The sequence below is a fragment of the Macrobrachium nipponense genome, chromosome 1, assembly GCF_015104395.2.
Source record: "Macrobrachium nipponense isolate FS-2020 chromosome 1, ASM1510439v2, whole genome shotgun sequence".
In the NCBI taxonomy this organism is placed as follows: domain Eukaryota; kingdom Metazoa; phylum Arthropoda; class Malacostraca; order Decapoda; family Palaemonidae; genus Macrobrachium; species Macrobrachium nipponense.
Genome location: NC_087200.1, coordinates 14,830,032 through 14,902,120, shown reverse-complemented (window position 1 = coordinate 14,902,120; position 72,089 = coordinate 14,830,032). Strand labels below are relative to the sequence as shown.

General features: G+C 37.1%; 2 protein-coding genes and 1 long non-coding RNA gene across 3 annotated transcripts in view; all 3 read right to left on the bottom strand.

Moving 5' to 3' along the window:
- Window positions 1–28,306: 28,306 nt before the first annotated feature.
- On the bottom strand, window positions 28,307–34,404 carry LOC135219149 (uncharacterized). Its single transcript, XM_064255662.1, has 4 exons — window positions 34,290–34,404; window positions 33,015–33,193; window positions 31,356–32,503; window positions 28,307–31,025 (listed from the first exon to the last, which is right to left on the bottom strand). The coding sequence occupies exons 2-4, from the start codon at window positions 33,188–33,190 to the stop codon at window positions 30,244–30,246; spliced, it is 2,106 nt and encodes a 701-aa protein (XP_064111732.1). The 5' UTR covers window positions 33,191–33,193; window positions 34,290–34,404; the 3' UTR covers window positions 28,307–30,243.
- Window positions 34,405–37,587: 3,183 nt separating this feature from the next.
- Window positions 37,588–53,083, bottom strand: LOC135219148 (uncharacterized). Its single transcript, XM_064255661.1, has 5 exons — window positions 52,938–53,083; window positions 51,269–51,376; window positions 40,481–40,659; window positions 38,795–39,942; window positions 37,588–38,376 (listed from the first exon to the last, which is right to left on the bottom strand). The coding sequence occupies exons 2-5, from the start codon at window positions 51,332–51,334 to the stop codon at window positions 37,595–37,597; spliced, it is 2,175 nt and encodes a 724-aa protein (XP_064111731.1). The 5' UTR covers window positions 51,335–51,376; window positions 52,938–53,083; the 3' UTR covers window positions 37,588–37,594.
- Window positions 53,084–69,036: 15,953 nt separating this feature from the next.
- The window catches only part of LOC135219147 (uncharacterized), a 15,550-nt gene continuing 12,497 nt past the window's right edge, over window positions 69,037–72,089 (bottom strand). Inside the window, exon 3 of the long non-coding RNA XR_010315382.1 lies at window positions 69,037–69,110. This is a non-coding gene — a long non-coding RNA (uncharacterized LOC135219147). The remainder of the gene's footprint in view (window positions 69,111–72,089) is intronic.

The following is a 72,089-nucleotide window of genomic DNA, read 5'->3' as shown; positions in this document are numbered from 1 at the left end:
TAGTTCAATACTCTTTTTGTCTTGGCCAATTAATCTTACTTTCCGAAAAAATTCTGTGGGAACGTTCTGGAGGGGATTTTTCGTCAGTTTTTCGTAAGTATTTGTGTCGCTAAGGAGCTGGTTGATTTTGTCGAGGTAGAAGTTAGTGCCCAGCATCAAATTTAAAGTAGAATGGGAAACAGACAACAAAATTCCTTTTCTTGATGTTTTAATAATCAGAGACACGACAGAATACAAATTTACCATATACAGAAAACCAACGTTCTCACTTTCATATATTCACTACTTTAGCTATCATGACAATACTATCAAGATAAGTCTAGCTAGCAACCTATTCTTAAGAGCCTTACGAATTTGTTCCCCAGATATCCTGGAAAAAGAATTTGAACTAATTCGCAAGCAACTCTCATCTTTAAAGTATCCTGACCATATAATTGAGAAAGCAATTCAAAAAGCAAACGTAATTTTCTACCGACCCCCTAAAGACAAGACCAGAGACACACCCAACAATAAAATAAAAATTCCCCACCTGGAGACGATTAAGAGAGTAACCTCACACCCTTGGGAAATCCAACCGTTTGCATTTACCTACCCAAATACCTTAGCCAAATCCCTGATTAACGTCCAACAAAAGACATCGCCCAAAGACTCGGGGGTATATGAGATCCCATGCCAGGACTGTGACCAATCTTACATCGGATTTACAGGTAAATCACTTCCCCAGAGATTAATACAACACAAACGGTCAGTTAGGTATGGACAACAGAACTTGGCTATTTTCAATCATATAAATGAACATAACCATAGAATAAACTGGAATATGTCACGTGTAATTTATAGCAGCAACTGCCGGTACAAGAGTCAAATGATGGAATCGGCCTTAATAAAAGAGAAGCAGGTATGAACATCTCAAAAGGGAATTGGACATCAGACATCGTCGACGCAGTGTTCATTCAACCAACGCTTAAGAAGATTAAAGGAAGATTATCAGCGGGGGTGACCTAAATTGGCTTACTTGTGGACGAATCTCTTGGTATAAATACCACCTTTTCTGTAAACTTTTCTCATTCAATATAGAAAGAGAGACAGCCAGTCTCTGAAATATAGTACTTTTCTCTCTACATTTTTGGTGTTTTTATGGGCTCCTTTTTATTAGATATATATATATATATATATATATATATATACTATATATATATATATATATATATATATATATAATATATATAGCTACCGCCAAACTGCAGATTTTTTCTCAGATATTATCACAAACAAAGAAACGATTATTTTGCCATAAAACAATACCAAAATTATTATAGTGAAAGATTAAACAATCAACACGGTACTATATGATTTAGATCTTTCTTGTGCCTTTGATTAATCTTAGAAAGACAGACTATTTAACTACAAATAAAGTCAAGTCATCTTTTGTCCTTTCTAGAATATATATCGGTAACAGAAGAAACAAACACCTGATGATTTTTTGATAGGGAACAGTGAATAGCTATATGATTTGGCAAGACCCTGCTGTCGATCTTGTCACATTGTTACTCTTCTACAACTCTACGATATTGGAGGCAGAAAACTAAACCTCCTCACGGCAGGAGACGAAGACGAAACAAAGATGCTTATATTTGTAACAGCCTTTATAGTTACTGGATATCATTTTCAGAGCACCTTTCAGAGCACCTTTAGTTACTGGATATTCTTTTCAGAGCACATTTTCTATTCTCAACTTCATATTACCTCAGTACCGGTTATATGGTCAAGTATATCATTTTCTTATACATATTCAGTGCAGGAACTAACTCCTGGAATGTGGAAAGACTGAAATAACTTGGCTTTAATAAGCACAATGACCTAGCAACAGCTGTGATAATTATAGCAAATCTATCATGAAACTGAACAATGATGAAATCCAAAATTGGCAAAAAAAAGGCTCTTATAATAATCCTCTCTCTCTCTTTAACACACACACACACATATATAATACACACACAACACACACACACACACACACACACACACACACACATATATATATATTATATATATAATATATATATGTATATATATATATATAGATATATATATATATATATATATATATATATATACACGCGTGTTTAATGGTTTCATAAAATCAGTATCATTAAAAATGGTCCTACGGAATTATCGCCTGTGTGATCGTATACCCTAATGGTTTGTTTAAACGTCTTCAAGAAATGCGATTGCAAAACTTCATATTTTGCGAATTCCCGTCACGTACTATTTGAATAACATCAAATCCACCCACGTACCCGCATGTAGATTAAAGCATACCTTATATGCGCCATTTGTAGCTAAAAAGAGAAATCACAGTGTGATGGTGAGAAAGAAACAAATAAACAAATTAAAATAGAACCTTATTTATCATTCTATTCACGGTAAATTGTGCGTTCATTCGGCGTATATATCGATTTGCATCACAAACATTATACGAATGAGTCTCTAACCACTAGAAATTTTCTTTATAGTCTACCTTATATCTCGTTTTCTATGATAGTGATTTATTTTATACATCGAATTATTGTGGACATTTTGTTATTGTCATTAGTATATACTTGTTCACTGGTGCAGATTTATCAAGATGAATGGCATAAGTGGAAATAGAGTTTAAAAAGTGTTTCTCTCCTTAAAGTTTGAGAGGGGGAAGTTTTAAAAAGATCCTACCTTCGCAAAATATAAACCATTTTTGTTTATATGCATAGTACCTTTCATTTTATATAGAACGGGACTGTATTAAATATTTTCTTCTTATAACAACAGCTTGGTTTTATTTTTCAGATTTCACGCCAAAAATAATTATTTTAGCATAAAAATTCGAACCTTGTATAAATTACACAGTTCATGAAAATAGAATCGAAATATCATTTCCGTTTTTTAGAGAATAATAATAACAATAATAATAATACGTTTCAATTGCAAATTCTTCACTAGTAACGAGTTATATACATCGCCTGCATGGTCTGTCCCTTTTAATGGTGTCTTTCAATGTAATAATTAATTTTGTTCTTTTTCAGTGCTCATTTAATTAATAAATGATCTCGTATCCATACCAGGAATCCTTACGCATTATAGGAAGTTTTTCCAACTTTGCGTTCCTCTGGACGATTGGTGGAGATGACCTTGGCTAAAAATCAATAAGCAAGGGCTAGGGGTCACTGGCCTTATACAGGCAACTATATAAGGACTGCGTGATGAAAGAAAGGAACCCTCTTTGGTGCATTAACACAACGAATCATCCAAGGATTCAGCTACATTCATGGATGAGCACATTTTAACTAGTGTCCAGTCTCGGGCACATGCATACTACCTATGCTATAGGAAGTTGAATTCAGAATCCCCAGATATTGAAAACAGGAAATTGTGACATAAGAATAGCGAATGAGTTTTGTAATAGTGCTTGATCTCGCTGATGATAATGATATAAAATTTTAACAGATATTGACCGGTGAAAATGGTAGCCTACTTATTTTTATAAGAATTATAGGCCTATACTAGCTTCTTCTTCTTGGTCTAGATTTGTTGAAATTTATTACCTAAATAAGAATAATGTCTGACTAGTTCAATTGTCTAAATTTTATGATCAGGAACCAAATTAAACTATTGTACATTACAGCTTAGTGTTTTATCTTAATATTGGCTGTGTTACCTAAGCGAATCTAAAATAACAACTAAATGGTAACGTATCGATATTTGGTATTAGTGTCCCCTAAAATTAGTTTCGTTTTCTGTTGTACGAATTTCCGTTTTTCTTTATACTAATTTTCCATAATTTTTATTTTATTTCATTACCATATAAAAATCTAATTAATATTCCTCTTTTAATGTGACTATGATATATGAAAGTGAATATGTTTTCTGCCTTTGCCAAAATGGAAAGTGTCAGTACGTTCGATTACAGTTTAATTGTGGTTTTTTAAAGAATTAATAATAAGAAAAGTTCGTTTAAATGGGGGAATTCCAAGGAATAAAGTTTTTTTTTTAATACATATGAATTCAATTTGGAAAGTCTTGTAGACCACGATTATTCTCGATATCGTTTCATTGTCATATCATGATTCGCAACTACATATTGAAACAAATTATGCTAGACTTACTACTTTCATATGCAATGTCAGTCTATTTGATTTCCAAATCTTAGTCAACATATACCCGTTCCTTTATTTACCTCGTTATATTTTAGCCCTGTACTGGGTATTGTTGTTCCTAACTGTTCGAAAGATTCACCGCTGTGCATATCTTCAACCCGTCCCCCCCCCCCACCCATTTTTTTTTTTTTAGTCTATCAAGTACCTGTCATACTCCAAATCTGGCCCCCAAAAAAGTTATAGGGACAGAGTACGCATAAAGGGATGAAATAACATTGGATGGAGGAAAGAGTAATGACGATAAATCTTAATCAATATAGAATATATGAGAAGGGCAAACAGCAAAGGTGATATATATGCATTACTTTGAAGCACGTATTTACTGCAAATTAATTGACAAGACTCCCATCAACATTAACTTTGTATCTGATTTGTTCATGAATAACAGTTATCTATAATTCTCAATGCAAAGCCTTCCATGTGTCGAAGATATGCCATCTAAATTCTCATATCAAGATGTATATGGACCCGTGAAATGGGAGTTTGAGAAATTAGTACCTCAATGAAAGATTGAGGTGTTAACGCCTCCAGCCGTGGTCGAGTGCCTTACCAAGAGATTGGATAGGGACAACAAAATCCTAAAGGAACAAGATGATACCCTCCAAAGTACCTTATTAGGAGTGGAGGCCTTTATATAATCACCCCTTGTCAGTGGACGCCCTTTCACAAGTGGGTTCTCGTTTTGCAGTACAGTAGGAGACATCATTTGCCTAAAGGCCTGTCCACACTAGGAAACATTGTTTGGCAACAAAGTTTGCAAACTGTTTGCAGACAGTTTCTTGGAAACTGCTTGGAAACTATTTGCAAGCAATGTTTCCTGTCCAGACCTAAGTTATCGTCAGGATACCTGTTGGTGCAGTAGCCTCTGTATTTGACTTGGCAGTGTTAACGCACTCGAGGAGGGATAAGAGAAAGAAAAAGAGATGGGTGAGGAAGTTTTTCGAAAGAGGAGTGTCACACACATACTACACATATGTACGCATGTATATAGGTACATGTGTACATAAATATACACATATGCATATCTACATGTCACTATGTACACGTAGTACATATGTAATTATGAATACAGACATAAATGCACACACTAGTGGATATATATATATATATATATATATATATATATATATATATATTATATATATCATATATATATATATATATATATATATATTATATATATAGCACGTATGTAGTAAATATATTTAAATATATGTATATGTGTGTATATATATATATATATATATATATATATATATATTTGATATATGATATATATATATATATATCTATATATATATATATATATATATATAGACAGGTACAAATGTTCTGCAACAACAGAATTCCATCTAATAAAAGGAGCCCATAAAAACACCAAAATATAGAGAGAAAAGTACTATATTTCTGAGACTGCTGTCTCTCTCTTCAGGTATATGAATGAGAAAAGTTTACAGAAAAGGTGGTATTTATACCAAGAGATCCGTCCACAAGTAAGCCAATTTAAGTCACCCCCGCTGATAATCTTCCTTTAATCTTCTTAAGCGTTGGTTGAATGAAAACTTCGTCGATCACATCTGAAATCCACGCTCCTTTTGAGATGTTCATTACCTGCTTCTCTTTTATTAAGGCCGATTCCATCATTTGACTCTTGTACCGGCAGTTGCTGCTATAAATTACACGTGACAAATTCCAGTTTATTCTATGGTTATGTTCATTTATATGGTTGAAAATAGCCAAGTTCTGTTGTCCATACCTAACTGACCATTTGTGTTGTATTAATCTTTAGGGAAATGATTTACCTGTAAATCCGATGTAAGATTGGTCACAGTCCTGGCATGGGATCTCATAGACCCCAGTGTCCTTGGGAGATGTCTTTTGTTGGACGTTAATCAGGGATTTGGCTAAGGTGCTTGGGTAGGTAAATGCAAAAGGGTTAGATTTTCCAAGGGTGTAGGTTACTCTCTTAATCGTGTCCAGGTGAGGAATTTTTATTTTATTGTTGGGTGTGTCTCTGGTTTTGTCTTTAGGGGGTCGGTAGAAAATTACGTTTGCTTTGTGAATTGCTTTCAAAATTATATGGTCAGGATACTTTAAAGACGAAAGTTGCTTGCGAATTAGTTCAAATTCTTTTTCCAGGAATTCTGGGGAACAAATTCGTAAGGCTCTTAAGAATAGGTTGCTAGCTACACCTATCTTGATAGTAATGTCATGATAGCTAAAGTAGTGAATAATCAGAGACACGACAGAATACAAATTTACCATATACAGAAAACCAACGTTCTCACTTTCATACATTCACTACTTTAGCTATCACGACATTACTATCAAGATAGGTGTAGCTAGCAACCTATTCTTAAGAGCCTTACGAATTTGTTCCCCAGAATTCCTGGAAAAAGAATTTGAACTAATTCGCAAGCAACTTTTGCCTTTAAAGTATCCTGACCATATAATTGAGAAAGCAATTCACAAAGCAAACATAATTTTCTACCGAGCCCCTAAAGACAAGACCAGAGACACTCCCAACAATAAAATAAAAATTCCTCACCTGGACACTATTAAGAGAGTAACCCACACCCTTGGAAAATCTAACCCTTTTGCATTTACCTACCCAAACACCTTAGCCAAATCCCTGATTAACGTCCAATAAAAGACATCTCCCAAGGACACTGGGGTCTATGAGATCCCATCCCAGGACTGTGACCAATCTTACATCATTTTACAGGAAAGTCACTTCCCCAGAGATTAATACAACACAAACGGTCAGTTAGGTATGGACAACAGAACTCGGCTATTTTCAACCATATAAATGAACATAACCATAGAATAAACTGGAATTTGTCACGTGTAATTTATAGCAGCAACTGCCGGTACAAGAGTCAAATGATGGAATCGACCTTCAAAAAAGAGAAGCAGGTAATGAACATCTCAAAAGGAGCGTGGATTTCAGATGTGATCGACGAGGTTTTCATTCAACCAACGCTTAAGAAGATTAAAGGAAGATTATCAGCGGGGGTGACCTAAATTGGCTTACTTGTGGACGGATCTCTTGGTATAAATACCACCTTTTCTGCAAACTTTTCTCATTCATATACCTGAAGAGAGAGACAGCAGTCTCTGAAATATAGTACTTTTCTCTCTATATTTTGGTGTTTTTATGGGCTCCTTTTATTATATATATATATATATATATATATATATATATATATATATATATATATATATATATATATATATATATACTACAAACATGGGCATCTTGGCCTATGGTGTAATTAATTTGAACTGCTTATGACGTAGCACTTTACCTCACTCAGTTTTGAGAAGGGGAATTGTTGGTGGAGCAGAGAATGGGTAAAACCATATATATGGGTACTACATTACGCCCACAGTGATTCCAAAGTATGTTCAACAGAATATCGACAATTCAAACCCCCAAATAGGAGGTTTGTATTTCATCATAAATATTTTTGCTGTTGTTATCACTTAATCACAACCACGGACCTAAAATACTCTAAGACCTCCCTCCATTTTTCATCTCCTTTCCCTTTATATCCGTCTATAGCTACATATTAGAAATATTGTACTGGGTTACAAATTAGCAATATGCTATGCAGATGTTTTGAACGCTGCAATCAAGGAGGAAATTCTTGTCTGTTCTCTGCTAACGGACATCGCCAAATAAATAGTATAAGTTATCAATAAAAGCTTCAATTGACCTTAGGTACTATATTTCGTTCCATTATCTGAAATTAACTTCTATTAACAAAAAAGAATTTTAACGTGGAAAGGATTTGTGGTACTGAACAGCTCCGGTGAATATGGGAAAATTTTCCCGTGAGTCTAATTAATAGGAGTTTAGAATAATTACAAAATATCCTTGGAATTGTAAGATTCTCTTGCATTTAGGCTGTAGCCTTTTGTTTTCCCTGACCCTTGTAACCATCTATTCTTTAGCCGTGAGGACTGCGCTCTTTCAAGCCTGGGCAAGGTAAAAAGACGGCATTAGAAGTGATTAATTAGTACTAAACATTGAAGTTTATAATAAGATTGCCTCACTCTCCACTCCTCCGTGTAACAATAGCCTATACATATTCCACCTCGCAGAAATACTGATGTTGATCGCCTCACAAGCCAGAGAGAGAGAGAGAGAGAGAGAGAGAGAGAGAGAGAGAGAGAGAGAGAGAGAGAGAGAGAATCACATGAACGAAGCATAACGAAAAAATAAAAACCTTTTGCCTCTCGTTTCGAAACGATCTCGATCTCCGAATTCTTTCGTCGTGGGGTCCCCAGGCGTCGTCGTAAAGGAACCACCCCAAAAGAAATAGGTCAGGTAGTGTTATCCATGGGTTGGCGTCTGGGGCGACTCTCTGTCCTGCTCATTGCTTGCTTGGGTGCTTGGAAGGAAGGTAAGTCTAGAGTCCGTTGCTCTTATAGCTATACATAGGGACGAATTTACGTGTAGATTTATCTTATTTGTTATTTTTTTGTTGTTCTCTTGTTATAATTTAGTCACCATGTTTGCTTTGAGATATTGCAACGTGGATTTTAGTTGTTTATGATAACTTTTAGATACGAGGAGTTCTATTCGTTTTTAAGGGAATATATTCAATAATTCTTGTCTAGAGGCGGCGAAATTGACCGAGAACTCGAACGGAAAATGGAGATATCAACCTGGATCAAGATATTTGCTAGAAACATTACTAAAAAAAAGTACCATATCAAAATTGTTAAACATTTGTCACCACTAGATGTAGGATAACTGTCAAAAATTTAATTTGACAAATGTTGCAAATAAAGATTCATCTGCTTCTAGTCACCTATACATATATTCAATCTTAAATCGAATTCTTTATCCATTATCAATTCCCAGCCGTCTTAGTGATTATATATAGGTAACGGTTATTAAAAATTTTGTCGTTGACGTCAATCAGAAAACCTGGTAGAATCTGGTGTTACATCGATGAACAGAATTCCAATTTTGATATTCCATTTATGTTTAGCTTTCATAACTATTTACTGAAGAGCAGCTAGGATTGTTTAGAGGTGGTTTGGTCGTATAGAGAGAGAGTGGGTGGCGGGCGAATCGGTGTAGAATTCGGGAGTTAGGACGAAAGAGCAGATGTATGAAATGGCTGGTGCTGTGGAGGTTTCCAGTAGAGAGGACTCATTCGCTTTTTGAATCAGCATTTAGAGGGGGAATTATAAAACCGAATGTTGTCTTGAATTCTTTGGAGCCCACCACTGTCGGGAACCTGATTATTGGTTTGTTAGTGATGATATATATATATATATATATTAATATCTATATATATATTATATATATATATAATATAATATATATATAAGTGTGTGTGTGTGTGTTTTGCATTGTATTATATCACTTTAAACACTGCAATGATATAATACTTTTCAATTATAAACAGGCAAAAAGTGCGCCAAAGTTTCTTCGGCACAATCGAGTTTTCTGTACATTGTACGTATGATCAAGCCCACCGAAAATAGACCTATCTTTCGGTGGTCTCGGTATAAAGCTGCAAAAGTCGCGGTCCATGAAACTTTAACCACGCCCCGTTGGTGGTCTGTCCTATAACGTTGCTAGAAGCACGATTATGGCTAACTTTAATATTGCATAAAATAAAAACTATTGGGTCTAGAGGGCTGCAATTTAGTATGTCTGATGATTGTAGGGGGCAGGATCAACATACCAATTTGCAGCCCTCTAGCCATACTAGTCTTTAAGATCTGCAGGCGGACAGTCAAAGTTGCACAATATTTTCCTTTTGAGAAAACTAAGAAAAAAAAAGTTCACAATATAAGATTCCAATTACAAAAATAATTTTTATTCTCCTTAAAACAAAACTGCCCATGTATTGAATAGGGGAATGAAAATGATTTTTCATTAGAAATTTATATTATGACCTTTTTATAATTAAAATATATTGTGTTATTGCAGCCTTGAAAATCTTTGATCTCTCTCTCTCTCTCTCTCTCTCTCTCAGGTAGATTACGTCAGGTAATCTATCTGCGAAAGCATTTTTTTTTATCATAGAGTCAATTTAATAATTTCCAAGAGAAAAAAGCCGTACATATATCTTTAACCTACAAAGATTATTAAGATAATGATCGAATAGGGAAGAACTAGGCCTAACAGAGACAATCTTTCATTGCAGCCAGCCAGCATCATGAAGACGATCTTCTCGCTGGTGTCAGTGATCGTCCTCTTGACTTCGGAGGTCAGGGGCGCCAGGGTCACAGACGACGATCTGCTCGATGTCCTGGCTGTCGACGAAGACGCCACCAATAAACAAAACAACAGGCAAAATGTCTTGAGCAACAGCAACAACGGCTTTAGAAACAGCAGCAGCATCGACAAGAACGGCAACTTCCTGAGCGGCGCCGGGGATGGCGGCGTCGCTCTCTTCGACGGCAACGGATTTGAGGACGCTGAAAACCAATCTATGTCTGACTCTGACTCTTCTTCTTCTACCGGTCTATTCTCGGACCTCGGGACCACAATCGCCACCGTGACAGCTGTGTCAATCCTGGCCACCCTTCTCCTGCTTTTCCTCACGGATTACGACTTCGGGTCGATCCTCGGGCGCCTGGACGCCACTTTCGGAGGTTCGAACTTCGCCGCTCCGAATTACCCCTACGACGAAGGGCTGGAGAACTACCCACCCCCCGTGATCCTCGCTAGGAGGTGAGAGTTTATAATAATAATAATAATAATAATAATAATAATAATAATAATAATAATAATAATAATAATAATAATAATGTATCTCTTGTATCTACACCCTAACTAGACACAACTCCATGTCTCACCCTCCGCCTTAAGAGTTCAGAATCCTGTATCTTTTATTCTAAAACGAAATCTATCGTCTTCGCAACGATTTGGTTTATCTTTCTCTGTGCTAAATTCTATGACCTTTTGTTTTTTATCTTTATATTTATCATCTTTATAGGCATTTCATAATTTGCCTAAATTAATGAGTAAATAATTCGCTTCGGTTGCTTCACACAGTCATTCAAACTTCATCATGAACTTTCCGTTTCACCCAATTGTGTCACTCACTTTTCTAAGCCTGTCATCTTCCATCATATCAACTTCTGCATAACTATAGAAATAAATTCTTTTCGTTCTTCCACAGTCCAATTTCATTTATTGGGCTAATCTCCTATTTCTCTTTGAATTTATCCATAGAAAACATTAAACAGCTATGGCGACCTAACATCCTTGTCTGAGCTTTCACCCCAAACCAGTCACTTTCACGCCTACACACTGATCACTTTCATCCCACACACTGATCACTTTCAGTCAGAACGTATAGATACAACAATGTGATGTCATACAATTTTTAGGGTTGCCAGCTAAATCGCACTGTCCCTATAGAAATAAAAGTAGCTATACCTATCACCCATTCTTTCTTTACCTTTCCTTTATCTAGATTTACTTTACACAAACTAGGCAACAGCCTCTCGATGAGACTATCACGACTATATCTTGTGTTCACCTGGTTTCTTTCTACTCTTTAGCTTTTCAACAGCCCACCTTAAATCTTCAACAATTACGACCAAAAGATGTCTCAAATTTGTATCAACACCTAACACTCCTGCCTCATTCAAATCTGCCTCGTGTCTATTCATTGTAATGAATAACTTTTGTAAAAATTCAGTTTTCCACATTTACAAATTTCAAGCTGTAAGAGCCATTATAGAATTCTTACTCGATCTAAACAAGAGGAACAATTTATAGTACATTATCATGAAAATCAATTAACCAAGAGTTACCTAAAGTAAGATCTTGGTGACGTTTCATGATTATAATACTTTTCATTAATAACTATTTTATTTCTTTCCAGATCCTACGCTGCTCTCACTCCTGTGATTGATGCAATCACCTCGGCCTACAAGAAATATCAAGGAGAATATTAGGCCTGTGTTCAGTGGTTTGGAGGACTTATTATTACTATTCTCATTATTATTATTACACTATTTATTACTAAGAGTAATTAGCATCTAAGTATCATTGATATGATGCCTCTGTGGGAAATAATCCTCTAGGAAGACTTGTTCTAACCTTAACATAAAAGTACTATATATATATATATATATATATATATATATATATATAAAGTTTTTTTTATTTTACCGTGTAAGATAACTTAAGCCATTCTTTTCATGAAGTAAAAGGAGTTGCGTGACCAAAATTTGTAGGTAAATATATGTTTTGTTTAAAATCTCCATGTTTCAATTTCCTTATCCTTCAATAAATAACTACAGATATCTCTTGAAAAGGCAGAAAGTGACGAGAAGGTAATTTCGTCGCTAGGTGGTACTAATACATAAAAAAAAAGTTAGCCTACAGTAAATTCCTCTCTTATCTAATTGCTGCAGGAAGTTTAGTGGTATGCTATGCCCACGATTTCTAAAACGAGAGAGAGAGAGAGAGAGAGAGAGAGAGAGAGAGAGAGAGAGAGAGCCAGTTAGAACTTCGAACTTCGTCTTAGTTGTGCAAGATTTTTAGACTTCACATTACCCATTTTTGACAAAATGGGGCTGTCCCATTCTTTATATCTCTCCCTAATATGCTTTCACCCCACTCATTCCCCCTTCCGAACTTTACCTTTCTTCTGGGGGGCGGGGCGGGACCCCGCAGCGGTTTAAATCGGTTGTAACCGAACCCTCACTCTATCCTATCCACCCACACCCACGTTACGTTAATGAATACCTTTACCCTGTCACTTTTCAGCGAGAATATCCGCAGACATTATGACCGCATTGTTTGTACTACACATCCACAATTACCGAATAAGAGCGTATACGAACATTCGAAATCTTAATACTACATACCTTAAGAAACTAGGTCTAGCGACTGCATTTTTTTTTTTCACAAACTTGAATCCACACCTGAAAACATCATTCAATATCTTAATTGAAATGTTTATCACTATAGCCATGGTATTTGCTATCATTGTCTTCGTAATTACTGTGATAGTCATATTATCTTTAGTATTTCGCGATTATTGTTATACGATGTAGCATCCAAGGTCTATAGTTATAAGTTTAATCTATAGACCTTGGTTGGTAGTATCGTAGTCTTTGTTCGTACGCAGTCACAGACCACAGTCCTTATATCAAAGCATTTCCTACGTGTCATGGTATTCACTGTCATGACCAAAGTTGTATTACCATTGTTATACCACTTAGTGTCACAGTCCTGCCATTTACCGTCATAGCAACGCAATTGTCTACCATATAATATTTACTGCCATGATAATACTAGTATTAACGGTCATGCTCATGGTACTATATTCCAGTCATGGGTAAGGAAAGAAGATACTAATGTGTTCTTATCAGTTATACGGGAAACTTTTTAGATATTTGAACCACAGAACTATGGTTGGTGAGAACACCATAACTCGGGTAATACGATTTAATTTCTAAATAAAATGTACACATGCCGCTTTCTCTGTAAGCTTGCTTGCGCAAATGTTTCCAATCCTATAACGGGCTATACTACACAGTTTAAATATGGCCATTCCAAGAATTATGCGTAGCTAGACTCAGTCAAAACAAAAGTACATCGTGAAAGTGTTTCACTGACATGGAAAGTCAGGCAGTAAATATATCAACAATTGGTTTCTCGACCACAGAAAGTAACAGTTCGCCTATAGTGCTGTGCGACCACGGATAAAATTCTGGTCAACAGTCGAGAGAAAGTGAGGAGGGCGTGGAGTAACGATTGATGTAAAATATAATTGTAGTAAAATAGTTAAAAGCCCTCTTTAAAGCAAACAGAAAATATTAACTATTATAGAGGTCTAAGGCACAATGACGTCATCGACCTCATTCAATAGAACAACTATAGTGCACGGAAAGTAACTTGTTAACAAAAGATACCAATAAAGTTACCTATTAAAGGATGGTATCGCTGCAGTAACTCGAACAAAAAGATGCAGTTACAGTAACTATGTAAAATAAATGCCTCTTAATAACTCGCATACAGAAAGGAAGCCAAGAATGAAATCGGCTATTTAGGCTTCATCTCACTAACCGCTGCATGGTAGCTTAAGCTTCATTAGCTTAACTTAACCTTGAATGACGTTTTACCAGACTCGTATGTCACTCCCTAATCCTAAATGGTTTATTTTGAGTTAATCTGAAGACTAAAGTACGGTATTGTCCTCTCAACAAAGTAGTCACCTGGATTATATCAGGTTATATCATTCGTCTATGGGTCTAATCATTCTGCGAAATGACCGTAATTTACCAACAACGCTATGAACTAAATACACAGAAGGGGGAATTTTTTTTCGGGCTCCAAAGGGACTTCATTAAGCAGGTATACGACCACACGTTCTGACAATTTTCACTGATTTTTCGGGCAATTGTAACAAAGCAAGACGTGTGGAAAAGAAGGAACATCGCCATGATCATGGTACTATACAGTACATTCCAAACTGTCACAATCTCCTCCACGAGCTTTCTCCGATAGAGGGTACCTAATTGGCATGTCTCCCTCATTCCTTCCCCTTCCATCCCAATTCATTAATGACGAAAAGAAACGTAACTGATATACCTATATGAGAAAGAATCCAGAAGATAGAGAGTTTCTCACTACCCCTACAAACTATTCCATTGTGTTTCGTATTTTCACTTCCATGTGAGACTAGTCTTAGTTTCTGAAAGTGGATTCCAACAGCGTTCATACCCAGGATTCATACCCATCCAAGGACACTCGTTAACGGGACTCTCTCTCTCTCTCCCTGGTGTGCTTTGAGGCGAGGATCTGGTTCCTTCTGAGGTTGAAGGAAGCAGGTGGATCCTACCAGTAGTAAGCTTTAGAAGACCTTACGATGTTATTTGTTTTTATTTATTTACAGAATAACAGCCAATACCAAATTGAACAAGGTTTATCTCTTATGCCACGACTGAAAAGTTGGAAATAAACATACACTAAGGAAGAGAGTTTTGTTTTAATTGTAAAGAATCGTAGAGAAAACTCGTCAATAGAGTTTTATTAATGAAATAATAACAAAGAGTATTGCCAGTGAGGCTTGATTTGTCGCAATCATAATGAGGGTTACGGATAGTTTACTAAAAATATATAATTTTGTACCCAGTTTCTTTCGAGAGGGAGCGACTACGAACTTTGATATTTTTATGCCAGTTAATCAATTCATCAGCCATAAATCTCTCTCGAGCGACACGAAGACTCATCAATATCTCGCGGACTTGTTGTTAGTTACCCATCATATGTCAGAAAGAAAATGACATTACTATTTTTTTTTTTATATAGTTCTAAACTGAGCAGCGAAAGTAGCGGGAAAACTGATTAAAGCTTATTTTCAACTTATCGCTAGGAACAGTTTACTATCTTTACTAAGAAGAAGATCTAAGCCAAAAGTTCTAGATCGAATTTATTCTTATAAGGAGTAACACAATATCACAGAAAATTACAAGTAGGCCTATAATTGGCAAATATCTTCTTCATTCATAAGGCCTATACATAAATGCGTCTGTACGTTTGGCCATACATTTTACAAACAAAAACAACAGAGAGAGAGAGAGAGAGAGAGAGAGAGAGAGAGAGAGAGAGAGAGAGAGAGACCTCAAGCAAAAGCAGTAAAAGAAAGTCGCCGGCAAAATGGTGCGATAGGCCTATGACCATTATGTAAGTGGGACAGGACTACCTGGGAACAATACAATTGGGTCAAGGGTAACCGCTCTCCAGGATGAGGTATGTTGATAGGTTTCTTCTTTAACGCACAAGAGAGAGAGAGAGAGAGAGAGAGAGAGAGAGAGAGAGAGAGAGAGAGAGAGAGAGAGAGAGAGAGAGAGAGAGAGAGAGAGAGAGTTTAGATATAGTCCTTATTTATATAAGTGTGTATATAATATATACAGGATGGGCCAAAAGTAGCCTCACAGTTACTTCATGAACTGTTTCTTATTCAAAGTACTCTTCAATAGAAAATTAATACTGTGCCATTAATACATGCTACTTATTTTTATCCTTTTCATGTCACTCATTCTTAAATATGCCACTTATTCATGTCTGAAAAATTTTATGCGTTTAATAAAAATAAATGTACTGCGTATTACCTGTTTTAACTGTGAGGCTACTTTTGGCCCACCCTATATATATATATCAAATCATGAAGCCTATTCACTTAAGACTTGCACTTTTTTGAACTGCCAAACGTTTTGATATATCAAATACACACACACACACACACACACACACACCACACACACACACATATATATATATATATAGAATATCTATATATATATATATATATATGTGTGTGTGTGTGTGTGTGTGTGTGTGGTGTGCGTGTGTGTGTGTGTGTATTTGATATATCAAAACGTTTGGCAGTTAAAAAAAATTGCAAGTCTTAAGTGAATAGGCTGCATAACTTGATAATCTCAGATGAGTGATTCATCATGTGTATACTGTTTACATGTCTCTGTACGTATGCAATAATGTTTGATGTTTCACAAATATATTTAGTCAAAACACCTTTTGTAAACTGAAATTATTCTGAATTTTAAATAAATTTAGAAATTGTATATATATATATATATATATATATATATATATATATATAGCTTAAAAAATCACAGTAGATGCACGTGACTTCATAAATAAGCGAATGCCACGGGAAAATGATAGTCAGAAATCCAAGCGCTTTCGTCTTTACTCAGACATCGTCAAGGAGCTCCTTGGACGATGTCTGAGTAAAGACGAAAGCGCTTGGATTTCTGACTATCATTTTCCGTGGTATTCGCTTATATATATATATATATATATATATATATATATATATATATATATATAATGTGTGTGTGTGTGTGTGTGTGTGTGTATTCATTCAGATCAAATCACTAGACCATTAAATTGACGAGTAAAAATCCCCAAAATATAAAGATAAATCACGGAAAAGGTAAGAAGCACAGTAAGATTAAGGCAGAGTAATGGTAATGTAATTAGCAAATGCACGTCTTAATGTACAAGTAACAACGAAACTAAGCTATAAATAGTTAGTCTGGTGACAAATCGATGGTATAAGTCTAATGAGAAATCTGGGGCACAAGTTTAACGAAAAAAATTATCGTTATGTCTAAAGAAAAATCTATGGTATAGGTCTAAAGAAAAATATGCATCTCTGATGAAAATTCTATGGTATAAGTCTAATTAAAAATCTACATTTCCAATGAAAATTGTATGTTATGTCTAATGAAAAATCTATATTTCTAATGAAAAGTCTATGGTATATGTAAGTCTAGTGAAAAATCTATGGTATAAGTCTAAAGGTAAATCTGCATTTCTAATGAAAAATCTATGGTATAAGTCTAATGAAAATTCTATGGTATAAGTCTAATGAAAAATCTACATTTCTAATGAAAATTCTATGGTATAAGTCTAATGAAAACTATGGTATAAATCAATGAAAAATCTATATTTCTAATGAAAATTCTATGGTATAAGTCTAATGAAAAATCTACAGTAACTAGCCTCCAGTTGACGAGTGAATCATTTCTCTTGAGATCATCATTACTAAAGGTATACTGTCAAAACTGAGAGTAAAGGTAATGAAAAAGAGATAGTTGAAACGGCAAGTCAGATAAATGTAAGATAAGCTATATTTGTAGTCATAAACATTAAACATTTGTTACTTAAACATTTGTCACTTCAGTTTTTTTAATACCTATAGAATTCATCTTTGGTACCACTGACCACTTCGACCAAAAATAGGCCTAAGAGACCACCGGTAAAACCAAGCCCTTGGGGTTAAACCGTTGTTACTGGGTTAGTTCTACGGATCTCAACGTAATCTTTTAGAACTGTAAAGGTTTTCAATACCAAAACTTTTATTTGCTAAAGGGAGAGACATTTACCGTAAATGCATCAAGTATAGTATATATTAAACTTTGAAGGGGTTACGAGCCTAACCACGAGAGAGAGAGAGAGAGAGAGAGAGAGAGAGAGAGAGAGAGAGAGAGAGAGAGAGAGAGAGAGAGGGAAGACGTGGTATTATTCCCGATATTATCATTTCCTTAAAATAAAACAAGGGTACAGCCGAGCTTTCGGGAATACATTGCTTTCCCCATCATCAGGGCCACTTATCTATAAAATGATATAAAAAAAGAGAAACAGTAAGAACTATACTGATTGACTATATCTAAAAACATTACAATACTTTAAAATACATAACACAAAGTAAAAAGGAACATAAAATACTCAACACTAAGTAAATAAGGAACATAAAATCTAGGTTAACTGCAAATCATAAGAGAGCAATAACAAGTTAAGAGATTACGTAGAACGCAGAAATATACTGAGAGCAAAAAATAAAAACATGAATATTCAGAGTAAATAAAAGATAATGATACTGTAGTACAAAATATTGGAGAACCTATGGTTCATGTCGTAGTTAAATGACAACTGGGCGAGTTAGAAAACTGCGAATGAAATAGGCAAAAGTGGTGTGGATAAAAGAGAGAGAGAGAGAGAGAGAGAGAGAGAGAGAGAGAGAGAGAGAGAGAGAGAGAGAGAAGGAGGAAGGAAAAACAAACAAGCAAATTATGCGATGAACAAAGGAACAGAGGGGGTTTGATTATTGAGTGTTGGAGATTGTTGTTTAATATGGAGGGACTCTAAAAAGGGAAGTGAATGGCTGTTTTTTGTTTGTTCGAGTATTTCAAAATCGCTGTACTGTATGTGATGATGACAGGATATGGCATGAAGTCTAATTGCACTATTTTCTTTCTTGCTTAAAGGTAAGCCTGTACGATGGCTAACACCCCTATGAGAGTCGATGATACTGAATCGCAATGATTGCATTGAAAAACCTGAGTAATGTTTTGTCCGACTCCAGTAAATTCGTTGAAGTAGGTCTTCCTGAATTTAGTACCATTTTCAAAATTAAAGATAAAATAAACCGTACTCTGAAACAGCTTAAAGATGACGCTGCTATTTGTGAAAGGACCTATAATTCTCTTTACAGTTCAGGAGCTTCTTTTACTACTTTGTATGGACTCCCTAAACTTCACAAGAATGACTTTCCCCTTCGGCCAATACTTGCTGCTTATAACTCACCTAATTTCGAAATAGCCAAGTACCTTGTTCCCCTCCTCAGCCATATCACGAGTAATCGTTTCACACTGCAAAATTCTTCTTCTTTTGTCCCTGACATTCTTGAGCAAAATTCACATACATTTATGGTTAGTTTCTATGTCCAGTCCCTATTTACCAATGTCCCCGTTTTCGAAACCATTGATATTATCCTCGGAAAGTTATTCCCTACCCCGGATACGGTCTACCACGGTTTTACCAGAAATAGTTTTAAAAAACTCTTGGAACTCTCAGCCACTGACACTCACTTTATTTTTAAGGGGAAAGTTTATAAGCAAATAGATGGCATGCCCATGGGCTCCCCTTTAGGACCTTCTTTCGCTAATATTTTTATGTGTCATTTAGAGGAACAGTTCTTTAATTAGTGCCCAGATAATTTTAAACCCATATCTTATAGACGATATGTAGATGATACGTTTTTACTTTTCACCGAGGAACGTCATGCCCAGTTGTTTTTAGATTTTGTAAACTCTTTTCATTCCAATATTACTTTTACTATGGAAAAAGAATGCAGTGGCCGCATTTCCTTCTTAGATATTTTGGTCTCTCGCTCTGAAGGATATTTTATGACTGGCATTTTCAGGAAGAAAACTTTTACCGGCCTTGGGTTAAACTATTTTAGTCACTGTCCCCTTTTGCTCTCAAGGTTAATTCATGTAAAACTCTCATTCATCGAGCCTTTTCCCTTTGCTCCAACTGGAGTTAGGTTTTTAGAAACTTATTTTAAGAACAATTGCTATCCCCTGAACATGTTCAATAAAATCCTTAAAGAATTTTTAGACAATATTTTTAAGCCAAAAACTGTAGTCTGCACCGTTCCCAAAAAGATAGTGTATGTTTCACTACCATTCACTAATACTTCTGGCCCACTCAAACGTAAATTATTGTCATTCTTGAGCCATCTATACCCTTATGTTGAGTTCCGATTATTTTTAATAACCCGCAAACAATTGGAAGACTGTTTCACTTTAAAGACACCCTCCCGGAGTTGATGCGTACCTGCACTGTTTATAAGTTTAATTGTCCAAAATGTAATTTTGGGACTTATGTGGGATGTTCTAAACGCCTACTTAAGGTGCTCATCGACTCTCACAGGGGTGTTAGCCATCGTACAGGCTTACCTTTAAGCAAAAAAGAAAATAGTGCAATTAGACTTCATGCCACATCCTGTCACCATCACATACAGTACAACGATTTTGAAATACTCGGACAAACAAAAAACACCCATTCATTTTCCTTTATAGAGTCCCTCCATATTAAACAACAATCTCCAACACTCAATAACCAAACCACCTCTGTTCCAATGTCCATCGCATAATTTGCTTGCTTGTTTGTTTTTTTTTTTCCTTCCTCCTTCTCTCTCTCTTTTACCCAGACCACTTCTTTCTATTTCATTCGGTTTTCTAACTCGCCCAGTTGTCATTTAACTTCGACATGAACCGTAGGTTCTCCAATATTTTGTACTACAGTATCATTATCTTTTATTTACTCTGAATATTCATGTTTTTATTTTTTGCTCTCAGTATATTTCTGCGTTCTACGTAATCTCTTTTAACTTGTCATTGCTCTCTTATGATTTGCAGTTAACCTAGTTTTTATGTTCCTTATTTACTTTGTGTTGTGTATTTTATGTTCCCTTTTTACTTTGTGTTATGTATTTTAAAGTATTGTAATGTTTTTAGATATAGTCAATCAGTATAGTTCTTATTGTTTCTCTTTTTTTATATCATTTTATAGATAAGTGACTCTGATGATGGGAAAAGCAATGTATTCCCGAAAGCTCGGCTGTGCCCTTGTTTTATTTTAAGGAATTAATAATGTCGGGAATAATACCACGTCTTCTGGCTATCCTGTTCCTCCTTAAATTGAAGTTTTCTAGAAACGACAACACAGTTTTATTATATATATCCCCCATATATATATATATATATATATATCTATATATATATATATATACAGTGATCCCCTGTATTCGCGGGGGATATGTACCAGACGCCTCGCAAATAGTTAGAATCTGCGAATAGTTGGAGCTCCTATAAAAACGCTGAAAACAGCCTATTTTATTAGTTAAAACTCAAGAAAAACCCACTAAAAATTTTTTAAACTGGGTTTTTTTAATAGTTTTATCACAAAAAGTGCATTTTATTATGAAATTGATAAAAAAAAACAGGACTTCTTGGATATTTTTCATAGAAATATACAGCGAATAGGCATATTTGCCACGAATAGTGGGGGAAATGTTTCCGGGAGAAATCCGCGAATGCGTGAGTCCATGAATCCGGAGAACGGGTGTCCACTTTATATATATATATTAAAGTGTTTATGTGCTATTTCTCGTTAATTTGACTTCTACATTCCTTTTATAGTCCTACCTTTATGAGTCTGAGCAATAAGGACATACCTAATACATCTCCTTTCTATGGGTTTTATTGTCTTAATAAGTAGCCACAGCAGTAACAGTGTCTCACCAGCACCGTCGGAGTTTTGTTTACATTCTGGTATGCTGCTGCCAGACGGTACCTAAATTTAAAACAAAACAAATTATAATCATAAAAGACAAAATTGAGAATCATATTGTTTAGAATAATATTCTAACACCCCTCCTTGAAGAACAGTTTTGTTTTGACTTGAGTAAAGAAAAAGTTATTTAATGAACTGTATAAAATATTTTGCTTTGACATTGCAAACAAAATAGTCCAATCGAGTACATACGAACATTTAAGTGTATCAGATGATCTTGGTTACATCAGCCAAATTTTTTTTGATGGAATGTACTTGATGTTCATTTTTCTCAAATTGATTTGATCTAGTACAAAGAGTTTCTGTTTGTTTGTATGGTGCTTTTACGTTGCATGGAACCAGTGGTTTACGTGACTTCCGAACCACGTCGAGAGTGAACTTCTATCACCAGAAATACACATCTCTTACTCCTCAATGGAATGGCCGAAAATCAAACCCGCGACCACCAAGATGGGACGCTAATACCATACCAACCACGCCACTGAGGCGCTACAAAGAGTTTCTGGGTGTCAATGCACTTTGATCTCAGAGCAGTGAGTGGCATTTGCTAAGGCTATGGCACCCTGATTGTCAATATATATTTCTGTTAGTTTGTCGACAAAATTCTTCTTCTTCTTCTAATACATCAATCGTGACAAAATTCTTGAATCTCTGTTCCCAAAGCAGTTTTCTGGAATAAACAACTTCTCTTGTTCCTTGCTGAGAGTGCAGTTGTTCTCTGCTTCCTGCTTCTCCATGATATTGGTCCGCCTGCTAAAATGATTACAAATCCAGTGATGGATTATCTTCCATCATGATCATTTCCATTGTCTGCATCCACCCATGCTGTTAGGCGTCCTTGAGTTTTCTGACAACAAATGGGTAAATCTTGAGTCTCCTTGAGATATCATAACAGATGTTTTGCCTTCTTCAGATCTTGTTCTTGAGGTCCCTGATTTTTCTGGCACAGTGCTCCTCTGGCAAAAGCAACATCAGGCCTAGTGCAGTTTACTAGGGTACAGCAAGCTACCAACGATTCCTCCTTATTCTGTTGCACTACATTTTGTCATCTTCTGGGACTTCTTGTGTAAAATTCAAGGCTAAAGGAGTTGACAACCCTTTTGATTTAGCAAGATTTTGATTTATCAGCACTTCGTGAATGGAGTCTCTCTGATGGATCAGAATTGTTGATGGATCTTCTCTGATGTATTTAATGGAAAGAATAATATTTGAAGCCTCTCCTAGATCTTTTACGGGCATAATAATTCTTGAATTCTTTCTTGAAATAAGTAACATCTTATGAATTTCCAACAATGATATAATCATCTACATAAACTCCAACAATGGTTGCGTTTGCTTCATTGTAGTAGTAGACACATTGTTCAAATTCAGATCTAATCGATTTCCTTGAGTCCGCTGTTGAGGTAGGCTGAATCTACATCAAGCTGTTCAACAAACTATGCATTTTCAGCAGCTGAGGCCAATAGCGGTCTAATGCTTGGTTTTCTCACTACAAGGGCATTAGTCTCTGGATTAGTCATCCCCAACTGGGGTTCCGCAGAACCTTAAGGTTCTGTGAACGATCGCCTGGGGTTCCGTGAGAATTCAAGTTTTATTTAATTATTTCTTATTTATATGTTATTTTTGTCGTTATACAAGCCGTGAGAAATCGTTGGGCCATAATTTGTTTTATTACATCATATCGTGCGAGATTCTTTTTCCTCAGTTTTACTAAAGATAAATAAGTATTACAAATGCTTATATATATATATATATATATATATATATATATATATATATATATATATATATATATATTTATTTATATATATATATATGGGGTTCCTTGGGATAAGAAAAATTGTCTCAGGGGTTCCTCAAAGTGACAAAGGTTGGGAACCACTAATCTAGATGGTCCACGCCAGGTGTTAGGCAGAATTCTTTGGTCACTATAAGTCTTGCTTTGTGTATCATTACCTCACCAAGTTCGTTGTATTTTCTTCTGAATACCTGCAATCAATCACTTTATGTCCTGTTGGTCTTGGCACTACTTTCCAGGTGTCCATGCTTTCCGATCTTTCCATTTCTTGCAGCAGGGCAGCTTCCCACTTGTCCTTGTCAGGTCAAGTGAGTGCTTCTCCGACTGTCAATGAATCTTTTGGCAAATGCTTGAAATCTGTCTTGGCATTACAGCAATGGCACTTCTTTGGTTTCCTCGTCCTTTGAGACCTTCTCAAATTGGGTTCCTCATCATGGTTCTCTTGATTTTCTTGATTGTTTTCCTGGTTTCTATTGTTGGTCTCATCATCAGAGAAAAAGGTCCTCCCTCAGCCTAGCCCAAGCTTATTCACAGTCAAACACTTTGATCAATTTTAGGTCGTCACCTTCGAGGTTTCTCCTATTCCACAGCACAAATGGAAGCTCGTTTATGCCCGCTGACATTGTTCTGTTCTTGACGTAATTTGCACAAAGCATGGCTTAGGTCTAGGATTTTTGTGGTACCCCAGACTCCGTCATCATGCATCTTGGTATGGCCGGTAAACTCTGGTTTAGGCGTTCAGCTCCTTCAATATAGATGAGGAATGTGTGGCATTGTCAGCCGTCTCTCTATTCCCTTTTCTGTAAAGGCCCCCATACACTGAACGATTGTCTGAACAACTGTCTGTATCGTTCGCAAAAACACTGTGTATGGGCTTGTCTGAATGCAAAAGTGGGCGGAGCTTCGTGTCTGAACGATCTCAGTGGGAATCTGTCATGACCAGGTTGCTGGCTTGCGACTTAAGTCTGGCATACACAGATCGTTCAATGTATGTTTGTCTCTTCTAGAGTTGGTGCCATGTCTTCTTGAGACAAAATCAAGAATAGTGTGTGTGGGTCGATAATGACAATCATTCAGTGTATGGGGGCCTTAAGAAAAACTGATATACTGACTCTTGTGTTTTCTCTCTGCCCTGGCCATTTACTCCTTGAATTTCTCCATTGTTTCACTTCTCTTCTTCATAAGCAATTTCACTGCACTGTGACTGGCCGTCCAAAAAGGTGGTAACGTGGTGGCTCAGGAATCTGACAAATATTACTATGTACTATTTCTAGCGCTTTACTACTCCTTGAATCACTTGCAGGTCTTGGCTTCTTTTTGGACTTACCTTCCATGCATGTTGTGCAGTCTTCCAGTTTAAACCCTTTGCTTTACAAAACTTCATGTTAGGCTAATACATGTCCATATCCTCCGTGCCACAAATTTACTGATGCTCTGTTCCCTGTAATTTCTGTCTTCATTCTTGTGTTTCGTTTCCTTGTCAAATTTTCTTGGCTTTGCATTGATATATATCTTTGCTGCTTCATCCCAGTATCCTTTCAACAATACTTCTTTCACATCTTTCACTTGTTTAACCCCTTTGTAAGTAACTATAGTAGATTCACATCAAGCTTGCACCTGATATCTAGGCCAGTCCCTTACGACTCTCCTGATTGACCGTTGATAAGCCAATCACAGAGCTGGAACCTCTCAGTCTCTCTCGAGAGTTCACGTAGGCAGGATGTATGCTCCATCTCTCCTGAGGGATACTTTTGAAAGACGCATGCCTCAGGAGAGATGGTGCCCATGTGATTGGCTTATCAGCAGCCAATCAGGAGCGTCGTAAGGGACTGATGTAGACATCTGATGCGCGGTTGATGTGAGTCTACTATAGTTTGCAACCCTTTTTATCAATTCTCCTTTTCGACATCAAGTTTAGATCTATATTTGGAGTATAGTATACATACTTCTTTTAAGGTTAGCTCATATCCACCATACTGGTCTTTCATTCTCATAATCACTTCTCCTCTCCCGAAGACAGAAGACTTCTTTCCGTCACCCCCACTGTACGTTATCTGTGATGCCACTGTCAAAATCAACAAGTATGTCTTTATGAGGTGTCACGTGATCACTAGCACCAAAATCCAAGTTCCTTATTAATTTGGAATTTTCTTCTTTCACCGATGATTTGTTTGCAATTGCATTCGCTTTTTCTGTCTTTTCACTTTCATTTTCAACGACAGGAACAATTGCCTTTGTATTTATTTTGGTTTTGGCAACTTTTACTGTTAGCTCCGCTTTCTCTGATTCGCTTTCACCGTCTTCGTCACTATCATATTGTGCTTTCTTCCCTGATAATTTCTTCTTGATTCTTTTATTTATTTTTTTTTGTCTCCCGTCTTGTATCGCCTTTCTTCCTTGCCTCTACTCTCTTCCTTATCTCTTCTTTCCTCAAAATTTGGACAAGTTCTCACTATATGTCCAGGCTGGCTACAGGCATAGCAGACAAATCTTTCTTCTACCTTGGAGTCTCTTGCGCCATCTTCTCTTCGGTAAATTGTGCTTGAATTTCCAGTGTCTTTTCTTGAACCTCTTCTGTAGCTGGTTTTATAGGCCGAAGATTCCTCTTTCTGTTCTTGCCTCGAGTTCATCTTGCCTCTCCTCGAAAAGCATGATTGACTTTACATTTTTGATATTCAAAATCTTCAATTTTGAGAGAGTGAACTTCTATCACCAGAATCACACATCTATAACCCCTCAGTGGAATGACAGAGAATCGAACTCGCTGCCACTGAGGTGGTGCTCCAACACCACACTGACCACGCTACTGAGGCACTTTTCAGAATTGTGACTTCAAAACAATTTGATACTTGGGAATATGTTTAAGACCTCTTAGTACAAATACAGCCACCGCTGAGTCTCCAAGACCAAGTTCAGCTCCCAATAGGAAGGGAGAGTGGTGAGATGGGGTGAAAAATAAAATGTAAAAAATAATGTATATTAGTGTCTAATCCATGGTTTTTGAGATCATTGGGATGAACAGAGACAATTATACATTTTTGGGAAAGGGAATTTCCACTATGATCAAAATTGCCTCTGATAACATCTAAAAAAAATGACTCAACATAGATACTGAAGAGTCTCCAATTTTGTTATTATTATTAAGTGTTGGTCTGTCACAGTCATCCCATTCATCAGGGTGGTATTTATAGTGTGGGGTTCTGGGTTGCATTCTGCCTCCTTAGGAGTCCATCGCTTTTCTTACTATGTGCGTTATTTCCAGGAGCACACTCTTCTGCATGAGTCCTGGAGATACATTCAGCATCTAGTTTTTTCCAGATTCCTTTACGGGGAACTTGGGATCGTGCCTAATATTCCTGTGATTATGGGTACAATTTCCATTGGCATATCCTATATCCTTCTTATTTCTATTTTCAAATCTTGATACTTATGAATTTTTCTCTTTCTTTCTCATTTACTCTGGTGTCCCATGGTATTGCGATATCGATGGGTGATACTTCTTGGTTGTGTCAATCAGTGTCACGTCTAGTCTATTTGCCTGTTTCATCTTATCTGTTCTGATACCATGGTCCCAGAAGATCTTTGCTGGATCGTCTTCTATCGCTCCCTCAGGATGGTGCTCATACCACTTATTATTGCCAGGTAGCTGGTGCTTCTTGCACAGGCTCCAGTGGAGGGCTTTTGCTGCTGAATCATGCCTCTTTTTGTACTTGTTCTGAGCAAGTACCGGACATTCGCTTGCTATGTGGTTTTTGGTCTCGTTTTTCATATTGCAATTCCTGCATATGGGTGAGATGTTATTTCCATCTATCGTTCTTTGAATATATCTGGTTCTTAGGGCCTGATCTTGTGCCGCTGTTAGCATTCCTTCTGTTTCCTACTTGAGTTCTCCCCTCTGTAGCCATTGCCATGTTTCATCGCTGGCCAGTTCTTTAGTCTGTCAAATGTACTGTCCATGCTTTGGTTTGTTGAGCCATTCTTCTTTTCTATTTGTCATTCTTCTGTCTGTATATTTCTGGGTCTTCGTCTACCTTTATCAGTCCTTCTTCCCATGCACTCCTTAGCTACTCGTCTTCACTGGTTGACTCAGTCCTCTATACTCAGTAGTCCTCTCCCTCCTTCCTTTCATGTTATGTATAGCCTGTCCGTATTTGCTCTTGGGTGTAGTGCTTTGTGTATTGCCGTGTATTTCCTAGTTTTCTGGTCTATGTTGCAGAGTTCAGCCTTCGTTCACTCCACCACTCCTGCGCTGCATCTTTTACTGGTACTGCCCGTGTTTATGGCTCTCATAATATTTCCGGCGTTCAGTTTTGACTTGAGTATCACCTTAAGTCTCTGCTAATATTCTTTCCTGATCGTGTCCTCCATCTCTTGGTGTTTTATATCCTCTCCTTCTATTATTCCCAGGTATTTGTGTCCTGTCTCATCTATATGCTTGATGCTATTCCCATCTGGTAGCTTTATCCCTTCAGTCCTTGTCACTTTACCTTTTTGTATGTTGACCAAAGCGCATTTTTCTATTCCAAACTCCATCCTGATGTCCTTAGATACAATCCTTATTATTATTATTATTATTATTATTATCATTACTATTATTTTTATTATTATTCGAACGTTCAATTTCAAGCAGGTTGCAGAAATACCACCGAGATCGTCAAAGAAATCAAATTTTACTTCCATAAATAATTACAATAATATATGAGAAAATTACATATATATACACCAACGCAAATAAGAACTAAAACGGAAAATAAAAGATGATGCCTCATAGTAGATGACCAAGGGCAGTTAGAGCGGTTGGACAGCAAAATAAAAAAAAGGAGAGGAAGTGGAAACGGAGGTGAAGTAAAAGGCTAAATCAAATGAATATATGAATTATCTATTTATTTAGCAGACGACTGGAATGAATACCATGCAAAGGTTAGGGCCGCTTAAGAAACCTCATGAACGCTTTATTTATACTTAACATGCCAATATTTGTAGGGGAAAAAAAAACCCACTTCAGATGCTCAACGAATATTCAGTAAACTAAAACAGCGAAATTCACACACGTAAGTAACGTACAATAGTTTTTTTTTTTGTAACTATACAATGCGAATCAACTTACTTCTCTCTGATCCAACTCACTAGATGACCCTTGCAGCTAGATTCGTTCCACTTCCTCTTCAACTCCCATTCCGTCTGGTGTGAATTTCACTTTTACCAGATAATGCTCAACTAACCTCCAGCTACTCTTCTTTCCACTACTGCATCCATTAACCTGCTTTTCCATCTGATTTGTACATACACTTGATTTGGTGAAATCTCATCCGCGCCATTTTCTCTTTTCAAAGTTTATTTATCAACATTTTTCTTCACAAATCATGCACAGTTATCAGACACTCTCTTTCCCTCAGACACCTCCACAGCACTGTCACTACATATCCTCATTAACTCCAGGAACTAAATGTGCTGCCCAGAACACCCTATCTTTCTGTATCATCTAATTCTGCATGCAAATCACCTAGAAGTATTACACTTGACCCTTTCAGGTTCTCCAAACCCAGCATGACATAGATTCAGACTCCTAAAAATGCTCTCTTTGAATAATCTTACACTCTTTGCTACAACTTCTTGTGAAAGCATTCATCCATACATCACACTTGTTTCTCACCCGCCTCCAGTGTCTCCTTGATACACTCAAACTCCCCCAGACATGATCATTCTCCGTCCTTCTCATTTCTGAAAGCGTTGGCCTTTCGCCTTTGTCTTCCCTGGTGCCATAATATCCAGCTTTCTCCATTGAAAGATACATGCTATCAAGCATTTCCCATCTTCTGTACCATGGGTTAGTTCATTCAAAACCCCCAAGGTGTATAATAATTGTTTCTGCTTTCTTTTGTGTTTTATACAAATCCTCTCCTTCACTTAAGAGTTCACTCACCTAACTCAACTCACTAAGTTATCAGCAATACAAGCCATAGCGTAATGATTACTCGAACAGTTCCTTATATCAGTGTAGTATAGTCTATCATGTCTTGTGCTGTTTATTTATGCTAAGAGAACGTAATACTCAAGCAGCAGTAGTTACACATGGTCGCACTGAACACAATAATGACTTGATATACTTGCTTAACCAAGTCTCATTATATACATTTACTCCGGATTACTTAGATTGCAAGGTCAAGAGGACCCACACGGCACAGTTCAGGCCCACATACACAGAAAAGCAATACTTTATGTATCATATAATACCACTAAATCAGTAATAAATGGGCAGGGTTTTAGTTTGCAAACTACGTACATCCGACGAATGAATTAATTGCACATGAACCATCCAAACAGTAGGGGAGACAGATTTCTGAATATTTAGTTTTTATTATGATTTATCAAAAGAGAAACATTATGCAGGGGATGCTAAACCAGTGAACGAGCGCCTGTGTCAACTCAAAAACTTGTCAGTCCTTGGCATTAATAACAAACTGAATGCAATGATTTTAGCAAAATGTATAACAGAACCAATGTTTGAAAAACATGTTTAAGTAGAAATTCATTATCATTAATTATCAATACAAAATGCAATAATTTCATAATGGTGCGGAACAACCCTAATGTGTCGCCAAGTAATGCCGCACAACACCCACTGCTATCCAGAAAGTTATGTTAAAGGTTATTATGATAATAGGAATAATTATGGACCTATACAGTCTTAGGACTCTATGCGGAATATGATACTGAAATGGAGAAAACACCCTGACAACACAGAGCTGGTCTTTCACGATCAACCTTGTCTTTGAGAAAGCCCCTTTTCTCGATATTGGCTCAACGGCAATGGACACCTCGTCCCGGACGAATATGTGTAGCAAGATGTTAACGAACAGCATGAATTTGATGAAGAAGAACCAGAAGTCAAAGAGTTTCATTTCTGCCGTCACTGGCAAGGATCTACTCGTGTTAGAGAACAGGGTGTAAAGAATGAGAAGGGTTGTCAAGGCAGTCGTCGCCCTGGCTGTAACTTGCTCCAGCTGAAAGAAGAGAGTCGCCCAACTGACGAGCAGCAATAGGGTTGAGGGAACGAAAGCAGTTAACAGGATGTAGCCCGGTCGACGCTGAAGCTTGAAAACCAGTTCCATCCTGTTATTGTCGTCACGGATTCTTCCCGAGACATCCGTCACTGAATACAGGCTGAGCTCTCCGGGTCCTGAGTATTGGAACGAATCCTCTTTAGGAGAAAATACCACGTAACCTCCGTAAATGGCTGCCAACTGGATGCCAATTGAACACTTCTGGATATCAAAAGGATATCCAAATAGTCTGAAGCCACACACAAACCTTGCTGTGTAATGGTCAGTGATTGTAAAAGCGTTTTCAGAACCTGGGTACGTCAGTTCTGCAAGAAAAAAGTAAGAAATAGAGACAGAATTCTTGAGGGCACTTACTTATCATTTAAAATTATCATCACCAATTTTTGTCAGAATGAACATGGAATTACTCTAGGCATTTCTCCTCATATTATCAGGTAATGATTCATTCTCAGACATTCTTCAACTCTGAGTCTCTCAAAGAACCAGTGCCCATAATTTCAAAATGTGTTATATTATGTTAATCAAAAGGCCTTGCTGCAAGTTTTTCTTTCTGATTACAACAATAACTGTAGTGTAAAGCTTTGTTTAAAATCGTTTATATTAACTTAAATCTTAGCTCTCTTGCTGTTACTTACCCATTGCCAGATTGTTGAAATCAACTTCTGTAGCATTATTTGTGGTTAAGATGGTCAAGTGGCTCTCCAATAGTTCCTTCCTGCCATTTTCTATGTTTAACAGTTGATAAGTAGGCCTCCAAATGCTGTCGGCTTCTTCGCTCGTCAAGGTGGTTCCTCTCGCAGTTTTCCCTAAATGTTTCAAGGTCACTCTGGGATCAACCCATGTCAGATTGACCCTGAATTCTAAGGTAATTGCCATATTCATGTCATCTACTTGAGTAATGCGAGACAACTGGATTTTTGTGCTCAACCGCAGTGGCGCTCCTCCTGGACCTGTTGGAGGAATATTTTTCTGATACAGGTCATCAATGAGAATCCGATTGCACCCTTGCTCACCACTGCCATCATCACATTCAGTACGCAAGTTGCAACGCAGTTCCTGAGGAATGCAATGGCCAGATTTACACATGAATGTATTCTCTAGACAGGAGGATAAACTAAGTTCTAGGGCTTGGCCTTTTGCTTTGCCACACATTTCGTTCTCAACGATCCACGTATTTTGCCCAACAGGATATTGCCTGGCAGACATCGTCACCATTTCCATATATGTTATTTGTTCTATGGCACTCATTAGCTTCCAACTTGTAGAACTATTGTCCCATACTATTGCTAGATCATAGTAATTCAGAAAAACAGGACGATTGTTGTGATGACCATCAATACGAAATCTTGAATGAAGTTCATGTTCAAAGCACAAGCCTCTCAGACGCAAGAAATTATATCTGTGTGCATGACAAGCACCATAGTTCTTTGATAGTTTGGAGCAACTCTCATCGTTATAATGACCCTTTGTGGTCAGGACTGCACAATCAAACGAACTACCTCCTGATGGAAAAGATAGGGCAAAATTCAAGTATGATATTACCGTATTTGTAGACACATCTCGCCAAACATTACCCTCACATTCATTTTTTAGACCTAGCCAGAGCTTAGCGCCTCTTCCTGAGGTACTAGCGTCTTGAAAGTCCAGAAGAGCTTGTGTGAGAGCACGATTCTCTTCTGCATCCACTGGAACAGCGATGGAATGATTCAGAAGTTTGCAGATTTCAACTGTTCTTTGGAAACTACGTTGCTCAGGAAGTATAACGAAGTACTTATCTGATTTCCTGTGGGTGTTATACATCTATTTTAGTATGAACTAATACCAGTTCCTTCATAAGAAATATCTTCAAGCATTGTATTTATACATGGTATGAAAAGTACAAAAAAATGAATGAAATAAGCAGGGTTATTTGTGTTATTCATTATATGTTTGTTTCTTCTATGTATCGAAGGTAAGGCATTAAAGAAAATATACTATGATTTTAGTAATTTCTATGTACAAATGGGAAAACCAAAACAAAATGGTAACAGGAAAAATGTTCTTCAAGAAATGGGCTCTATGCAAGAGCATCTAATTACTTTGGAAATTTCTGGTTATTAGTACATAGATGATTCTCAATGTTATGGGCAAATTCTCTCACCAACATGTGGTAGCAGCTACAAACTGCCAGAATATAATTCCAGATAGGCCGTTTTAAATGCATTTGTTGCATATCACTTTGCCCTGATAATAAAAAATCCTGCCTTACATTTTTTTTATACTTCAGGTTTTTGCCCTGTATCAGACCAACATACCTGCATAGCGTCGATATATTTTGCCATTCTTCTTGTGCGTCAGAATTCTCAAATTGTGCATGATCTGAGTGGAAGAATTCCCGTTTATCAATATTACTGCAAGTAGCTACCTCATGGACTTCACTCGAAGTCAGCACACTATCCCAAAAGATGAGCTCAGCTATGTCTCCAATCATAACCTGGTGTTGTTTGAAAAAGGGAAGAAGATTGTTGTGAAGTCTGGAGACCAAAAGTATGCTAGGGAAACAACATGAAAAAATTCTAAGTGGACCCTTTAAACATATGTAAGAGAAAACATTTCATTATAACAGAACTTGAAGACATACGACTTATTTCATGTAGAACTTATCAAATATAAGAATAGGTTGCATTTGCTAATTATGTTGTGGATTCCACAGATACACCAGAACTTTATTCAAAGTGGCCCTGTCTCTACCTGCCCACTTCCTTTCTCTCTAACCTGCCTGTCTACAAACCGATTGTTCAAAAGATGTCGATTCTTATCAGGGCTAACACTGCAACATTGAGACAGAGCAATGCAGGAAGTCATGCCTCCTTGTTACATCAAAGCAACGGAATATGCTCAGTCCTAGAGCAGTTCCTCCCAGATCATTATTACCTCGCAGAGAAGGTCCATAAGTTAATGCTCTTTTCATGACGCAATTTAGGCATAACTTATAGTTTTTGCAGCATCCCTTCGACCCCTAGCTGCGCCCACTTTCAACCTTTTACTTGACCTCCACTTCTGCTTCCTTTCTCCCATCTCCGACCTCTCAGGAATGGAGGTAGGGTAAAATGCTACAGAGTGGGTGCAACTAGAGGCCAAAGAGATGCTGCAGACACAACTTAGTAGTCATTCATTTTTGAGCTGACTGAAAAAATATTAAGCTAAGGTTAATGAGCCACTTATGAAAACTCATTAATGCTTTATTTGATGTAGCAACACATTTGTAAAAAACACTCAACAATTAAAAGAAACGCATTCGATAAACTAAACCAGCAAAACTCTCACATTTGAATAAATTTCCAAAAAATATATAATACATTTATCATAGCTATACGATGCAACTCAACTTGCTCCCTAACGAAAATAATTTTTTAGTGCTTATATCTTTCATTTGTTTGAGAACTACCGTGTAAAAACATAACAGTATCAAGGAAATGGTGTAGATTATACTAGACAAATAGAAGTGATAAAAATAGAGAAAAAAAAATTCTGGGTACTCGCCGACAATGGCAACCCTGACAACAGCGATGGTAACATACAGGGCCTACCTAATAAAATGAAGATGAATGATGGCGTAGGTACTGTAAAGGCTTTCTGATGAAATGTCAGAATGGTCACCAGGGTCATCCTCAGAGGTTGGACGCGGTGGAGGAGACCCAAGGGAAGGGGACAGCGACAGCTGATGAAGTCACGAGCTGACAAAGTTGAAGACTGAAGATCATCAATAGTGGACAGTTGTTCCTTTTCCTCCTTCTAGAAGAACCGTAATTGGCAGTTGTCTCCTTTACCTTCTGAGTTCACCTTACACCTGCTATTTCGGTAACTTTGCCTCAGATGTTATGATTTATGCTGAACACTTTACTAAACTTCTCCTATGTCCACTTCAGAGGTTCAGCTTCTTACTCTTGTTCATCTTTCTCCTACGACTTCAACAACTTAATCAGATCTTCAAGCTCTATGTTTGTCAGCTTAACATCCCCTTCAAGATACTCAATGACTGTCATTGATCATGTCCTACACTCTATCACCACTTAACATGTCCTGTAGAATCTATGATCCTCTACACCTTGCCGTTGACAACCAGAAGCCACCGAAGTCATTCTTGGCCTCCCTCCACACATTCTTCCGGTAGGCATCCACTGTTTCCAATTTCAATTCATCCACTGCTCCCCAGACTAATGTAACTGCATCCACAATGGTGAATGTTTTCTTGCAGGCCATGATGGGTCACCGTCAATAGCTTCGCAGACCATAAGGAAGACCTGTTTAGTGTAGGTCGCCTTGATACAGTGAATGGTGCCTTGGTTGAGGGGTTGGATAAGCACAGGTGCTTTGGGAGGCACAACTCAGTCTTTGATGAATGGGATGAGGGTGGCCCGGAGCCTTGCAAGTAATCCAGAGTGCTTTGAAATGCAGGCCTTCTTTCTCTTAATGATCTTGACTATAGAGATAGGACATTCATTGAACCACTAAATAAATGGAACTGCAGTGATCCATGCCCCTTGGTGTTGTGTTGTTGGTATACAGGAAGAAGCCTCTTGATCTAATTCTCAAGAGCATGGGAATTTTTCACTTGGTACTAAATGCTAGTCTTTACCATATGGCCAATCAGAGTTAGCGTCTCTTTCCACGTTTTAATGCTTGGTGCCTGCTTTGAACATTGATGGATATTGGTCAAGCTAGGTGTTTCTTCCAGGAGAGGCCTGTTTTGACACAATCAAACACCTGTCTAGAATCGTAGCCTTCATTTCTGATCAGTGGGAAATATGTTGGTAGCCTCTTTCTCGGCAGATACTGGTTCTCCTATTATTTCTATTCTTCAGGTTAAATCAGTGTCTGAATCGATTTCACGGTCCTCTGCTGGTTACAAATGGTTTGGTTCCCTCTTTAATATAATCCTTATGGCTGCATTGCTCATACAAGGTAAGGCCTTCTGCTTAGAAGGTTGCTGCTGATAGGGGCCCGCTTTTTTGTCATGTCCTCTATCCACAAGCTCTGTGCTTTTCTTATCTTAATAAAGACTTTATCCCATATTGCAGAACTCACTTTTGCATTCACAGGCAGAGTAGTGATCCTTTCATGAATGCTTTGCCTTAATTTGAAGATTGTATGAATCAACAATTTGCTCTTCTTCAATTTCCTAGAGATCTCAGCAAAAGATCTGTTTTCAGTTTCAGTCATATCTAACACATTTTCTGCTTAAGCAGACACATATTGGAAGTTCTTGTGCTTGCTCCCACTACCATTGGAAACATTTCTTTGAAGTCAATACACAGGTTTAGTATAAAGCTTCTTTGTAACAAAGAAACAATGAAGCACACAGACGGCATGGGAAATCTGCTGCAGGAGAAGGCTACACGCATAGAGTGAGTGGAGTGCAGTATTGTGGTGGTGGTTAACACTTGGAAGGAAAATGGAAATGCATGAGTAAATCTGGACAGAACAAAGGTAACGTGCGGCTGTTAGCGTCACCTGACGCTCTAGTTTTAAAATCAAATAGCAAGTCATCACCAATGATGGCCTTCCTCTATCCTGGCATTTTACATATGATTCATGCACTCCTTAAACTTCCAACGCCATAAGACTAATAATAATCAATAGAACTGTTCCTTTTATTAGTGTAGCTTGTCAGTGCCATTTTGTGCTGATTTCCTTTAACTAAGAGAACGCACTAACATTCAAGCTACTGTGTTAACAGATGCCCTTGCTGAACAAAGTTTTAATACTATTCTTAATATTTACATTAACCTTGTATTATTATGATTCAAATGTCAAACTAACGCAGACAGCATAGTTTATGTCCATATATACAAAAAGCAACACTTTTTATATTATATTATATAATACCATGGAATCATCAATATGTTTAGGCCAAAGGCCAAGGACTGGCCCCCTATCGTGATGAATGAGCATGATTTTAAAACACAGAAAACATATCATTTATACTGAAATACTAACTCATACATAAAATACATTTAAGCAGGCTTCACATGTATAATAAAGCATGATGATAATCTTTCAATATGTGGGTCATCTCTCTGTATTTCCCTTTACCTCGCCTTACTTCTTCCTATGAACACCATGTTCTTTTGAAGCTTGAATTTCAAGTCAATGGCCTCTTTGGTGTACTTGTTCCATATGAATAGGTTCCATCTTCTGAATATAATAATAATAATGATAATAATAATAATAACTGATATAACTAATGAATATTTATATACAATTGTATAAATTTGTATCTTTGAAAAACTCAACTAAATTTAAAACACAGTAATTGTCATCTAAGATCTCACAACAGTGCTTCCTTGCAGGTGAGAGGTAGGCTACCTATGACGCACACGATGACAGAATTCACAACCCACAAGCATGTGCTCCTCTGCCAGGCCAGCACTACAGTGGACCCTTACTGGCGGATTACTTTTCTCAAATAAAAAACTAAGAGTTCAAGATGTGCGGCCAATTTTACGATGAGAAAGTCGTGTTTCATAGCCTCTATTAATGTTGTTAGATTAACGCCAGATTTGTACATGGCTTTAATATTTTTGTGTTCTTGAACAAACCCCCTCACCAATAAACAGGCAGAGTTTTAGTTTGAGTAACTGCTTCCAAAGGTTGCCTAGACTTCACCTGAATTCTCCAAAGAATAAAAGAAGTAGATTTCAGAATAGTTAGTTTAGACTATTGTTTATCCTCAAGAAACATGAAAACATGACACAAAACTAAAGCAGCAAGTAGAAATACAGTATAATTAATTCATCAATACAAAAGCGAAATATTTTTTCCCATCCATCTAACTACTGTAACTCTGTATACAAACAATGCTTACATTTCATCACAACGGTGTGGAACAACCCTAATATTTCGCCAAGTGATACCGCACAACACCCACTGCTATCCAGAATATCAAGTTAAAGATTATTATGATCACTGGGATGATTATAGTTCTGTACAGACGTAAGACTCTAACTGGGACATAATGCTGAAATGGAGATTGTGGCCCAACAGAGCTACTGCTGTCTTTATGATTAAGCTTTGACTTCGAGCGCATCATTTCTTTGGTCATTGGCTCCACGGCAATGGATATCTCGTCTCGGACAAATACGTGGAACAAGATGTTGATGAACAGCATGAATTTGATGAAGAAAAACCAGAAGTCAAAGAGTTTGACTTCCGCTGTCACCGGGAGAGATCTGCTTGTGTTTGAAAACAGCGTATAAAGGACAAGAAGACTCGTCATGGATGTATTTGCTCTGGCTGTAACCTGCTCCAGCTGTATGAAGAGAGTCCCCCAACTGACGAGCAGCAATAAGGTCGAGGGAACGAAAGCAGTTAGCAGGATGTAGCCAGGTCGACGCTGAAGCTTGAAAACCAGTTCCATCCGGTTATCGTCATCAAGGATTCTTCCCGAGACATCCTTCACTGAATACAGGCTGAGATCCCCGGGTCCTGAGTATTGGAACGAATCCTCTTTAGGTGAAAATACCACGTAACCTCCGTAAACGGCTGCCAACTGGATGCCAATTGAACACTTCTGGACATCAAAAGGATAACCAGCTAGTCTGAAGCCACACACAAACCTTGCTGTGTAATGGTCAGTTATTGTAAAAGCATTTTCAGAACCTGGGTATGTCAGTTCTGTAAAAAAAAAAAGGAATGGATATACTCAATAAATATTGAAATAAATGGTGGCTTCTCCTGTCACACAATCCTCTATCACTGGACTACCTCTAAGAAACAAACCGATTATATAATGGACTCTGCAAAATAATTCCTTATCATTTATAATTCATAATTATCGACACCAATCAATGTCTTCATGACTATGGGATTAATGTAAGCATTATTTCTCCTTCTATTATCAGACAATAATTCTCAGACATTCATCGACTTTGAGTCTCTCAAAGTAAGTGCCCAAATTTTCAAAATGTCTTGTTAATCAAAAGGCCTTGCTGCAAGTTTTTCTTTCTGATTGCTACAATAATAATTGTAGTGTAAAGCTTTGTTTAAAATCGTTTATATTAACTTAAATCTTAGCTCTCTTGCTGTTACTTACCCATTGCCAGATTGTTGAAATCAACTTCTGTAGCATTATTTGCAGTTAAGATGGTCAAGTGGCTCTCCAATAGTTCCTTCCTGCCATTTTCTATGTTTAACAGTTTATACGTAGGCCTCCAAACGCTGTCGGCTTCTTTGCTTGTCAAGGTGGTTCCTCTGGTAGTTTTTCCTAAATGTTTCAAGGTCACTCTGGGATCAACCCATGTCAGATTGACCCTGAATTCTAAGGTAATTGCCATATTCATGTCATCTACTTGAGTAATGCGAGACAACTGGATTTTTGTGCTCAACTGCAGTGGCGCTCCTCCTGGACCTGTTGGAGGAATATTTTTCTGATACAGGTCATCAATGAGAATCCTATTGCAGCCTTGCTCACCACTGCCATCATCGCATTCAGTGCGCAAGTTGCAACGCAGTTCCTGAGGAATGCAATGGCCAGATTTACACATGAATGTATTCTCCAGACAGGAGGATAAACTAAGTTCTAGGGCTTGGCCTTTTGCTTTGCCACACATTTCGTTCTCAACGATCCACGTATTTTGCCCAACAGGATATTGCCTGGCAGACATCGTCACCATTTCCATATATGTTATTTGTTCTATGGCACTCATTAGCTTCCAACTTGTAGAACTATTGTCCCATACTATTGCTAGATCATAGTAATTCAGAAAAACGGGACGATTGTTGTGATAACCATCTATACGAAATCTTGAATGAAGTTCATGTTCAAAGCACAAACCTCTCAGACGCAAGAAGCTATATCTGCGTGCCTGACAAGCTCCGCAGTTTTTAGACAGTTTAGCACAACTCTCATCGTTATAATGACCCTTTATGGTCAGGACTGCACAGTCAAAAGATTTATCTCCTGACAAAAAAGGTGGAACAAAATTCAAGTATGAAGGTACTGCATTTGTAGAAACGTCTCGCCAGGCATTACCCTCACATTCATTTTTCAGACCTAGCCAGAGCTTCGTAACTCTTCCTGAGGTAAAAGTCTCATGAAAATTCGCAAGATCTTGTGTGAGAGCACGATTCTCTTCTGCATCCACTGGAACAGCAATGGAAAGATTCAGAAGTTTGCAGATTTCAACTGTTCTTTGGAAACTACGTTGCTCAGGAAGTATGACAAAGTACTTATCTGATTTCCTGTGGAGATTATACATCTTGTTTAGTCTTAGTTAATATCAATTTCATCATAAGAAATATCTCATGGCAATCTATTATTATATGGCTTGAAAAGTAGAAATAAAATTAATGTGTTAAGCAGGGTTATTCATGTAAGTTTTTATACACACTTGTCTTCTCTGTGTTGAGGATATAATCTTAAAGAAAACTAAATACTCTTATTTTAGTTTTTTTCATGTACAAATAAGGAAACTATACCAAGTATTAACAGGTAAAATGCTCTTCAAGTATAGGCCTCTACACAGAGAGCATCAAACCGCCCTGGAAATTTCTGACAGTTGTTACTTCACTTTGACTCAGGAAATTTATTGCTGGGTTTTTAGAGATTGGATAATTGGCAATGTTGTGGGTAATTCTCTCAGCAGCATATGATAATAATTAGAGATTGCCAGAATATACTGAAATGGGTGTCTTTAACAAAACTGGTTACGAATAATACTGACTCGCATTTTTCCTATTTATACTTCCTTATCTTTGATCCATATCAGACCAAACATACCTGCATAGTGTCGATATATTTTGCCATTCTTCTTGTGCTCCAGAATTCTCGAATTTTGCATGATCTGAGTGGAAGAATTCTGGTTTATCAATGCTGTTGCAAGTAGCAAGGTCATGGACTTCACTCGAAGTCAGCATACTATCCCAAAAGATGAGCTGAGCTATGTCTCCAACCATAACCTGGTGTTGTTGGAAAAATGGAAGAAGAATGTTGTCAAATCTGGAGACCGAGAGTATTCTGAAGATGCAACATCAGAAATTCTAAGTGGACACTCAAAACAAATGTAGTCATTCAACTTGTCTTATCTCCTTTCCAAATGCATGAATATGTTGTTTTTGTGTTATAGTGTGGATCTCACTGATGCACCAGAAACAACTGCTCCTATCAAAGCACCAAGGTATGTAACCAACTCTCTCCTTTTCTCTCTACCTATCTGTTTACAAACCAACTGATTGAACAATAGCCATTATTATCAGCCGTAACCCTGAAACAATGTACAAGCACAAGCATTACACAACCAAAGATGTCATGGTTTCCTCTTACTTACAGCAACAGAATAAGCCCAGTCAAGCCCTAGAGTGTTTTTTTATCTAGATCGTTATAATCTTGCAACAAGGTTCTATAGGTGGTTAGTGACATCATTGTAATCGTATTGTATGTGTTGCATTGCATGGTTAAATTGTGTTTGCGGCATCTCTTCAGCCCCTAGTTGCGATTGCTCTTTAACTTTTTATTGACATCCATTCCCATTTCCTTTTTTTCGATTTTGCTGCCCTAATCCCATGACAGTTTCTTTTAGCCCAACTGTGAGGTTTTCTCCGTTCCATTTTTAGGTCACTGTAATCCATCTGATTTATTTTCTGAGACTCATCATCTTCCTATCCAGCCACTCCAACTCCCTCTTTTCCTTGACTTGAGCACTGAAAGGCTAACAGTGCCCTAGTGCCTGGCCTTTTAGCCTAAATTTCATGATTCATTCATTCATACACTCATTAGAAAATACCATATGAGCATCCCTTAGTATGGTTAGAAAAGCAAGGAGATAGAACCTAACACTGATGAAGACCTCAAATACTATCAAGCAGAAAAATCTATTGTCAAAATCATGCAGGGTAAAGTGTTGCTACTAAAAGAATATTCAAGAAACCTTCAAGACTGAGAACACTTTCAGTGATAAAGTGTGCAGCTGATAAGCTTGCATACAGTGGTGTTCAATTTCCTATACTGGCAATTTCTTAATGAGGTATTAAACAATTTTTCCTGAATGAGTAGCTTCAGAGAAAAAGATTTTTAAAAAGTAATTTGCATTTTTCCTAAGTATACAAACCACGAGCACGAGCTGGAACAGTCATAGAATCTTCATAATATAGTAGTTAACTAGTGGAGATGGGGGTGAGTTAGGGTAACCCTCACTTGCTCAATCTTTCCACTTCACTTTTTCCTTTGGCTGTACAGAGTGGGGCAGTCGAGGTGGTTGCAACCTATATAAAAGGCTATGGTTTGTATACCCAGTAAAACAAGAATTGCTCTTAAAAACTAGCAATTTGCTCCTACATGGATACAACAATTGCCTTGTATAGTAGAATATCATAACTCTTCTAACCTCCTACCGGTCTGGTGAACAGGTTGACCACAGCAGTAAGGCAAGAGAGGCCCCAACTAGAGGGAACACAAGTAAGAAACCAATTTTTGGAGAACCAAGAGATCCCCCATAGTTGTCTAGATAGTGGGCAGCTCATTCTGGCGTAATGGGTTCAGAAAAAAGCTCTAACAGTCCTCCCTCCCCCTTGATAAGAGGGAATGACAGAGGGTGACACATTCTAAAACCTACTTATAACAGGTGCTTGTTGTGCCCTCACCTGTCTCATTGATGCCAGAGTGAGCTTCAGACTGGATGGTGCTCTCTGTAGAGGAAGGGATGGAAAGGGAAAACATTAATTCCCCACTCACACATCCAAGCACACACCAAACCTAGGTACTCAGATGAGATGCGAAGTGTCTGATCAAGACTCAGTAGACTACACAACCTGTTGAGCAGCCGCAACAGGTATGCCAAACCCAGACATCTCTATTGTTTGTTCTACAAGAAAACCCTTTCTCTCACAGGGTTCACTAGATACCCTGCATGTGTGAAGGCAGAGAATCCGAGCTTCCTGCTAGTACTTGTCAGTAGATATGCATGCCACTTGGTGTGTAATCAACAAGAAGCCATCTGAGTCATCTGGAGACCAAGGATGGTGAGCACTCTGTGGATCACCCTGCAGAGGAAACTGAAGGGCAGGAATGCATATTTATCCAGAACTGTCCCAGGGATGTTGAAATGTATCCTCTGTCACTATTCACACATCTGGAAATGGGGAAATGAAGACTGTGAGTTTTCTGTTCAATCTGATTGCAAACAGCAGGATCCCCTAAATCTCGAAAAAACTCTTCACCACTTAGGGGTGTATGAACCACTCTATCCCCACCACCTGACCTTGATGACTGAATTAATCTAGCAGAATATTCCACCTGCCCAGAATGTATTTAGCTCACAACTCAATGCCTTGAAAAGTTACCCACTTGTGAATCTGGAATGCTAACTGGCACAGAGTCCAAGACACCATCTTTCTCTGTCTGTTGACGTAAGCAGCTACAGTTCTGTTTTTGCTCAATAACACTACCTACTTGAATCTCCAAGACACCGAGACCAAGGCAACCTGACCAATGGTTGTGCCTCCAAAGAAGCTACTGTTTTAGATTAGCTCTGTAGACAAAACTGTGGGCAGGCAAAAAGTGAGGTCACCTTCATGAGACTATTACACTCATCTGTGAGAAACATATTCACAAAAATGCTGCTCCAGCTCTGCCTGTAGGTGTTCCAGAGTAGAGGGGCCCTGATCCCCCAGGCACAAGCTACCTTCTTTTCAGAAGAGGAAGCTACACAAGACTTTTGCTCCCTCTCTTGCTCTCAGCATCGTCCAGCACTAGACAAACCTCTCACCACAGAAAGCAGACAAGATCTCACAGGTTTGTGGTCTTAATGGAATTCAGACCTCAACTCTGTGGACCTTGCCCATCATGCACATGAGAGGTGGAAGAGATCCCAGATCTCTCCCTCAAGCAAGGATGCCTGGATTGCACATGCCCCAAAGAGCACATGCACTTCTTGAGCTGTAAGGAGTTGCTGGTTCCCATACCTAAAGTTAAATGTAAGGAAAAACCTGTCCTGTTGTTTGACCATGAGTAATCCAGAAACCACACATGTGCAGAAGAAAACAGGCTACACATTATTATCTCCTTAAAATTCAACAGATCGAATGTGGGGGGAGAACAATTCAACATGCAACTAAAAACCTGGCCTCCAATCCCGATATAGGAAAAGCATTATGGCATAAGAAGAACCCTTCCAGTTTGAGGCCGAGAGGGAGGCACACCAGGAACAGATGATAATCATGCTGAAGCACTCTAGCACCTCCGCTCTCCTGCCATGAGAAAAAGTGTGAGGGAAAAGTCTCCCTGGACTTCCTATGTGAGGTCTTGAACTTCTTTTCTTCTTCTTCCTTCTGTACAGAGGAAAAGAGTCAAGGGAAAAGGTGGATGAAAATGAGCTAGTCAAAGATGGGCATGACACCAATGAAAAAGACAATGAAGATGAGGAAGAACAGCAAGAACATTTCTTCCATTCCCCCTGAGACTTCTTGCTCATCTTCAACTGTGAAGTGGTTTTTGCGCTCGGCTGCCAATCTAGTGGTCCGAAGTTCGAATCCCGGCTCGGCCAACGCGGAATCAGAGGAATTTATTTCTGGTGATAGAAATTAATTTCTCGATATAATGTGGTTCGGATCCCACACTAAGCTGTAGGTCCCGTTGCTAGGTGACCAATTGGTTCCTAGCCACGTAAAAATATCTAATCCCTCGGGCCAGCCCTAGGAGAGCTGTTAATCAGCTCAGTGGTCTGGTAAAACTAAGATATACTTAACTTTTCAACTGTGAATGACTGGTTGAAGTTGGTATGGGAGAAGTCAAGGACCTCCAGATTTGGCTATTGGGAACACCACTACCATCAGAGGATCCCCTGAAGTAGATGAAGCAACCATAGTGACTTCAGATTCAGCAGCAGACACAGTGGCAACTGGCTTGTCCCTCCTCTTCTCCATTAGGGAGTTGAGGAAAGAAATCAGCGATGGATCACCTGGACATCACCCTACTGGCTTCCCTTCCTCAGATGAGAGATGAATGGGTTTGTAAAATAAAGACTTTGGGGAGCTAGCCATACTAGGAGGGGTAGATCCAGGAGTATGATGAGGTAGTGTTAACCCAGAAAACACCAACAAATCCTTCTTGACCTTCCTTCTCCTCTTACCATATTTCTACCACTCAGGAGAGAACCAGGAAGCAAATACATAGCAGGGCAAGAATTAAGTGCAGTCCCTCCTCCTACAGCAAACACAAAACCCATGAATCCACCGACAGAGGGAACATGAAACACCCACAGGTCTCCCATAGGACCCACACTTGCCACGATAATGATTTTTCTCCGTCTCTAGAAAGAAACAGAACAAGGGGCATAAAAATACAAAGTAAATGCACAAGACACGCAAAACAGCCGAAGAAGAGTAATCATAGTAAGCTCCTTATCTACAATTCAAAATCCAATAACCACAATGGGGAAGAGACAGTGGTTGTGTTTTTTTAAGTCTGGTGGCTGAAGAAAAAGTGAAGTGGTGAGGTTAGGCTAGTGATGGATACCTCTTCTCACCTTTCCCTATCTCTCTACCAGTTAACTACCTTATTACCACGGTTCAACGACCGTTCCAAGCCACGCCAAAGAATATGCTATATTTACTAATATAAAAGATGAGGGTTGTATTGCTGCAGGAACAAACGATGGTGAAGTCACAACCATTTTCACTCTCTTGTGAGCCGTTTTCACAATACTACCACTTGCTCTCTCACACATATTATACTTCAAACGATAGTGAAGTCTCAACCATTTTTACTCTTGTGAGTTGTGAGCCGTCTTCACAATACTACCACTTGCTCTCTCACACATCGTAGTACTTGTGTCTTTATCCAATGGCAATAGGAACAGCAGTAAATGAAAGTTGTAGAATTAAGAACAGTTGCATTATATTTCAGTATTTCCTTAGACGTTCACTGCAGGATGTCAATTTTATTAAAGTGGAGTCGGATATTACTGAAAGGATGGGTTAAGACGGTCAACTGGTGTGAAATATGACGGACCTTACTACCTCGAGAAACCTGGCCACACTTTCCAAGGAACAGCCACGAATCAACTGCTTTTGCTGGGACTGAGTCCAGAGTTCAACATCAGTTCTGTTATCCCCTTTGGACAAGCTTTCGTCCTGGCCTGGCACAAGGCCTGATTAATCCAAACTAGTTAACCAACCAACTGCATCCATTCTTCTTCTTCTTTTTCCCACCGTTATCCCTATACACTAAGTGGTCAGTTGCTTGATGTGCCTTTCCTTACAACATCAGGCATGGTTTATTGTTTAGCAAAGGGGTTTTTACGACCGCATGCCCTTGCTGTCATCAACCACAGTTATTGGCGGTGGGCCTGCCTTTGACTAAAAAGCCCACCTGCAAGGCAGCAGTTTCCAAAGTTACTGACGGTGGGCCTCCCCTTTTACAAAACAGTAATACTCCAAGGCAGCAGTTTCAACAGTTATTGGCGGTGGTTTTAGCCTTTTACTAAAAAAAATACTACTGCAAAGCAGCAGCCGTCCTATTAATCGGCTTTTACGGCACGGTGGTAGTATTCTTACACCCCTACCACAGGGTGGTACTGCATCCATTCTCCCACCATTCATATCGGTATTCAGTATTCCATCTTTCTGGTTTCCATGAACCATTACAATATCTATAAGGGTTAGGATATCAATTCTAACAAGAAAATGACAGACATCAGAGGAGAGATTTGGTATCCCAGTGCATAAAACTTTATGACGAGTCCAAGGATGGAAGTCACGAATACATTACATGAGTTAGTTATCTGCTATTTATTCACGACCATCGCTTTTACCTAAGCCACGCCAAGGGAGTTTACAAATGAATGCCTGTCCCAAGCCTGGATAAAATAAGAGCAATGAGTGTATGCTAAGGCCTTAACCTCTGAAAAATATCAAGCATTACTGAAATTCACAAACAAACCTTGGAAGTCTAGTGAAAACATCAGCTGGTTATAGTTAGACCTAAAAGTCTCGAGTAGGAGTGATTTGTACATTTTGACAAATTTTATGGACCATATTCATCCGTTCATCTTTACCTAAATTATTTCACCTTATAGAAAAAATTTTTTGTATAACTAACTTCCTACTCGCTTTGGGTCTGTTTCCCTCTGGCTAGTCGGGTAAGTAAATCATTTTGCAACAGTAAAATTATTCTCATTCAAATACTTCATCATAAATTCACATGATTTATATTTTGCAAAAACAGCACCACAACAAAGTCCACAGACTAAAAGCTGGACTAACGTTCAAATACAAACTTTTGCATTGTAATTGCTGGCCACTAAAAATGCTTATAAATGTGTGTGTGTGTGTGTGTGTGTGTGTGTGTGTGTGTGTGTGTGCGTGTGTGTGTGTGTGAGAGAGAGAGAGAGAGAGAGAGAGAGAGGAGAGAGAGACTATTGCTTTACTTCTGAACCTCGATTTACAAAATCTACCAATAATAAGAAGCAAAATCTATAGCGTGTTCTGCAAACGATCTGCTTGTCGGTATTTCATGCTAAGTACTTAAATAAATGTAAGTATGTAAACATAAGTGCGGGCTGTTAATTATTGACCCTGAATATTACTTTTGACAGACAACCATAAACGCCCACATCCTTTTGCATCATTTTTTTCGGCCATTAGCAGAGGCAAATCTTTTCTTTCATGACTTAATGACAGACTTACTAAGCGGCTTCCTCTGATGAACAGAACCCAATTATCTACGTGGGATTCATTTCCATACATTGTGAGGGTCATTAGCAAGTCTTTCTTGCTGTTAAAGCTTTGGATAATATACTAACCGAAGTCTTCCTCACCGTCCATGAAATGGCGTCGTAACTGCATTGAAACCCCCTTATTATTATTAGTATTACTATTATTGTTATTATTATTATTAATTAAGCGTTTGTGTTGGGAAAATTCGCTCGAAATGAAAGTCAATATATTGGCTGATGACGCCAACCTTCATGAACGATGATTTTAATGATGTCAAAACGGTCTCGAAGCGTTATTAGCGAGTCATATGAGTACCTATCATGATACACCTGCTGGAAATTTTATGAATAAAAAAAGTAGTTAATGAAAATAATAACCTGCTCTGCGTTGTTTTTTTAATGATCTGAATATGTCAATCACGTTACTATGACAGCAGGAACTCATAAAAAATGAAATGACTGAAAATATCAATCCATATCGGGGAGCAAAGGCGGTTGGTAATCCTTAAGAAACCTAACCTCACTTCGACCTTACAGGTGTTCCGGTGGCATCCCGCTTACCTGCAAAGTCTCTACAAGTGACGAGAAGTAAATAGATTGGGCCACTTGTTGATATCATCGGTTTGTACTAAAACTTCGGTATCGAGATTTGCTATTCTGATTGGCTATCTACAATTTTGTCTAATTTTGGTAATTCGGGAAACTGTAAGTAAGTTTTTAAATAAAAATTGTCTCTCTCTCTTTCTCTATTCATATATAATATATATAGTTGTTATAGTCCTCCTGGTACGATTAGTAGCACCATTTCCTACCAAGCAAGAGGTCCCAGGTTCAACTTCTGGAAGTGGGGACGGAGAGGTGGGAGTGTCTTAACCCAGTGTTCCCATGTTGCCCTAAGCAACAAAGAGTCATGTAGTACTACCTGGTATAGCAAAATCCACCCTGCTTTACAGTTAAGCCCCGCCCACTGATTACGTCACATACTTTGAAGCTGACTGGTTGGCAACGGTTTCGAAAAGGTTGGTTAATCTGTGGGTTTTTAAACTTCTTTTCATCTAAAACACGTTCCACTGATTATCAAAAGGAAACTTTATATTATTGTCCCCTGAAATAAAATCATTATACACATCTACCTAAAAAAAAAAAAGAAAAACGAAAAAGAAAAATATGAATGACGATGCTGCAATGTTATGTTTCGTAAATGAGGTTCATCTGAATAGGGAGGTGACGCTGGGAGTGTCTGCGTTCGAATCGGTGCACTTGAATCACTGGATAACGGTAATTACCGTCTGATATTCTCAAGCCATTCACCAGTCTAAATTCAATCACAAAGACTTTCGCAGAAATATGCATTTTCACCATTCTAAATTCAAACACAGACTTTCGCAGAGATATGCAGACTGTAACTTCATGTTGATTTCAGGAAATTTTCCAACATTTTAATAGTCATGAAACCGATTTCACTGCAATCGTTTACACATTCGGAGGGATGCCAAGCAGTGACTGCACTCTGCAACACCAGAATATGCCTATGTTTAACTTGAAGTTACAGTATGACAGGCTACACGAGTGATACTGATTGTATTTTGCCGAGAATTTTCTTAAGGACAATAATAATCTCCTTTGGAAATAACAGGATCATGAAAAATGACGTCGGCCTATATTGTCCTAAGTCTTTTTGTCGGTTTACGCAGCTTATGACGTGTGGATTATAGGCCTATATCATATTCAACCGTTTTATTGTGGTTCTTGTTGTGGTTGTTCTTGATTTTGTTACTGCTGTTATGGTATGGTGCTTGTAATGTCTTCGAAAATTTTCATATGGTATCCTAACATTGCGGAATAAACATAGGCCTATTCATAAGTATACTGGTGTAAAAGCATTATTCGCCTACTCTTGTTAACTGAAATTTAGTCTTTTGTTTGGATTAAAAGAGAGAGAGAGAGAGAGAGAGAGAGAGAGAGAGAGAGAGCGAGAGATTTACTGACTATTAAAACCTGTTGTACAACAAGGTAATCTACAAATGCCGCCAAAAACAAACGAATCATGGGCTACTTCGATCACCTCATACATACCATTTTTCCGCTATCATTTTTTTTTTTTGTATTATTACGTTAAGGAATCTTATGATACCTTATCACCATAGCCTTCATTTTCATAAAAGTGCTACAGCTGCCTTTTATTAATTTGTCACAATAACATAGTATGTATCCCTTTTGTAAATATATTTACATTTCATTGAGAGTAGTTTGATAGTTGCGTGTAAGGCTGAGATATCTAGTCCTGTGATTGATGTTTGTGTGTGTGCCAGGGCTACGCGCCCACAAGTTTTACATTTATTTTCTGTGGTATAAGTGCCTATACAATTACTATAGCCATCCACACATGATATGTATGCGCACTTGCTTCTACGTGTACAATCGGCAAGAAAAGTGAAGATACAGTTTTCATTAGCATTCGTTCATCTAATTTCCCTTTTTTTTTTTACTGAAAAGATATGATCTCGCTAAATATGCTCTAGAATATAAAAATACAATGCAAATTATATATGTTAACACTGCAAAACAAAACCGTTCAGATACTTAAAAACACGATATATGTCTGACGTAATTGGAATTTCTCAGATGGGTTCATTCATAGAGATCTGGAAGATAGAGTGTGAATTTCTGGTTGCAGTACTGTATTATCAAGACGACAATATTTACTCGTTTTCCTTCCGGAACGGGAATATTATTTACATCATCGTATGTGGTGATCGGAATTATTTTAGTTTTTACAAATTTAAGCTTGTATTCCAAAGTGTTTAAAGTTAGCTGACGTCGAAGGCCACTCTTTCTCCTGTCTTTCCCCATCACAAGTCCATCACCAATACTATAATTGTATCTCTCGCTCTCTCTCCACTTCTAAAACATATTTTAAAAATTATATATCATCACTCAATCGCCCAAAGAAACTGTAATGAAATTAAGTGTCTATAAATAAGCCTAAGCTTTCATGTAAGCAGATTTTGCTCGCTCTCTCTCTCTCTCTCTCCTTCTCTCCACTTCTGAAACATATTTGAAAAAATATTATCGCACAATCTCTCAAAGTAAACATAATGGATTAAGTATCTCCATAGATAGATCTACGCTTACGCTCTTTCTATCACGTCAAAATATTGCCTTCATTACTTCGTGAGGAACACCTCACGATTTCCCAAATTTTAATTAAAACATTCCTTCTCGTTCTTTAAGATCCGATTTCACGACAGTTTTTAAAGAAGGATGTTCGATATCCTACTCTGAACCGACATTACCAAACCAACATTAACGAATAATATAGAGCCTGTCATTACATTCAAGTATAAATGATTATAGGACTTCTACCGAATCTTTAAGGTTTAAAGTTACTGGAAATCTACAAAGCTCCGCCCCCTTTCTAGAGCTGCCAAGCATGGCATTATTTTGCAATATGTGTCCGAAGATTAAAGAAATCTGTATCTTCCTTTTTCTTACCGATAGAGCATTCTGCTTTTTGTATATACATTATATATCGTGGAGTTGGAAATACTGTATTAATTAAAAGATATTCTATCTCCAACGGATATAGGTAGAAAACTATTTGCGATAAGAAATTGACGTATAGGCCCATGCCCTGTCATTGTCTCGAAATCTAAGAATTTTATGTGTAGGCCTATGGCCTGTCATTGCCTCAAAATATAAAAAGAATTGACGTGTAGGTCTATGACCTGTCACTAATATAAGAAATTGAGGCGTAGGCCTAATCTCACAATAATATTAACATTTGACATGGCTGCATAAGTCTATGCTTCATTTCAATATATATATAATAGGATACACATTGTAAGGAAACTTACCTGACTTGGATCGAAGCCACCTCCAATCGTATCCTGGTCTTGCCCAAGCACCAGAGTTCCATTCATGTTTAGAGACCAACTTGGACTGAGAGGACCCTCGAAAAATTTCTGAAAAGTGCGAACAACTGAATGATAAGGTTCAACTTAGTGTGGGCATTCTCTTATCAATGTGTTTGTAGTTAATATAGGCGTTATTGGCTGGCTTTAGAGCAATACTTTAGGGCAACCATTAGGAGCTCCGAGGAGACATGATTTTATCAGCTGATTCAACAGTCTCATATTTCTCAAGCTGTCAAAATTTTATGTCTGTTTTTGTATTTTATGTCTACTTCCACGAAATTTTAACTATAGTAGATTCAAATCAACCGTGCATTTGATGTCTAGGCCCGTCCCTTACGACGCTCCTGATTGGCTCTTGATAAGCCAGTCACAGGGCTGGAAAGTCTCAGTCCTCTCTCGAGAGTTCACATAGGCAGGATGTATATTCCACCTCTCCTGAGGGATACGTTTTTCAAAAGTAGCCCTCAGGAGAGGTGGAACATACATCCTTCCTATGTGAACTCTCTCTCGAGACAGAGTTTCCAGCCCTGCGATTGGCTTATCAACAGCCAATCAGGAGCGTCGTAAGGGACGGGCCTAGACATCAAATGAACGGTTGATGTGAATCTACTATAGTAAACCGAGTCATTTCTCAAGTTATCGGGGTGGAATGAATGGACTATCTGTCAGTGGGGGAATGCAACTTGGCCAGAATTCTGAACATTCCTAAGAAACAAAAGCGATACATTCCTCTATCTTGCACGAACAGCAAAAAAAAAAAAAAATTAATCTTATTTGCTTAAAATCTAATTATCCATCACAAAAGTATATTGGTGTTGCATCTTGCACGAACAGTAAAAAAAGAAAAAAATCCATATTTTTTGCTTAAAATCTAATAATCCATCGCAAAGGCATATTAGCGTTGCATGAATTCGATAGTCAAAGGTGTTGCTTTCTTGTGTGGAGAACCCGATTCTCCGGTCGAGTACTCGCAAATATTTTATGAAAACATTCTCGCCTCTTTATAGTACATCTATCCCTGTTCATCTGGCTACCCTCTTACAGCCAAGCACTGGGACCTATGAGGTCACTCAGCCTTGAAACGGAAACTGAGTAAAGGAGAGTTTGAAAGGTGTAACAGGAGGAAGAAGACCTCGCGGCAGTTGCACTATGGAACAACTGTTAGGTGAGGGTAGAAAGTGAGACGGAAGACAGATAATGTATACGGAGGTACAGTAAAACGAATGAAAGTAGTTGCATACAGTGCTTCTGACAAGAATGGCGAGTACGGTTTTAAAAAGCGTGGAAAAAATGAATGTTTGAACAATATGGAAAACATTTGTTCTCTTTCTTAGAATTCCCTTGAATTTGAATGGAAAAAAATGTGGAAATGAAAAGCTAGGGAGAAAGATTGCGATGAAAGAATAACAAATAATGATGAAAACGAAAGTAAAAAAAAAATTAAAAACACAGACAAATCTACAGACCAAAATCACTGAACAGACAACGAACTACATCAAGAAAAATCATCTGTCTGAGAAGAGACAAATAACGGGGAGAAGAATGAAGGTAAGAAATCATTGGGGGGGAAAATCTGAACAGGAAAGAAAAAAAAAGGAATATGAATTACGTTTCCTTGCCAGTAGATGGCGTATGAAGAGTTTCCGATGACGTGGCAGAGGTGATTCCACGTCTCCGGGGAAATTCTCCAGGCGTCGTTTGGGAGATCTTCCGTGGCCAGTCGAGACGACAGGAAGGTCAGCAGGTTGAACTCTTCGTGATCTGCGTCAAAGGACATTATTATTATTATTATTATTATTATTATTATTATTATTATTATTATTATTATTCTAAAAAAATAATACTGAAAGTAGCACGAGGCTTGAAATGGAGAAACAAATCCAGTAATATATGGGTACAAATACATTTCAAACAAAGCTAGAATTATTATTATTATTATTATTATTATTATTATTATTATTATTATTATTATTATTATTGTAAAAATACTGAAAGTAGCATGAGTCTTGAAATGGAGAAACAAACCCAGTAATGCATGGGTACAAATATATTTCAAACAAAGTTAGAATTATTGATTATTATTGTTATTATTATATTATTATTATATATTTATTATTATTCTAGAAAAATACTGAAAGTAGCACGAGGCTTGAAATGGAGAAACAAATCCAGTAATGAATGGATGAAAAGGTACAAAAATATTTAGAAATAAATGTAGAATTAACATTATTATTATTATTAATATTATTATTATTATTATTCTAAAAAATACTCATAGTACCATGAGTCTTGAAATGGAGACACAAATCTACAGTTATGTATGGATACAAATATACTTAAGAATAAATAAAAAATTATTATTATTATCATATTGTTATCATTATTGTTGTTATTATTATTATTATTATTATTATTATTATTATTATTATTATTATTATTATTATTATTATTATTATTATTATTATTATTATTATTATTAAAAATACTCACATTTGGAGAAACAAATCCACAGTCACGTATATGGGCACAAATACATTTTAAAATAAATCTATACACATTTCCCGAAACCACTCTGAGGACATTTATTTTTAGATATGTTTGTGCCCATACATGTTGAATTTATATTATTATTATTATTATTATTATTTTATTTTTGTCTATCACAGTCCTCTAATTCGACTGGGTGGTATTTATCTATAGTGTGGGGTTCCAGATTGCATCCTGCCTCCTCAGGAGTCCATCACTTTTATTACTATGTGCGCCGCTTCTAGGATCACACTCTTCTCCATGAGTCCTGGAGCTACTTCAGCCTCTAGTTCTTCCAGATTCCTTTTCAGGGATCTTGGGATCGTGCCTAGTGTTCCTATGATTATGGGTACAACTTCCACTGGCATATCCCATATCCTTCTCTGGTGTCTCATTGTATTGCGACATCAATGAGTGATACTTTCTTCTTGATTTTGTCAATCATTGTCATGGCTGGTGCCTGGCGCGTTTGCCGAATCACCATTGTTCCTTTTAACCTCAATAAACCGCTTGCATAGGCTTCATCTGTAGTGTGTGTTGTTTCGTGTTTGGAGAGGAATGCTTAGCACGAACTTCTCATGGGCAAGGCAGGTCGTTAGGTACAAGTGTCTATCCGTGTGTGCAATGCAACTTTAGTTAAGGAACTGCAATCTTTTTAAAATTAATGAACAAAATAAGCAAATAAGATTTCTATAACATCAAAATGAATTAATTTTTTCTGAACCTCATAGACAATTAGAGTCAATAAATCAGCTTATGATATTGGTAAACGGACACTTAGAAGTATCAGGTCATAGATATGAAAAATTCACTTGCAACATTAGCCTATTACAATTCAAGTAAATCACATTCATGGGAAAATGTCACATTTTCTTGAAAAACTCAGTTTATATAGAAATTAGTTACATAGTGGGTTCTTTCGTAGCATCTCCTGCCTAAAAATTAACCTCAGAGGATGCGCGCGAGAAAACTGAATATGAACTTTTGTTAGGGGCACATAGGATCGGATTTTATCTCAGCTTAATTTCAGTAAGCATAGAGAAACACAGAATCATGATTAATATTCTCTTTGACTCTTATGTTGCCTGGCAATCTTACTAATAGCTCCGTTTTCCACTTCTTTGTCTAGTAACTTAATACCAGTAATATCGAATTTTCTTTGGATTCGTATTGATATCTGTTTATTTTTTATAATTATGGATATTTTTACGGTCATCATAGACCTGGATAGGTTCACTCATTGTTATAATGCCATGGATAAAAAAGTTTGTACAGCTGACTCTTTTGAATTCAATAAAATATCAGCGAATTCATGTGGGTTAAGTCTGGTTCTTAATGGCTTTCTCCCTCCCGTATTTGGATGTTGTCTGAATTTACTTTGCCCTTGTGACAAGTATAATTTCACTTACAGGCTGATTAATGGAACCTAGTTACAGTATCCTGCAGTGCAAGAGTTTCACATCGTCTACAGATTCAAAACTCGTTCGTCGCGGCGGACGACAGCAGTGAAGTAACAACCGCCTACAATGTGAAGGGAATAAGCACCATCATAAGTGAACAAGCTTATTTCACGGACTTCTTGGACCGACACCCGTATCCCGTCGTTAATCTCGTTTTAATGCGGAATGCTCCGGCGGAATCGACTACAAAAGGGACAAACTTCCGACAAATACGACCAGAAGGATATTCAACTCTACGTTTGCTGGTGCAGGACTCGTGCTGGGGATGATTTTATTCATCGCGAACGTATTCGTATGGCATAGGATGCAGAGGACAAGTATGGGCGCAAAATAGAACGTTGGACCCTGCCCAGGCAATTCCCCTTGTTTTTAACCATTTGGAATTGGCCATTTCATTTGGCTATAGGTGGTTGTCTGGAACTGTGTAATGGACAAAAAGTTGTTACGCTAGCGGCTAGTGGGTAGTCATGTTAATCTTTATCCTATGCAATCATCAGAGTACATTAGTATTTTCTGTAGCATATGTATCTTAATGAGTTGAAGTGAAAAACTGTATCATTATGTATCAGATGATCACTATTATTTACGAATATCATCATATGCATATATCTTATATCTTATACATGAATCTGTTTATTGTACACCTGAATTTTTTTTTATTATAGAATTTTCTATATATCTATATATCACCATAATGTCTGTATCACACTCCGATAAGTCAAATGCAAGTAAAGCTTGAGTAATATTCAGTGGTTGGTTTTGTAGCCGACCGAGCTTTTATGTAAGTGTTACATAATAAGAATATGGAATGTTATTCCATATATATAAAAAACTAAAACTATGATTAATTAAAACCAGTGACCCAAGAGGTCAACCAGATTGCTTGCAGGAATGTGATCAGACCAGAGACGATAAAGTATGCTAAGATGACGTATACAATAAAGTAGGCTAAGATGACGTGTTCTAATCAGTCAATGTCTAGTGCCGTCACCGGTGGTCCTTCATTTGTTTTGAAAACATTAGTCCAAGCTTCCTGCTTGAGACAACTACCGCGACCTATAATTCAAACGGCCTACATGATTTGTAATCTGTGTCATCTGTATGTATGTTCATATGTTCGAGCTACTGTCTGCTTCCTTAATGATTTGTAACCGAGATGGTAGTCAGAGTTGAATTAGCCATCATCATTGGCAGAAGCGATCGTCATCAGAAGACCTGTAGATCTTTATCTAAGCTTCATCATGTAGATTGGAATTAGCAATCATCATTGGCAGACCTGTACAAATTTCCTCTGATTTTCATCATGTAATCTCAGAGAATAGAAGTATATTTTGTACTCAGAGTTTTCTACTAGAACCTCACATCAGCAAGAGATCGAAATGTAGTTATAACTATCATCATGAGTTTAACACATCGCCGTCATAACCAAAGTAGATACCGACTTCGTAAGTTATCAACAAAACCCAAGACACTCCAATGAGTATGGAAGTGCATAACCAACTGACTTAGTGTAAGATTATTGCAAGTCTAACATAACCTCATAGGGCGCCTTATTATACAAGGCAACAGCCCTTTCATTTGCAAGTATCATCCTATCTGTTCTGATACCATAGTCCCAGAGGATCTTTGCCTGATCGTTTTCTATTAATCCTTCAGGTCGGTGCTCGTACCACTTATTATTGCAAGGTAACTGGTGTTTCTTGCACAGACTCCAGTGGAGGGCTTTTGCCACTGAATCATGCCTCTCTTGGTACTGGTTCTGTGCAAGTGCCGGACATTCCCCTGCTATGTGGTTTATGGTCTCATTTTTCCTAATACACTTCTTACATATGGGAGAGATGTTATTTCCATCTATCGTTCTTTGAATATATCTGGTTCTTAGGGCCTGATCTTGTGCCGTTGTTATCATTCCTCCAGTTTCCTTCTTGAGCTCTCCCCTCTGTAACCATTGCCATGTGTCATCGCTGGCTAGTTCTTTAGTCTGTCTATTATTATTATTATTATTATTGTTATTATTATTATTATTATTATTATTATTATTATTATTATCCACCCACACTCATTCAAAATGAAAGCACTAAATATTAAAAAAAAAATGCAGAAAAGATGTAATACTATGACCCAGAACGTAGCAGAGGTCACAAGATCTCACACTATAGTGACGAAACTACTACATATGTTCATACCAAGGTACAAAGACTTAATCTTATTCCGTTCGTTGCCATAGGGAAGCAGGATTATATTCTGTCGATATAGTTAATTATCCTCGGGCCTCCAGACATTCTGGCGTCAGTGTGACACACTGCCTCTGGCCAAAAAAAAAACTAATTCTTCTCTTGGAGGTTAAAACATCTCATAGGGACGACTTTGAAGCTTTGTGATGACGTCCTACTCGGAGACCTTTTTTTTTTTTTTATCTTGTCTGAGGGGAGAGCTCTATTATATCAGTATGATCTGAAACTCTCTACTTTTTATCTCATGGCAAACAATTAGGTAACTTTCATTTGCAGCTGTTTGTAGTCCCTACCGTTCCCCAAATTACTATCATACATCTGTTTGTACGGTGTTTTTACGTTGCATGGAACCAGTGGTTATTCAGCAACGGGACCAACGGCTTTACGTGACTTCCGAACCGCGTCGGGAGTGAACTTCTATCACCAGAAATAAACATCTCTCACACCTCAATGGAATGCCCGTGAATCGAACTCGCGGCCACCGAGGTGGCAGGCCGAGACCATACCGACCACGCCACTGAGGCGCTTTTATGATTGTATTAATATTCAGAAGATGGCGACTATTTATATGGAATAAGCCCACCATAGGGGCCACTGACTTGAATTCACGCTTTCAAACAATATGGCGTCCGTGAGGAAGAAGTAGGAGGTGGTGAAGGGAAATACAGAGATCCTGCTTCTTAGAAAAGAGATAATAAGTATATCTTAGTTTGACCTGACCACTGAGCTGATTAACAGCTCTCCTACGACTGGCCCGAAGGATTAGATATGTTTGCGTGGCTAAGAACCCATTGGTCACCCAGCAACGGGAACTACAGCTTGTTGTGGGATCCGAACCACATTATAATCGAGAAATTAATTTCTAATCGCCAGAACTGAATTCCTCTGATTCCGCGTTGGCAGAGCCGAGAATAGAACTTTGGACCACCGGATTGATTGGTAGCCGAGCGCGAAAACCACTCGTCCAAGAAAAGGGATAATGAATTAGTGTTTTGATATATGGATAAAAAAATTTATTAAAATGCGAGGAGACTCGTTTTAGGCTTATTCTCAAGTGCAAATTGCAGGTAAAGACTATTGCGTTTATCCTGCGCTTATCATTGCATAAGAGAGAGAGAGAGAGAGAGAGAGAGAGAGAGAGAGAGAGAGAGAGAAAGGCCAACCAGAACCTTCTTCATTAATCAGTCATTCAACTACAGGTCACAGATTGGAGATGAGAGGGGACATTATTTGTCGTCTCGCTCCCACCCAACCCCCCTCCAAAATAAACTACAAACACCAACTATTCAAAGGAATAGAAAAGAACAAAATACTATAGGATTTAGGCAAAAAGGACAAGTGCTGGGACCTACTTAGGTCATTCAGCGATGAAATAGAAATTCAGAGCAAATAAAAAAAAGGTTTGAAAGGCGTGGAAAGGAAGGTGGAAGAAAGAGAATACGAACGGAGGTACAGTAAAAGGAATGAAAGGTATTGCAGCCAGGGGCCGAGGGGACGCTGCAAAGAACCTGACGTAATACCTACAGTACACCGTATGAGGTGCACTGATGGCGCTATCGCCCACTATTCAAGGGAAATCCTTCGTCATGATTTTTTTTTTTTTTTTACTTTAGTTTAACCAGACCACTGAGTTAATATTAACTCTCCTAGGGCTGGCCCGAAGGATTAGACATGTTATTTAAAATCAGTATAAATTATTATTAAAAATAAATAAATAAATATTTATTATCTGGAATATATATTATCTAAAAAATAAATATTTACTATCTGGAATATATTATAAATACTATATTATATTTTATCTAGTATAAATTATTAAATTTAAGGAATTTTAAAATATTAAAAAGTGAAAATTTGTCACTTTCTGATAATATTTCTTTAAAAGAATATCTTCTGAATAATATGTCTCTTTGGGTTTTATATTTTGGACAGATTTTAAAAATATGTTTTACTGTTATTTGTACATTACATATTTCGCACATAGGTATAGGGGCATGGGGGTTACTCATTAGGTAACCATGGTGTCAGTTTGGTGTGACCAATTCTTAGCCGTGTCAATATTACTGAATTCTTGCGGCATTTCTGATAGGATGATGGCCACGGGTCTACAGTTTCTTTTATTTCTCTTAATTTATTGGTAGGATGGTTTTCCCCCCAGTTATTTTGCCATTTTTTCTTAATAACCGACTTGCTGTGCCTAATATAATCTTCTAGTGGCGATAATTCTGCTGATATTGGGAGTGTTCTAGCCTCTTTTGCATAAGTGTCTGCTTTTTCATTGCCTTCTAATCCATAATGAGATGGTATCCAACATAGAGTAACAGATATTTTTTGTCTTTTCATTTCATGTAATATATGTCTAATTTCATTTACAATTTTGTTTTTTGGAGTATAAGAGCTTATTGCAGTTATTGAACTTAGTGAATCGCTAAAGATGGTTACTTCACTAAACTGGTTTTCCAGATATAGTTGTTAATGCTGTTTTTATTGCTAGTAATTCAGCAGTGAATACTGATGCTTTGCTTTGTAAGGAGACTTGGATCTTTATATTGTTTCCGTAAACGGCGAATCCAACTCCCATATCATCTTTGGAACCATCAGTATATATGTGATTATTATTGTGTATCTTGATAACCTAGCCACCTGGGGGGGCAACCAAGTCCTTATGGGTGCCGGTCCCAAGCCCGGATAAATAGGGAGGGTTGGTGTCAGGAAGGGCATCCGCTGTAAAAATCTGTGCCAAAACCAAAAATGAATGAGCCGAAATAGGAAATAAAGAGGTAATGCTAGGGCGTACTCCGTAAACGAACGCACAGAGACATCGCCCTACTCTTGTGGTAAGGCGAGGGCTACTGCATCAGGAGCAGGTGCAGCTAAAGAAGCGAGCTCACATTGGGTTCAGAGTATGTCAGCTAAATGTTGGGTCCATGACTGGGAAGAGGTAGAGAATTGGCTGAACTTGATGAGAGAAAAGAAAGTATGTTGTGTGTGTGCAAGAAACGCGGTGGAAAGGAAATAAAGCTAAAGAGTTGGGAGATGGATATAAGCTATATTATAGTGGAGCAAATAAACAAGGTAGAAATGGAGTTGGCATAGTACTGTCAGGGAACTAAAGAACTCGGTAATAGAAGTGCATAGAAAGAATGACCGTATCATCAGATTGAAGATGTGTTATGGAGGAGAGATTCTGAATATTATAAGCGCCTATGCACCACAAGTTGGTTGCACAGAAGAAGAGAAAGGGAAATTTCTGGAGAGACATGGATGGAAAAATGCAAGAACTGGAAGAGCATGAGAGGGTGATAGTTGGGCAGATTTGAATGGCCATGTCGGAAGTGAAAATGAGGCGATTGGGCGGGTGCATGGGGGCCATGGAATTGGGGAGAGAAACCCAGAAGGAGAGAGTGTAGTGGACTTGCTGTGTCATTCGACATGGCAAATAGTAAAACACATTCTTTGAGAAGAAAAAGGGAACACCTAATAACATATAGGAGTGGGGGAAGATTCTCCCAGATAGACTATTTCTTGTATAAAAGGATAAATCTGGTGGAGGTCAAGACTGCAAAGTTATTCCAGGCGACCATGTTAGCCCCCCAACACAGGCTGCTATGTATGGACTTGAAGTTGAAAAGGGAAAGAAAAACCAAAGCTAAAGGGATAAGGAAAATTAAATGGTACGAATTACAGAAGGAAGGGGATAAGAAGAGAGAGTTTAAGAGGAGGGTTTGGAGGATATTGATATAGGGTTTGAAGATGTTACAAGAATGGTGGGCACGAAATGCAGCAGTAATAAGAAGGCATGGCAAAGGAGCTGCTAGGAGAGACATCTGGTATCATATGGGGAAGAAAAAGGAGGAGAGTGGATGGTGGGATGAAGACATTGAGAAAGTAGTAAAAGATAAGAAGGAAGCAAAGAAAAGATGGGAAGAGTCACAGTCAGTGGAAGACAGAAATAGGTACAGAGAGAAAAACAAGGTGGTGAAAAAGTGGTAGCCCAAGCTAAAAGCAAAGTCGTATGATGAGTGTATAATGAGCTGGGGACAAAGGAAGGATTAAAGAAGATGATCAAGCTATCAAAGGCTAGAAATAAAGAGCACCAAAGTATAACACATATCAAACAAATAAAGGATCAAGAGGGTGTAGTGCTTAGAAAGGAGGAAGACATTGTGAAGAGATGGAAAGAATATTTCGAAACAGTTGTTAAATGAAGAAAATAATAGACTAATAAGAGAGGATGGGCAAGTGAACATTGGCATGGTAATGAGGTTTTCTAGGCAGAGGTACTAAATGCACTGAAAGAGATGAAGAATGGGAAGGCAACCGGACCAGACATGATCCCAGTGGAGGCATGGAAAGCATAGGAGATGAAGGAGTGGATATACTGTACGATCTTATGATAAAGATCCTTGAACAGGAAAAGATACCAAATGAGTGGCGTGGGAGTATATTGATCCCAATTTTTAAAGGGAAAGGCGATGTCCAAGAGTGTGGTAATTATAGGGGCATTAAATTGATGTCCCACACTTTGAAGATACTGGAAAGGATGATAGACGCTAGACTGAGAGAGAAGTACAAATAGGTAAAGAGCAGATGGGATTTATGAAGGGAAGGGGAACAACAGATGGTATATTTTGTCTGAGGCAAATAATGGAGAAATTCGAGGAAAGACAAAGGGACCTACATATGGTATTCATTGACCTTGAAAAGGCTTATGACCGAGTCCCGAGACAAGAGGTATGGAGGAGCCTGAGGGAGAAGATGGTGCCAGAGAAGTATGTGCGATTGATACAAGAGATGTACCGGAATGTATTTACCAGAGTGAGGAGCAGTGTTGGGGAGACAGAAAGGTTTTGAGGTGAGAGTAGGATTACACCAGGGGTCGGCTCTGAGCCCATTTATCTTTAACATAGTGATGGATGTTATAATAGAGGAAGTAAGGGAGACAGTACCATGGAACATATTGTATGCGGATGATATTGTTCTGTGTGCAGAGAGCAGGGAAGATCTGGAAGTGAAATTGGAAAGATGGAGACAAGTACTGGAGGACAGAGGAATGAGAATAAGTAGATCCAAGACAGAATATATGTGTACCACCACTGAGGGGGATGATAGAGAAAGTATTCAGCTTGGTGGAGAGCAAATAAGGAGAGTTGATAAGTTTAAGTATTTGGGATCTTTTGTTAACGCTGGAGGAAGTATGGAAGAAGAAGTAAAACATCGGGTACAGGCAGGCTGGAACAACTGGAGAGCGGCCTCAGGAGTTCTTTGTGACAAAAGAGTGCCGCTAGGTTAAAAGGAAGATTTCACAAGACGGTGGTAAGAACAGCAATGCTGTATGGTACGGAAACAGCAAGCATGAGAAAAGCAGAGCAGAAGAAGATGGATGTGGCAGAAATGAGAATGCTTAGGTGGATGTCTGGGGTAACAAGAGTGGATAGGATCAGAAATGACTACATAAGGGGGTCAACTAAGGTGGTGGAAGTATCAAAGAAAGTGCAGGAGGGGAGGCTGAGATGGTATGGGACACCTGTTGAGGAGATAGAGGACCACGCTGGGGAGACATACTATGGGGGTGGAGGTGCAAGGAAGAAGAAAAAGAGGGAGACCAAGAAGAGATGGAAGGACTGTGGAGAGGAGACTTAAATGAGAAGGGAATTGATGAGGCAGAAGCACAAGATAGAAATGGATGGAAACGGCTCATCCGAAACGGCGACCCCATATAAAAATGGGAACAAGCTGGGAAGAAGAAGAAGATTATTGTGTATCTTGATATGTTCCAGAGCATATTGTTTCATAGCAAGGGGATTATTCAATTTATTACTGGGTATTGTACACAATTTCCTACATATCTGGGGAGCACTTATCAACCATGGGGGCATTATTTTGCTAAAATTGTAAAATTTAATATTATAAAGGTCATTGTCATTAAATAATCTATTAGCTCTAACGGGGAATGATGGGATAATTTTTGTATTCCAGAAACAATCTGGATCTTTAAATAAATCTTTGGTTTTTGCTGGACTATTTACAATTTTTAAAGCTCTGCACATTATTGTTATTTTGAATCTATAAGATAGTGGCATTTCTCCACTTTCTACAATCAACGATTGGACTGGTGATGATTTGAATGCTCCAGTGGCTAAACGAAGCCCAAGATGATGCAATGGTCTAGCATTTTGAGAGTTGTCTCACTAGCAGAACTATAAATTGGACTGCCATATTCTAATATTGGTAGAACTGTAGCCTTATAAACGTTTCCAATAATGTTTCTCTATCAGCACCCCATGAAGTGTGGGCTAATTTTTTAAATATATTTAAAGCTTTCAAGGCCTTTGCTTTGGTATGTTTCACATGGGCCTTCCAGTTCAAATGACTGTCAAAATATAAGCCTAAAAATTTGACTTCTGGATAAAATTGGATGGGAGTGTTATTTATGGTAAGAGATATAACTTGATTTTTGAGCCAGCGCTGATCCTTATAAAATGTTATTGCTTGTGTTTTTTCAACAGAAAATTTAAATCCAACAGATAATGCCCATTGTTCAATTTTAGCTATGGAGATATTTAAAATTCTTTGGATGTGGCGTAGGTTGTTTGAAGTGTAAAAAATGGCAAAATCATCAACATATAAGCTGTTGTTTACATCTTTGGAAGCATTTTAACAAATATTATTGATTGCTAATGCAAATAATGTGCTGCTTAGTTACGCTGCCTTGTGGGATACCTTCTTTTATTTCAAAGTTTCTGATAATACCCGTTTCAATTTTAGTCTGGAATGTTCTTTTTTCTGTTAGGAACTTTCGATATAAAAAATTGGGAGTTCACCCCTTAGAATTTTATGTCATGTAGAGATTTTGGTTTTAAAGATTGAATATCTCCATGTGTATCATAAGCCTTTTTGAATGTCGAATAACACTGCGACAGTAATTTTCTTTTGTACAAATCCTCTTTTGATTTGATCTTCTAGTGATGTTAATGAGTTTAATGTTGAATGATTTTTCCTACTTCCAGATTGAGTTGCTGCTAGAACTTTATTTTTCTCTAAATACCATATGAGTCTATTATTTACCATCTTTTCCAATGAGTTTACAAAGACAACTAGTTAGTGATATAGGTCTATAATTATGTACTGATGTTGGATCTTTGCCAGGTTTTGGGTATAGGAATTAAAATAGCATGTTTCCATGCTTTGGGAAGTAGTTTTTAGTGCAGCATCAAATTCATTCTAATGTAAATGGGACTTGTAGTATAATTGTTGACTTGTTTCAAAAATTAATTATATGTTTCTCTTCATTCTTTTTCCTAATGCGAAAATGTTCATCTAAATTCAGGCTATTGCCTACTGATTCTAGGTGGCGACCTATTATATTTGATATATCTTTTAAATCATGAACTTTTTTCCCATTATGTAATATTGGGGATCTAGGTGATCGACTATATTTGCCATTAATTTTTCTAAATCTATCCCACATCTGTTTAAACAGTGTCACGGAGAAGTCTGCGACGTAATTATGCCAAGATGATTTCCTATTGCTAATAACTTTTTTCCTGAATTGAGCAGATATTTTATTCAATAAAGGTTTGATATAATCAATTTCCATAGCTATTAATACTAACCCTTTCAATGTATATCTATTACTTTTTATATAATTTGTTATATCTTTGGTTTAGTCTGTCTAATCGTCTAACTCATCTTGTGCTTCAGTTTGATAATATCTGAAAGTTCTCTAGACCACCATGGAACAGGATTTATTTTTGGCTTACAAGTTGTCATTGGTATTGATTTATTTCCAGAACTAATTACGAAATCTGTAAAATATTCATTAATTTCATTGTGATCATTGTTACTTTGGAAAGGGGAAACATTTTTGGTAATTAAATCATACTTTTCCCAATCAGCTTTTTTAAAATTAAATTTTGGTACAAATTGTTGATGATTATCTTCAAGACATGTGATTACGATTGGGTAGTGATCACTGTATAAAGGTCATCCAGAGTATTCCATTCTAATCTGTCTACTAACGAAGTGGAACAAATAGACAGGTCTACAGATGATAGGGTCCCATGAGTTTTTGAAAAGTATGTTGGGATTTCATTTTCATTCAGACAACAGTAGTTGTAATTAAGTATTAGATTTTCTATGTCTTTACCTGCTCTATCTGCGTCGATGGTACTGGCATCCCATAAAGGGTGGAAAGGGTGGTGAGCATTAAAATCACCTAAAACTAGAATTGGCTCATGAATTGTGATAAAATATTTGATAATTGAGCCATATCATAATTTCATTAGGTTGATTATATAGACTGCAGACTAAAATGCTAGTTTGTTTATCATATGCAGGCGAATTGAAGATATTTGAAATGAATTATTGTTAACTGTAACTTTATCATAGGTTACACGATTATGAACATATGCTGTTCCTAACTTGCCTTCTCCTGAAACGGAGGATGCCAGAAAGTAATTACATATTGATGGGACTGGATTATAACGTGTTGTAAACATATGCACATTGGTTCATGTTGCTTTAGGAGTCTTTGTATTTCACCCAAGTGCATTCGTGTTTTCAGACCGTTTATGTTCCATTGGATAATAGTATAATTGAATGGAACGAAAGTTAAAAGATTATTTTGTATAGTTGGTTTTATATATATATATAAATTATATATTTTTTTAAACTATGGGTAATTATTCGCTTAATTAGCTTTAATTTTCTTTTTGGGTTTTTGACATTTCTGTGTTATCTTCTGATTCAGTGGTGAATTTAATTTCTTCTTGTTTGGCTAAGAAATTGTCTAACACTGCTATTTTTACTCTCACGATAGTACTGTAAGTGTCTAATACACATACAATCTTTGGTATGTAATTCAGCTGGCTTGAGATGTTATCTTTCTGGCTAAGAAATTCCTTACACGTTTATCAATTTTTCTTTATTAAAGGTTTCTTTTTTTTGCAATCTGCAAAAAAACATGTATGGCAATCCACACCGTTCATGGGTGAGATTCAGTTGGAGTGTTACGCCTTCTTGGATACACTGCTGACATTCACCAATTATCGTTTTGTCTTCCTTGGACAGATTGAAATTGTCTTTAATTTTCTTGGAAAGACTGGCGAAGGGTTTAGTTCTTCAGATTTACTTTGAAAAAACTATAGAAGAATTCATTGCTTGAAATTTACTTGGAAAGACTGGTGAAGGACTTATTTCTCATTATTATCTAAATTAGGGGATGTTTTCCTGTTGATTTTAGGCATTTTCTTCTTCTTGACGTCATTAGTATTAATTAGAGTTTTTGGGGGGGGGAAATTATTTCTCTTTCTCGTTTTCTTCTTGTTTGTTCAGCATGATCTTCATTTCCAGTGTCTAGAGATGGCAATTCTTCATCTTTCATTAGTACGTCATAAGGGTTGCTTATTGATACTGTATTGCTAGATTCTCCAAGAGATTTTTTGTTAATTTCTAAGTTTGATGACCTCGTTGTTGTTTGTTTTTCATTAGTTTTTCCAGGTATTATAAAAGTGTTTCTTGGGCATTACTTTTTCTACAGCGTCTCGATATGATTTATTTTCTAGCAAGGTCTATTAAACCAATCTTGATTTTAATTCTTGTTTTCCTTCTGGAATTGACATGCCAGACCTGCTTATTAGTAGTTTTAATTCAGTATTATATATGTAGAATGGGCATATCTTTGATCTCGCATGATGGTCTTGTCCACAATTACAACATTTGGGAACGCCACAGTTCCAGGTGGTTTCATGATCTTCTGAAACCCACAGAATGCACAAATTGGTGGTTCATTTCTACATTTATTTTTTGTATGTCCATACTTAGAGCAATTTGTGCATTGAAGAGGCTTTGGTACATGGGGTAATACCTCTCTTCTCTGGCCTTCTATTTTAATATTAGGTGGAAGTGTCTGCCCTTCAAATTTAATTTTAGCTATTCTCAATTTTTTTCCCTGCTGTCTTTTTATTTGTGGGATTTCATATACTTTTACGTTTCAATATTAGGATATCTAATTTTTAATGAGTTCAATAACAATGTCTCATCTGGTAGGCCATCACAATCATTATTGGGTGGTAACATTACTGTTCCCTCAATGCTGTTCAACTTGTCATGTCTTTCACTGTGACATTTACCCATTCATATTATTAAGCATTTGATAATTTTGCTGAGTTGAAGTTTTGTGGTAGCTTCCACTATCCATTCTTTTCTTGTTATAGATCTAAATGTCATTTCTTTGGTTGGGTACTGAGCTAATAAAATATTTTCAAATTTAGCAGCTGTCAGCTCGGTTTCTGTTTTAAAAACTAAGTATCTTGGCCAAGTGCCATATCCAAATAATGAGTCAAAGTGTACTAGGATCTGCTCTGTATTTCAGGTCGTCTGTTTCGAAAATTAACAATTAATATTTTGTTTTTTTTTTTTTTTTTTTTTTTTTTCCTTTTTTTCATTTATTACTGGAGGAATTTCCTTTTGTGGCATTAAGTACGGTTCCATAGTTATTATATTTGACGTGGTTACGGATCTAGAATCATCGTTTACTTCTTTGTTTACACTTTCCTGAGCCAGTTCCAAGTCCATTCCAGGGTGGTCAACAATGGGGGCCAATGTATCATCCATAGATACGAGTACTGTAATTTTTCAGCCAGGTAGTCCTCCGCCCACCATATTCCTCAGTAAAAACGGAGCCCAACAAGGGGAGGGATGTGTTATGCAACTTTAAGTGGCCACCCCTAGAGGCTACAACCTGGTTATACACATGGCTCCCAGAACTTGAGGCGTCATCAGTCCGTCGAGATCAGACCCAGCTCTGGGGGCCATGTTTGACATAAGACTTTCCCCTCGCTCGGGCACGTCAGGTACTCGAATTCTACGGGTGGAGAGACATGTCAGTCCTCTTCACCCTCCATCAAATCAGAGGAGCAGTCAGAGCCGTAATCCAATGTAGGTCCAAGGTTAATGGTCACTCGTGATAGGGGAAGAAGTTAAGGATTGAAAATAGGATAAGGCTCAAAAGTGGACCGAGCTTAGTCTGGGATGCTCAGAACTGGCATGTGTAGCATGGTTAGACCTGCAGGGTAGAGCACTACGCTACTGTAGCCCAGTTCATCCTTGCACCACACAAGCCCCACCACCACATCAAGGTGCCGGGCCACTGGTGGGGCCTTCGTCATGATGACAAATATATATATATTATATATATATCTATATATATATATATATATATATATATATATATATATATATATGTGTGTGTGTGTGTGATACACGATAAAACAGTTAACAGACGTGATAACGGACTAAAAAAAAGAAATAAAAAATAAAGGAAAATAATGGATAAGTGGAAAGTAATAAAAACTCCAAAAAAATTTTCATTGTGATAAAACAATTATCAGACGTGATAGCGCATTGCAGACGATCAGTAGCACAGGAAAAGAAGAGAGAGAGGACTGCACTCAAAGAAGAGATTAGATTATACTTACAGACTCCGAAGCGTCATTATTATCGTCGCTGTTAATGTTGTTGTAAGAGAAGTGGACGTTCAACCTTACGAATCTTTCGAACCTGAAAAAAAAATTTTTTAATTTATTTTTTGAGCAGATGTAAAACTGAAGAGGAAAGTTTGTATGGGATTTTTTTTTTTCAAAATTGTCTCTAGTTATATCAATCGTTTCCATCATAACTTAGTTCAGATTATACATGAAATTTTTTTTTTTTTAGAATTTACCCTAGTTTGTATAACTTGTCGTAACTGATTTTAGTTATATATATATATATATATATATATATATATATATATATATATATATATATATATATATATATCTGACCTCAGAATTTCTCAACTTATATAAATTGTGTTCATAATTTATTTTAGTATATATACACACACACACACACACATATATTATAAATATATATATATATATATATAGTATTATATATATAGGTATTTTATATATATATATATATATATATATATATATAAATATACATAGAGTTATATATATATATTATGTATATATAAATATATATATATATATATATATATATATATATATATATATATATATATATATCTATATATATATAATATATATGTATTATATATATATATATATATATATATATATATATATATATATATATATATAGATATATATATATATATATATACTATCAGCAGTTTCTCTAGCTATGTAAATTGCTTTCATAATATATTTTAAATTACATATACCTTCCTTTTTCAGAACTGACTGTAGTTAAATAAACTGTTCAGAAATTATTCTAGTTATTATATAACTTTTCAGAATTACTCTAATTGTAGGGCTTGTTTTACACCCAGAAATATACTTTTCAAAATTTGCTTCATATTTAGATGGTTTTTGAAAATTTTCCATTTTCTCTCTCTCTCTCTCATATACATATATATATATATATATATATATATATATATATATATATTTATATATAGTATATAATATATATATGTATATATATATATATATATATATATTATATATATATATATATATATATGTAATCTATTATAAACATAATATGATAATATATCTATATATATATGTTTTATATATAATATTATGTTTAAAATTGTAAAGATCTTATCTAATATATTATAAGTAATATATTAATATATATATTTATATAATATATATCATATATGCAATATATTACATAAAAGACTGTGAATATTAGAATACTTTAAAGTTATAGGCTTTTTTCCCAAATTGGGCGTCACAAATTTCTTTCTAATAGTACACACCGCTTGCTTACAAAATTGATTTCACTGACAGGAAGTCAGGAACTCTTTCTTTTTTAAGAAACTACAGCCTGATTCATCGGATTTTATGAATGAGGACTGTTCTCGAAATCTGCCTCATTTACAGGGACTAAATTTATGACTGGAGGTGTCCTTTGGTCTGATCAAGAATGACTTGTTCCTATGCCAACACTTAGCCCCAAGTGTATCCGAAGTGTTGTGAGGTGTCGAAGGGTGTAAAGAGGCCTATATAGACCTCTGAACTCTTCCAAACTAACGGCAAAGGATGGAAACTACAAGAGGGAATATCGTAGTAAGTGTTCTTCCTTTGGATAAAAAGATTCTTCTGAATTCATTGCACAAAGGGAACTGTAATTACACTTTGCTTTATATGCGTGAATTGGCATAAAAATTTTCTTGTAAAAACAGGAATTGTTTTCAAAATTGAACTTGTAAATTAGGAATAGTAATTCCAATAAATTTAAAAAGATAAATTATAATCAAAATCTACCTCATAAATAGGAAAAGCTATTGAAACTCATCCAACAACGGGAATTGTAGTCGAAATTCATCTCATGAATTAGAGCAGTCATTAAACTGATTTAAAAACAAAATATTGTCATTCAAACCTACATCATAAATGAAAAGAATATAATTAAAATCAATCTTAAAAAATAGGAACTGTATTAAAACCGGACCTCATCAATAAACAAAATTCATCGTTCAAAAAAAGTTGTCATGGAAATCTACTTCATAGCAGGATCAGAATACATTCTGCAAGTCAAAGCGATTCGCCGGTAAAACACCAAAGGTTCTCAAGTCTCGAAGCAACAAAGGAGATAGAGAAAGAGGTTATCAGATCAGACGCAACTGTTGATTGAAAAAAAAAGTCAAAGTCACTCGTGGTGGTAATCACTGTAGTCACTAATCGAACCCTGACGGGGAGCGAATAAAGCTGGCTCCAGATATGACGAGGCCAGCGCCGTTACCAACTGTATTTTTCGTCGACGATTATAGCAGTTTTTTTTTTTTTTTTTTTTTTTTTTTTTTTTTTTTTTTTTTTTTTACTGGAGTTTAGCCTTAAAAAAGCATCACATCATTTTCTACGTTTTATCTCGGTGTGACTGCTTTAATAGGACGTAAAATTTAGGCCAAAGGCCAAGCGTTGGAACCTTTAAGGTCATTCAGCGTTGAAAGGGAAATGGAGAGTATAAAATGGTTTGAAAGGTGCAGCAGTAGGAAAACCTCAAAGCAGTTCCACTATGGAGCAATTGCTAGGAGAGAGGGTGGAAAGAAAGATGGAAGAAAGAGACTACGAACGGAGGTACAGTAAAATGAATGAAAGGGGTTGGAGCTACGGGGGCCCCGAGGGGCGATGCGGAGAACCTTGGGTATTGCCTACAGCACACCACGTGAGGGGCACTGACGGGAGTACGTTTTTTGCCAATTAAGTCATTCTTTTTTTAATAAATTATTTTGTGAAAGCCATAAGAACACTCTTATTTGTATTTCAACATTTTCATGCAATATTTTCACATCGTATTAATTTATCTGTTTATTTATTAAGTTGTTCATTTATTTTTTCTTCTTTTCTCATATCTAATTTCTTCTTTTTTGTGTTTCCTATTTCATTCTGTTCTTTCTTTCAAATGAAGGAACCTCACCTTGCTATACAATCACGGCCAAACGGCTTGTCCGATGGCCATGAAACTTGCCAGGGTTATGGTGGGGACCCCTAGGATGGTTTTATAATGGAGTTTCAT

Excerpts from the sequence above, each read along its gene's own strand:
- LOC135219149 (XM_064255662.1), bottom strand. The coding sequence starts at position 33,190 with ATGATTGGAGACATAGCTGAGCTCATCTTTTGGGATAGTGTGCTGACT. Across the intron at positions 32,504-33,014 it reads AATATATCGACGCTATGCAG|GAAATCAGATAAGTACTTCG; the intron begins GTATGTTGGTCT and ends TAACACCCACAG. Across the intron at positions 31,026-31,355 it reads TTTCAACAATCTGGCAATGG|AACTGACGTACCCAGGTTCT; the intron begins GTAAGTAACAGC and ends TTTTTCTTGCAG.
- LOC135219148 (XM_064255661.1), bottom strand. The coding sequence starts at position 51,334 with ATGAATGGAACTCTGGTGCTTGGGCAAGACCAGGATACGATTGGAGGT. Across the intron at positions 39,943-40,480 it reads AATATATCGACACTATGCAG|GAAATCAGATAAGTACTTTG; the intron begins GTATGTTTGGTC and ends TAATCTCCACAG. Across the intron at positions 38,377-38,794 it reads TTTCAACAATCTGGCAATGG|AACTGACATACCCAGGTTCT; the intron begins GTAAGTAACAGC and ends TTTTTTTTACAG.